The sequence below is a fragment of the Xiphias gladius genome, chromosome 17 (assembly GCF_016859285.1).
Source record: "Xiphias gladius isolate SHS-SW01 ecotype Sanya breed wild chromosome 17, ASM1685928v1, whole genome shotgun sequence".
In the NCBI taxonomy this organism is placed as follows: domain Eukaryota; kingdom Metazoa; phylum Chordata; class Actinopteri; order Istiophoriformes; family Xiphiidae; genus Xiphias; species Xiphias gladius.
Window position 1 is genome coordinate 27,864,054 of NC_053416.1, and position 72,089 is coordinate 27,936,142.

Genomic DNA, 72,089 nt, shown 5'->3' on the forward strand with positions numbered 1-72,089 from the left:
AGGCTTTCTTTTTGTAGGCCAGCCAATAGCATCGCAAATCTCAGGGTGCTGGTCTCTGCTATCACTTGTCCTCCAGTGAAGAGCCGGTATTGGTATGTGTGCATGTATTAAATTATTTAATGTAATTATACTAAAGCTTATAATTTCCTAATTTTGTTATTTGGGTTATTGTTGTTTTTATTTACATATTTTATGTGCTTCCATGAGTGCTCATTTTGTTAGTTTTTTAACATGTTTTATTATCATTAAATATCATAATATAGTAATATTTAGATTATTATTGTTATGTTCGAATGACATACCACAGTCATTCTACTGTAGTATCAGGTCATGTTCTAAGTTGCTGTTGTAATATTATAGGAATTGTTTACAGGGGCTGGAATGAAAAACTAAGAGGCCTGACTGTTCTCCTTTGCATGTTTGTCTAGGTGTGTGTAAACAAGCCATGCCATGTATTGGCTTTGCCAGCTTCTATTCCACTGATCAGAGAGAGTGATCTGACCCAGGCTGATGATGAACCTCTGCTCTCTTTCACATGTGGCTCTTTGACCTCCATAACCAAGTAAGACTATTAAATCATTCAACCTCATCCACTCAACCAGAACCACACCAGAGTCACAGAACTCCAAGTATGTTGACACATACAAGGAATTTTGTCAGTGTTGTCAGTAGCTCTCAGTGCTCTTACACACAGTCCCAAAAAGCATTACTGCAGGAAGAGGGAGCTGAGGGGGCTGCAGCACCCCATGCTGGCCAGGGTGAAACTCGGTAGAAACAACATTTTACTTTTTGAATCATCTCTGACATAAAATAATATTAAGAGATGCTTAAGTGCTTGTGCATGCATAATTCTGTTGTGATTAAAGTATGAAAAAAATTGTAAGTTTAATGGATAAATATGCATATTGCATTCTAAGTCATTCTGTCACCAGCTAAAAGTGTAGGACGCTGCTGAACAGAAGCAACATTATTTGCAAATATCAAAGTAATGGCACAAAAAAGAATAGGATATTTCTATACTGTATATAGGATAGGATATTTCTTTACTGTAAATAGTCCTTAGATAACAAAAGTATGTGTCGCGGGGCCGTTTTAACCTAAGTGCAACAACTAGGCCTCTAGTCAACCAAAGAAAATCTTTGTCGACTGATATCATACCTACTGTTTAAATCTATTTGCAGAATTATTGAATAATTTTAACCTAATCACTTTAATATAATTTTTTTATACTGAAATGATAATAACAGACTCTGAGCCGACCAGCATGCACCTGCCCATATTCATATGATTTCCAAAAATAGAACTATATCAACTGGTGATCCTAGCTATACTGTAGCAAGCTTCAGTATTCTCATGTACGATTGGTCCAAATACAGAGAGGTATGTATGATGCCAGAGTGGTGGAGGCACCAACAGCATCTGTGGTTCCAGTACTGTCCATGTAAACAAGGAATGAACATGTCAGAGTCAAAGGTTTGCAAAATGTGGCTATTACCAGTCAGAGTTTTTTCTTAAAGTAATACATCAGTTGGTATACATCTATCTACTGAAACCTACTGTGCTCAAAGTACAGTATATGTGCTCTGGAGGATCTCTCCCTGAAATTTGTACATCAAAATACATCTTGAGCAAACTTCTATGGCCAGATCACAAATAAAATGGATTACATAAGACATAAGACAGACTTAGAAATTAGTGAATGTGTCAGAATATACAGACATATAAAGCAAACCGTTTATGACATAATGATGATATGGGTGGCTACCTTTATCGACTTAATTGAATGCAAGATAAATTGTGGAGGCTTACCTGGGGTGTTGTGTATGGTTGTCATGTACAAACATGTCATGTACAAACATGTACAAATGTTTGTACATGTTTGGGTATGTATGGGGGAGGATTAATAAGTTGCGACTTTGAAGGAAAAAACAAAACAGGAAAAGAGCTAAGATAAAAGAACAGAAAAACAAACCTAGAATAAGATATATGGTAATAACTAGACTTCCAGGCAGGTATAAACAGGGTCCTAGCCTGCTGCACAATTCCCATCGGCAGCCCGTCGACGCAATGCAAGTTGGATCTGAAGGCCAACGGGTGTGATTGCAAGTCTCAGTTTATGAGCAGCAAAGAGATTGGAAAACATTCCGCCAAGGTAGGAATGTTTCTGACGGGTATTCCAGTCGGGTATTCCAGGAAGCGTGGTTAACCTAACCCAGAAAAACCCTGGACTTGTTGTTGAGGGAACCTGTTGCAACTTACCCCATGTTGTGAGGTAAGTGATCCGACAATCATGAGAGTGCTTAAATACTACGTGCAACAATTAATGCAGATTTGACTTCAACCTAAGATGAGTTCAAAAAAGTAAATTTGAAAAAGAAGGTATTTTAACTTTGTGTAACAGCGCCTCCTATTGGCCAATATGAATCAAATTTTGTACAGAACCTCAGTGTGGCACGTCAAACTACTATGCTGTAGTACCACTTTTACCAAGGGAAAAATTCCATGCAAAGCAGGGGTCCAAGCCTGAGGGAGCTGGGGGCCACGCATGCAAAGCAGCGTCACTCCCCGTAACAGCAGTGCTAGGAAACCTACTGAACCCTATTGTTCAGATTTATTTTATTTATATTCTTCCCTTGGTAAAAGTGGTACTGCAGCATACACTGTAAAAGTTATGTAAGTTAAAATTTTCAAGGAGCAATAGAATGGTGCACACATAACAGATACCAAAAATGACACATCCAGCAGGAGGCGCTATAATCATGGTAAGCACGTTTTTGTCAGTCACTCCCACATAGTAAACGCACATTCAAAAACTTTACATTCATGTGTTCCATGAATTTAGTTTAATCTTGTGATATGGCGTGTGATCAGCACTAAACTTTCACATATAATCTATGGACTCTCGTGATTAAAAGTTATTAAATAAATTTGATAATCCAAAAATAACGCACGTTATAAAGGAACAACATCCTTTAGATTGCAGTTAAAATAGGAAGTGTTGCCTATTTTGGCAACAATCACTCCTATTAACATGAAAATTGGCTCAGTAGTTTCCCATGGTCCACTGAGGCTCTGTGCAAAATTTGGTGACAATCGGCCACTAGGTGGCGCTTTTGTTGCAAAATCATGAAATATGCTGAAATTGTTTTTCTAAACTATTCTTAGGCTTGAAGTGCGAGCTGCGTGAAACTTTGCACGTGTCATTTATGTACTCTCATGATCACAAGTTATTAAGAGTTTTGATAATCCAAAAAAAATCAAAAGTTATAAAGGAAATACTTGCACTCATACAAAGGAAGAGATCCTGTACATATTGGCCACTAGATGGCACTCTTACACAAAGCTGAAAAATATGCGAAACCAACTTTTTTTACGAACTCATCTTAGGTTGCATTCCAATCTGCATTGTTGTAAATAGCATTTAAGCACCCTCATGATTTTCAAATCATTTACCCCAAAACCAGGGTATATACCAGGCTAGGTTAACCACGCTTTCTGGATTACCCATTAGAAACAATCCAAATTTACAGGAATGTTTTCCAGTGTCCCGGCTGTGCTCAACCTGATACTTGCATCACGCCTGTGGGGCTGACTTGCATCACCTCAATGTGCGGATGCTGGGCGCAGATTGTGAAGGGGGTTGGACCTGCCTGCAGGTCTAGTTATTATTGTTATTATTTGTGGTCTTGGCCCATGGCTCAAATTGCTGTTAGCTAGAAATAGCTAAAAATACTAAACTTGGCTCAATGACTAGTAATGATGTGGCTCTTTAATTAAGGTCCATAAACACAATTTTGTGTTGTGAAAACAACAATAAATCAAACATACCACGCAGCCTGGATCAACTGCAGTTGAAACAGGGCAAAGAAAATGGCTTAGTATCATAATAGCACCTTCCATTGCATTACCCATTGCATCATCCCTTTTTCTTTCCATAAGCCTGTAATTAACTCCAGTCAAAGTATGTACTTCAGCAAATTTTTCTCAGAGTAAAATATTAATAAACAGCAATGAAGTTAATCTTTTTCATCAATGAGCTCTCCAGTGCATTTACTATATGGTAGACATGATAAGATGTTATCTACTACATGGGCACTTTTTTGAATTTACAATTTTCTTTCTGCATACATTGTGATGATGAAACAAGTATGTGATTGGTGTCACTGCTTCTTTAAACAGAATTAAACTAGCTGAAGTGATCTTGCACAGCTTTGTCAAGCCTGAAACCCCCTTGTTCCTGCTCGTGGCTTTAATTTTAGGCGATAAAGGTGCTTTCTTCTGTTGTACACGAAAAGGTTAAAATCTGCAAGTAACGCTTTTGTCTATGTTTTTTTCTATGTTTTCTGTATATACATCCATTTTTATTTCTTGACTACTCTCATACAACCTTAAATATGCTTAATGCTTAAGTTATACTCTTGTGGAAATATGAATAAATAAAAAATACAACCTGGATCAGTTCAACTGAAACTGGGTGAAAAAACGTCAAAAAATCATAATTGCATTAACCCTTTTCTCTGTTCGTATGCTTGTTATTAACTTCAGTCAAAATGTTTACTTGTGCTCACTGTTTTTGGAGCAAAATATTAATAAACAGCACTGAAGTCGTTTTTTTTTTTTCATCAATGAGCTCTGCAATGCTTTTAGGACTGAATATGATAGACAAGATAAGATGTTATTTACTACAAACAAGTGTGTGATTGATCTCACTCCATCATTAAACAGAATCAAACTAGCTGAGGTGACTTTGCTTGGCTTTGTCAAGCCTAAAGCCCACTCGTTGCTACTCCAGTCTTTAAATCTGGGTGATTGAGCCGCTTCCCTCTGTTGAATGCAAAATGGCTAGAACCCGTAAAACTGCTTGCGGATATATTTATTTTTATTTGTTGTCTGCTGCAGTGGCTCAAATTGCCATGAACTGGAATGAGCTAGAAACATGAAACTGGTCCCAGTAACTGGAAATGATGGGCATGTGCTTCCCAACAAACATGAGTGCAGATGGTTTTTTGGTGTTTTATGACAAGGCAGGGAGTAGGTTAACTCATCTGCCTGTCAGACTGATTTTGTTGTTAATATTATTTTCTTATTGGTTAGATAGCCTTGTGAAAGTTTCATGTTAGAGGAAATAAGTTAATCTTTGCCCTCCCACTAAGGAGGTCAACATCACGCAGTGAGGGAAAACTTAAGAGCAGACACAGAGAAGAGTGTGAAGCCAGTGATAAGCTTGGTTGAACTCCTTAGTGTAAAAACCTAATAGATTTGTGTGTAAAGCCTAGACAACAGACCAGCAGAATGACTGAAGTAATCCAAGGAACTGTGTACTTGGATAGGTTGAGTCTTCATTGTAGTATCTTTGTGAGTGAATTTTTTGGCTAAGCTAATGTAGCTAATCACTTGACTGGCATGTGGCGGTGGACACGTGGTGCTGCAGGGAGAATGTGTATTTTTCCATGTTTAAATTTCCATCTATTTAATTTTACTGCCATGAGATATTGTAGTTGACTTGTTGATCTTGAGGTAGGGTGGGGTGTCTGCTTTGTTTACACCGAATGAAACCTGAAATGTAAAATGTAGCTGCGTTATTTTTATTTTTGTTGAACATTTTTGCACTGTCATAATAGTGTTAAGGGTACAGTAGCATAGGTTATAGATACATACTGCTAGTGTGACAGTAGGTTATATTTGTGCATAAGAAGATAATATGGAAGTGAAAGATTGTTACTTCTATGGTAAATTTATGAGGTGTGTAAGGAATCAACACTGTTTACAATTCCTCAGTTCATGATTAAAAGTACTATAAATTCATGGGAAATATGAAACCTAAAAATGGTTAAAAATTTGTAATCATAATTCATGATTGATGTTAAAAGGAAACACAATTCATAAATGAAGATACTGTAGAGCGTAAATGATTTGTTGATTTTCTATGGCCATAGATAATGGAGACTTAACTCAAAATAATAGCCCTGTTGTAATATAGGCTACGTTTTGAGACTACCCGAAGATACAGACTAGTGACAAATTGCAGGAAAAAACCTTGAGTGGAGAAACAGAGTGACAGTGTCCCCATCCATAGGGCACGAGGAGTCACTGAATGGTATGAGTATGAGAATTATGTGAATCATATACTTTGGCCTTCGCAGTCACCAGATCACAACCCAAATGAACACCTACAAGAGATTTTGGACCAACGTGTTAGACAGCACTCTCCACCACAATGATCAAAACACCAACTGATGGAAAATATTTTGGAAAAATGGTGTTACATCCCGCCAGTAGAGTTCCTGAGACTTGTAGAATCTGTGCTAAGGTGCATTGAGATTCTTCTGGTGGCCAAACACCTTACTAAGACACCTATCTTGGTGTTATCTTAATTTGTCATCCGTCTGTACCTTGGATCTTGGATGCTGGGTTCTCTCCTTGCCAAAAGAGATGGCAAGCCACCATTAGAACTTCATCTGCCCAAAGAAGTAGACACCTTTTCTTCATCCACTTATCTGGTGATACCAGTGTGGTAGGACTGTTGTTACAACTCCACAGTCCCTTTGCTTTTATTATCAGGTACACACAGAATGCTAAACTTATCTCTGAACTGAAAATGAATTCAAAACTAACCTGAAGCCTGAATATACCAAAGAACTGGAATTTGTTACATAATTATGGCCATTATTTCAGAGGAACCATTAAGAGGTTGAACTGTCTTATGTTATATCTGTTGTTGGTGTTACCAGTAGATGTATGGGTTTTGTATAGGCCTACAGTGAAATTGTTTCCTTGCACTTGAACAAGGTTTTTTGTTAATAATGCCATCCTTGGTTGTATATATGTTTTATTTTCTTACAAATGTTTGTAGTTTTCTTTGTTTACCTTTCACACTGCCATTTTAAATCATTTGAATGATTTTGTGTTTTTTGCTTTCCTATACACAAACACACACACTGTACATAGTATCATCCGTTAGATTTGTTATTTTGTATTTTCACTTTTGTTATATGATAAATAAATGCTTTTGAATGTACCTACTTGTCTATTTGATGTTGCACAAGAGTGAATGTTGCCAACCTCTACTCTTGAAACTCCAGCCCTTTAACCTTTACTAGCTATTGATATCGTAAATTGTGGTAAATTTGGTTGTAGTTATTAGGTTAATTATTAATCAAAATTGATAGATAAATGTGAAACTGAATCAGTGAATTGGCTATCCTTTCCCTTTTTACAGGTGGTGCCCTGAATAGGATTTTTTTGTAGATTAAATCTACAAAGATAATTACTAATCATTTCTGATAGCCAAAATTGATAAGCTGATACACTTACAAAATCCCTTAAGGCAAATATCTTTTTATTATTATCCCGCGTTTTATTATTTTTTACATCACCTTACTTACCCAGAGTTTTCAAACTACATGCACCAAATATGAGTATGTCGTGTGCTAAGACTTTTCTTACCTAATGCTAATAAGGTCACACTTGGGTCAAGATTTCCTAGAATTTGACAGATGGGTGGCACTACAGCAAACACTTTCGATGGTCAATGACTTTGCTATTCTTTCAGAAGCATCATTCAAACTTCAATTGGCACGCAGATCTATACTGGTGCATAACAGCTTTTTGATATGTTGTATAGTTTAAATTTGTTTAAAGTTGTGTGTCAGCCACAAAACCATCTGTCTTCAACTCACCCTGCTTCTCTTTGATGATCTGTAACTTTACCAATATTTTACCTAGGAATGCCAGGGGAGCAGGCCTGTGGCTAGCGTCAGTGGTGTAAGCACACCTAAAATTTCTTCAAAAAATGTAACTTTTCTGGTGGAGTGAGTGCTGTTTGGCCATTGTTCTTTATTATTGAGTTTTTGTTCTCCTGTTTGGCTGCAAAGTGCAGCTATCAAATTCAGTTCTTCTCACTCTTTATTGCTGCAAGTAATCAAACTATTGTTATCTTCACTCTTTATTAGTGTGATTGCTGCAGGCAGTCATTTTCTTCAGGATATGCACATTCTAGTTAGTATGAATGCTGATGCATCAGTATAAACCCGAGACCCACAGTTTAGTTTACTAAAGTGTGCAGATGATATGGTTTTGGATGACCAGGGGTGACTGTGGCTCAGGAGGTAGAGTGGGTCATCCATTAACCGGAAGGTCGGTGGTCTGGCTCATCCAATCTGCATGTTGAAGTGTCCCTGGGTGAGATACTGAACCCCAAATTGCCCCCGATGTATCATTGGTGAGTATGTGTCTGTAGAGAGCACTGTATGTATAGAAAAAAAGCTCTGTATGAATGTATGTGTGAATGAGTGAATGTGGCATTAAGTTTAAAGCGCTTTGAGTGATTGATAAGACTAGAGTAAGTATTGCAGTCCATTTGCCATTACATTACATATACCTTTTGTATGAGGAGGAAAGTGCAATAGATTCCACAATTTTTAATCATGTAACTTCCCTGTGGTAGTGGTGTGAGGAAAGTGGGCTTTAAATAAATGCAGATAAAAACTGCAGCCTTGACAATCACTGGATTCCCCCACAGAAATTGTCAGTAGTTTTGAATATCTTTGAACTGTGATCGATGGCCACCTTTCACAGATAATACTGATAACATCGTTAAGAAAGCCACACAGAGATTGTATCTTCTCAGAAAGTTAAATGTTTTTAATGTTAGTAAACATACTTTGGAAATGGTGAATAAGAATATTGTGGAAAGTATTTTATCTTTTAATATGACCATGTCGTATGGAAATTTAAATGTTAGGAATAGATTAAAATTGCAAAGAATTGTAAATATAGCTAAAAAAATTATAGGAAAGCTACAGATGCAACCAATGACATGAATTTAATATAATGAACAAAGCTTCCCAGATTATAAGGGATCCTTCACACCCTTTGCACCTACACTTTGAGCTTTTATCCTCAGGGAGGCGCTATAAACAAGTAGAGCCAGCAGAAATGTGTACGGCAAGTACAGCTGACACCCAGGTTCTGCACCATCATGATACTGTGACAGTAAGGTAATATAGACAAACTTCTTCATCATTGTGCCTCTGTTTATTCATAATAACAGTGAAATAAGAGTGCCAACATGAGGTCAAACTGGAAAACACAACATTAATTCAATTCAGTTTTATTTATATAGCGCCAAATCATAACAAGGGTTATCTCAGGGCGCTTTTCATTTAGAGCATGTCTAGACCATACTCTTTATAGTTATATTTACAGAGACCCAACATTCCCACATGAGCAAGCACTTGGCGACAGCGGCAAGGAAAAACTCCTTTTTAACAGGTAGAAACCTTGAACAGAACCCGGCTCATGGTGGGCGGCTGTCTGCCCCGACCAGCTGGGTTGAGAGAGAGAGAGAGGGAGAAAAGCGAGAGGGGTGGAGGGTGGGGGCATAGCACAGTAGACGTATAACATAAAGATGTATAACAATAATGAGACTAATAATAAAACTAATAATTATAATAATAGGGTGAATAATAATACTAATAAAACTAAATAATAATAATAGATATTATTATAATCAATAATAATAGATGAAAATCATAATATTTGAAGCAGAGGGTGTTGAGTAGGATCATAGGGGCAGTAGGTGGTTTACAGTCACAGATCCAGACTCTCTAGCACCAGGCGCAGAAATACCTGCTATCACTTGTATCAAGCATAATGTTAAAAAAAAAAGTAACACTCTGATATACCTGTGGTAGGGACCCTATAGGCCTTTTAGAGAAAAACATTAGAAAAACATAATTTTTTGACACCAGAAGATTTTTAAAAACAAATAGAGTGATTAGGAATTAGATAGGGTGTTAAATTGTACTGGGTTACTAAAAACCCAGGTATATATATATAGATCTATAGCTATCTATCTATCTATCTATATATATATATATATATGCACTTGTTAATTGATCATCCAGAGTAGTGTTGAAAGAAACAGCTGAACAGGGTGTACTTTTCCCACCTTTTTCAACTAATCACTAAACATAAGCTAAAATTGTTTTTCAGCTTATGTTCAGTTTATGTGCCTACTGATGCTCATCTACCCTCTCCCATCTTTATGAAGTCTCACAATCTGGTTTTTTACTTTAAGCACTTCCTTACCACGTGGAGCCATGTTGAATTAGACATAGCCCAGGCAAAAACTGAGAAAGCTGTGGTGTTCCATTGAGGTTGTCCTTTGCAGCCCATGTTTTCAATGTAGTCTATCTAACCTGTTTTTAATTATACAGAAGATCAAATACCGTACACTTCAACTTAAAAATAATACAATTATTGTAAGATGATACAAATTGAATCATTTACCATTTTAGTGATATTGCACAGTGGTGTACTCAGTTTTGGTGTATACTGTAACTACCAGTCTTTGTTAAATGCTATACACTGACACTGGTTTAATATGTAAGTCTACTTGCAGAGACTTACTTGACAGGCATCTCAACACAGTGAACGTCATGCCACGACTGTTGTTATATCAAAATTGTGTTATCGTTTTATGACAATACATATTAAAAAGCCAATTTTGGGAGACTAAGTGTTTCATGTGGTGAAAGAGAACTCAATAGCATGACTCAAAGGCACTGGTAGTTATGATATATAATATTTATAATATATACTAAATTTAGTATAATATTTCACAACAGTCCCACTTTATTAAAGCTTGACAGGTAAGAGAAGGCAAGGACAAACAGGACGCAAAGTCGGGGCATAGGCAGCGGTTGGTAACAGGCAGGCGGATAATCCAGACAAAATCCAAAAATGGGCAGGTGGTCAAAAACTGGCAGGTAAAACAGACAAGAAGGCAGGTATGTATGTATGTATGTATAGATATATGTGTGTATGTATATATATATATATATATATGTATATGTATGTATGTATGTATATAAATATGTATCTATGTATATATCGATATATATAACCAGATATATAACCAGTCTTTCACATTACTATTGGGTGACTTTATGCCACTCTTGGTGCAAAAATTCAAGCAACTGAGCTTTGTTTGATGACTTTTGACCATCCATCTTCCTCTTGATCACATTCCAGAGGTTTTCAATGGGGTTCAGATCTGGAGATTGGGCTGGCCTTGACAGGGTCTTGATCAATCAAGGTGGTCCTTCATCCACACCTTGATTGACATAGTGTGTGGCATGGAGCATTGTCCTGCTGGAAAAACCAATCCTCAGAGTTGGTTTTGCCATTACCTGTGTTTTTGTTCCAATACCATAAGGAGTAAACAGCACAAAATTGTGAAAATTTTTTGCATCAAAAGTATTTACATTTACCATTAAAGGACCAGATACCAGAGAATATGACTTGGACATGTGAGCCACTCTGATCAGCCATGCACATTATAGCTGCTAGATGGACAAAAGAGACCAGTCCAAATCCACTGTCAGAAGACTGTCGTTCACCTGAGATCAATCTAGTGTAGTCATAAAAACCAGACAGTGCCACTGTGGCACTCTGACTCTCTCATTCCATGAAGTGCCACGGCTGGTCCACTTTTTGATCATTTAACTAGTAAAAGTGTATCTTAAAACCCCCTGAAAATCTTGTTTTTGCTGACTTTACAGTGGTTTCACTACTTACCTTGATGCAGTGATGTGCACTCCAGGACCCTGTGACATTACTGTTTTGGTTGGTTACAGGTGCAACAGTTGTTGGGTGTTGTCAAAGGTGGAACAGGATTTCAATCAGAGAATGAAGTACTACTAGTGTTCTCATTTTATTTCTAATTGGGTCTGAAATGCTGATCCTTTTATCGAATTTATCAAAGGCTACTGTGAGACATTAACAATAAGGTGTTCCAACTTCTTTACAATATGTCAACATGCCATGTTTCACCTCTTTTTTGTGATTGGCTGAACCAAAAACAGGAAAATAATCCCCTTTTTTGTTTGTTTTTGCTTGCTTCATTAAAATTTGTGAATGACATGCACATTATTGTTTTAATGGCCTTTATTAGGTTTTGTTGGCTAATAAAGGCTCAGGGTAAAACCAAACCACACATGGCAAGGATTCAGCAGGAGGTGAATTAATAATGAGGAACACATTGGGATGACTGGCACTGAAGAACAGGTAGGAGGCAGAGGGCATAGTCAAAATGGAGCACTATCATGTGGAAATCGTGTTGCATTTTGTATCACTTGTGGATCTTAAACAGTAAACATCTGCATTTGGAATGAAAATATGACTGATGTGTCCACAAACATCTGGTCTGGCCGTGACCTCAGGAGTGTCTGCAATTTGATCCTTCAGTTAGTTCACTTTTCATACTGCAGGTCATGTGGAACAGGTGGAGAAGTAGCCAAATCCAGTACACCCAGCATAGCCTGGGGCAACACCCACTGTGTCAACAGTGTCCACTTAACATCCACCTGTTGATCCACCTCACATTGCAAGACGAACATGGCCTTTCCTGTCCAGCTCAACTAAAGAGAGGTGCTGCAGGACCTTCAGCTTGGCATTGCTCACCTTCATCTTCAAATGCTTCATCTTCTGCACACTGAGGGATCCACTGCAGAGGACAGGAGGAAACAGAAAGGCACTGCTGGTCAATTCTGTTCCTTCTGATGAAAAACCGATAATTTCAATATATCTATCTGAAATCAAATAATGTAGCTGTGTCCATAAGTCAATAGATTTACGTATATATTCATCTACCAAAAATTAATACATTTTCAGTGAATCCCGTATTAGAGATGCATCATTTGAAAAAAATGTTATAACATGAGAGGAACAAACCTTTAAACAGACCATATGTAGGTTTAAATCAGTCTTCAAATAGAATGCTCCTCCAGACTGAAGCGGTTTATTCTTTTTGTCCTTGCATGTTTTTACGTTGTATTCTTCAGTAACCTCTCCTCTACCAGGCTCATTGCAGTTGGTTCTCCAACCTTTTTTTTGCTGAGGTGCTGCTGCAGCTGCTGGTAGAACATATTGAGGTCAGCCAGTTTGATGTTGGAGCGCATGCTGAAAGGAACTGCCTCCAACATGGCTTCACTCAGCTCCGCATATTCACAGCCTGTGGATGTAGACATTATTCTCAAAGTGTGACTCAGTCAGCTGATGGAGTAATCTGTAAACTGCAGAAGTACATTCCAACTGATCTCTCTAAACCTGGTCAAATAAATCAAAGAATTTGCATGACCATGACGGATGCAAATTTATTTTAAAAAAAAGGGGGGGGGGGCTGGGGGTGCAATTTGGGTGAACTGAACCCTCGAACATACATGTACATTTTCAAGATACATTTACATGTTTTTATATATTATTTTTTAAAAATCATTTGCTAAATAAAGAAAATTAGTTGCTTATTGTTTTAAAACAGTTAAAAGTAAAGTTAAGCTGTTTTAAGCTATGTATCAGTTTTCAGATTGTGGATTTCACTCTTCTTGGTAGATAGCAAATTGCATTTTTACAAAAACTAAATCAAAGTCTGACAGTAGAAGTAGTGCATCTAAAAACATTCATCTTGTCGAAGGTCAGGAATTTCACATTTTCTCTCCTACATAAAGAACTCAAATGTAGTTTGACTGAAATAGCATTCTCCACTGCTGTATATCGCCCTTCAGGGTATAGAACAGGAGCATGGCTGTGCTCCTTCTACTTTTGTTAAGTGGCATGATAACAAATTTTTCGACTTAATTGTATCTAAAACTGAAGATTTAATTATAGACTTTGGACACATCAGAGATAACATCATGGTCCATCAGTGAAGGACACATACAGCCTGAACAGTGTTGGTAAATTCAAAGATTATTTTTAGTAAAACAGGATCTGATTTCATTGAGTTGCACAGAATAATACACACAATTTGATTGGTCCATGTTTGGTTTTCTCCAAATAATTATAATTAAGTTGAATATCTATCACAACCTTTTCACTAAAATTACTACCAAATTACGTAGTTGTTTGGAGGGAACTTCCAGGAAATGATTAAGGACCTGTGAAATGTTTCAAACATTAACTATAAAATACTGCTGAAACCCTGAATTTGTTAAATACAAACTGAAAACAATGAGTTGGCAGCTAGCCCTACTAGCTAAATGACTACCTAAATGACTGATGTGTTAACAAGACAGAGAGTCTATAACCCAGCTAGCAGCTCTGGAAGGCTGTATGTGCTGCTTTAATCATGTCAGCATGCTAACATGCTCAAAATAACAACATGCTCATGTAAAGCAGGCATAATGTTTGCCATGGTTACTATCTTAGCTTAGCATGTTAGCATGCTAAGATTTTTTCTGATTAAACACAGAGTACAGCTGAGGCTGATGGGAATGTCATTAGTTTTGCACGTATTTGATCATAAAACCAAGTTTTGGACAAATTAAAATGTTGACCTGATGATGGAGCTACACGAAAGTCAGAGGATCACCAAAGTTATTACAATTAATCCCGTTTCATGGCAATCCATTCAATAGTTGAGATATTTAAGTCTTGACTTAAATGGTGGACCAACCAACAGAACGATCAGCCACCAGAACGATGCTACCATCTCTACAGTATTCACAGCAGACTTGAAGGTAAGACTCACTCAGTGGCTGCTGTTGGACAAAAGCTGCTACAGCAGGAGGCAGCTGGAAGAAAACATTTACTAATTTCAGGTACAACAACAGCAGACATAATCAACAACAATCTATAGTTACCAGTGTCCTACCTAACTGTGGCAAGTAATTGAAGTGACACATATATAACCTCCACTAATGTTCACTTAAAAAACGGACTCTTGATTTGCTGTAACAAGGTGCATAATGTAAATGGAATTTATCTGTAATCAGACCATCTACGGCTTAATGGAAATGGGTGTGATGTCACTCAAACAGCTACTTTATTAACATCAGTATGGTGAGTCTTTCACTATGATGTTGAGCAGTGTTCTGGAGCAGGCTGGAGGGCTCTAAGATGAATTTCTGAATGCTAGAAAAATGCTAATTCACTTTCATCTTAATCCACATGGCACCCATAGTGAACAATACATTTGCTGTCACATTAATCTGACTTTATGAGGAAATATTTATACTTATCAGTGACACATTTGTGCTTGTATTACTATAGGCTTTGTGTTTTCCCAAATCATACTCTTGAACAAATCCAAAATAAACATTAATATTCATATGTAATTTTTATTAGACAGTACCTTTCAAAATAGAAACCAGTATTCAAATCATAGGTGAGTCTCAAATAATAGCCAGGGGAAACGTCACCACAAACAAATTATGTATGTTCCTTTGTTCAGTGTTAAACTTCAAACTTCCTGCACCAATGTCTCAAATTAAGTCTGCTAGAAAGGGGAGAGTTATTGTCTTTGAGCCGCTGGAGGACTTGAAATATGAACCTTGTGTAGAAACTTTTCACTGGCAGGAGTTTTACACTAATTAAACATTCATACACATTAAAGTGAAACAGATGATATTCAGGACAGAAGTTTTTTAAAAACAAATAATATAAACTCATTGTTTATTCAATATTTCTTTTTTTAGCCACCTTTAACAAACCCCATTTCCCATAAGCTCTAGGCCTTTGCAGGCTGAACGTCTGGACGTGGCAAAAGAGATGAGTCCCTGAGCTAGTGGAGGAGTCACAGTTAGTTCAGGCAGTGTAAAAAAAGGACAAAGAGCATCAGATGGTGTGAAAATTTTTAGACAGCTGATATTATCATAAACAAAAAAATAAATAAATCAGAAAAACAAGTTTAAGGGTGTGCGGTTGAATTTTATGGACATGGATAACACCAAGATATGACGATGTAATTACCAGTGTTACCACGCTTCTAATTTGTAGTAGTTTTTTCTGTGCTCTCAAAGTAATAGTTGTTTAACTAAAAAGACAATAAATAATTACACAAAACTTTGGACTTTATGACAGCAGCTAGCAGCTGATAGTTTTATTGAATATAGGCATATCCTCTAATTCACAGTTGGAAGCCCTACATTTAACTCAAACTGGTCTTGATGTAATATTTCAGCATGAATCTCCACCCTCAACTGAGCTGCTTCATCAACATAAATTGGCTCAACATATAGTCATGAACATGATGAATGTTCCTGGAACAGAGCATTCCTGTTCAGTGAACTTTCCCTTAATAGGTCAATAAATGCAGTAAGGAAGCAGTAGTTTTGATAACTCCTGTGTAAAGCAGGAATCTCTGTGGTTTAGTTTTATTCCTCCATTCCCAGTGTTAATTTTGTTAATGAATACGACGACAAAAAATATTCATTGGCAACCTTTTTTATCATGACAAAACAAGACAAAAACTAAATATAAAGTAACCATGAAAACGAGAACTTTGACGAAATGTATAAAATTTTTGTCAGTGAACAAAAAATAAACAATAATATCAGGGATGGACAAATACAAAAGTTTTAATGCAAAGTCTTATTCAACATCCTGAATCTGTGGGAGCCCACACTGTATCTCTAGATTAAGATGATTTAGCTGCTTGACCTGTTGCACCTCTATTAATAAGAAACACCTTGAAAAGTTATGTCAAACAGTAATGTTATCCAATGTAACCTGTTATTGAAGAAACAGATTTATGGACTAAGACAATGAGTGGCAATAAAACAACTGAGACAAAATACGAAAACATGCAGGCAGCACAATGACATATATAAAAAGGCTAATGTAAGTATCAAGTGCTGTGCATATGGAAGTAACATAAACGTTACTTTCAGTTGGCAATCTTTAGTGTTGCTATCAGAAGGAGTGAACTAGTTCCAGGATTAATGTCGGTGGTCCATCTTAATTGTCCTCTAGATGTTCGCAAAGATCGCAGTATTGATGTTATGTGACGATGTCCTCAGAAACTAAACCTGGACAATTAAAAGTATTTTAGTGATCAGGTGAGAGATATACTTAGGTGTACCAGGGTATAACCTGCTCAGTGTCAATCAGGGATTGGCTCCAGCCCCCCCACGACCTTTAAAGGTTACGTGGAAGAGCTAATGGATGGATGGTTCTGTTCAAACAGACAAGGTTTGGAAATTCTAACTGGATTTACTGAGGTGAGTCAGCATGTACTACTTCAAAACAGAGTGACATGGACACCCTAAAACTAACAAATTACTCAAATTTCACTAAAAGTAATACACATTTTATTCAAAACACTAAGACTAAACTAAATCAAAACCAGTTGCCAAAATTAACACTGTCCATTCCTGGTGTGGCCTTCATCTTGCAAACATTAGCCTTACTGCTCTCTGATCTGTTGTCTTTTGCCGTGCTATCAGAGCTGTGAAGTCTGCTGTTGTGTTTAACTACAGCTGAGGCAAACTAAAGACCTAATTTCTAATAAATTACATTATGAGCTCACCACCAGCAATATATTGGAAGGATTTAGTTGTGAAAAAGCTGGGGAAGTGCTGACTTTGTCACGAAGGTTACCAGTAAGCATAAAGGTTTCTTGGAGCTGAGTGTCTTACCTCTCTTGTGGTCTGAATGATGGATGAAGCCAGGACTTCTGCTGAATCTTGCTCTGACTCCGTCAGCAGCTGAACCTGCAGCATATTAAGAAGGCCACAGTCAACAGTTTGTAAAGAGGGATGGAATATATTTGATTACAATGAAATGACATGGAATGTTGTCCCTTGTTACGTCACATTTTTATGTATTTTGATCATTCTTTAAAATGTTTGGTTTTTAGTTATTTTCAGAGACAGACTCTGTAACGCTGATGGTTTTATCTATCTTTTAAAGTTAAAGCCAAAAAGCCATTGGCCCCCTTTATGTAAATTTAAAAACCTAATGTCTTTATTCAGCTATGACAGGAGCATTATGGATTTAACTGCAATGGTTGCACAATATTTGGCACCTGGGGGCCGTTTCACCAAAATTGTAACATATAATCTGTGATTTGCAGCATGAGATCATTTTCTCTTGTGATAGTTTTCACAGATTTTCCTAATCCAAACAAACACCATACTTGCGCCCCTTGCATAAGCATGTGAAAGCCCTGTAGGACTTGCAAATTGATCTACTGAGTGACAATCTTTTGTGAAACAAAACACCATTTGCAATTTGTGTGTGAATGGTGCTCACAAATGGCTTTTGTGAGAGAGGCCCGATAAGAGGGAGCTGGGAGAACAGTGGTCAGTTAAAATGTAATGATATACATTAAGAAGAGTGTTCTCCATTCTATCAAAGGCTGCATCACTGATGGCGACACTCACCCTCCCTTCTAACATGTCTCACCATTCTTATGTCACCCAATAATTTTTATTATCACTGTCCTTATTTTGCATATTGTATATAGAATTCTGCTGCCTGTTCTGCTGCCATTGTTAACTCTGCCAAGCAGAGTTAAAAATGAAAAGACTAGGTTGTGACTCTCATTTAATTCCTATTTGCTCAAATGCTGTGGGCTTTAAAAAGTTTTGCTGAATATTCAGACTATAATTAGGTGACATGAGTCGGACTGGAAAGACTGACTGTCGGATTATGTTACGTATTCAGTGTTTGAAAAGGCCTTAGGTAAGAGCTTGTCAGAATGCCACTGGAAATTTGACATAAAAGTGACTCAGGTGCTCATGTTTGAATAAACATGAGCCAAATGCATAAAATTGCCAACACATTATCTAACAAGGTCCATGCCTGAAAAGGGCTTATAAACAAAGGTCTTATTTTGTCAAGCTTCACCTAATATCTGGGACATCAATTATAAAGGGGTTTATTATTTCAACTCTGAAAGGAATCATGTCCAACACACTTGCATTCTGGATAATCAAACAACATTCAGTTCCCACTACTCTCTCTTCTATATACAATATGTGTACTTAAGGTGGTGTTTGAACAGTGAGTGTACTGTGTGGGTACCTCCACCTCTGTAGTCTGTTGGAAGTTTTGGATCAGGTTCATGACACTGCCAAGGCGGTTTCTGATGGAGTCCATGGACTGTTTCTGTGCAGCTGCAATGTCCTTCACCTGGGAGCACAACGTTGCGTGTTTGGCCTTGAGGGCCCTGAGGTTCTCCAGTATCACCGCCAGGTTCTCCTGCAGGCACAGTGTCAGTAAATAGCCTGTACAGACTTCATGTTCAAGCATCCAGCCTCAGTGGCTTTTAGGCATATACAGTATATAGCACCGGTACTGTCTCTAAAGGACTGAACTAAAGAGAAGGTAGAAAATATGGGATTTCAAATATTTATAATGATGAACATTATGAGTATTTAAATGTGCACTACAAATAACTACACATATACACATATACTATTAAAAAAATGTAAAAATGAATTTGGTACTTCTTTTCCTTTAGTGTAGGAATGTTCTACTATTTCTCCTTTTAAGATATGAGTAATCAAAAGAATTGCAAGAGTGGTTGCAAAGCATTGCAAGACAACCCCGACCTATGGAGACAGATCTCTCCTGCCATCAGGTATATATCCAAACAAAAATTTGGATTTGTATTTTTAGGCTAAGTTCAATGATTGTTCCCGGTCACTGGAAGAGTCAGACAAAGCCTGTTTTTGCTGAATGGTTAAAATTAGTGATGAAAATTGCCCCTTTGGAATCTTTTATTGCAAGGACTGATAGTTACCAAGTTTGATCTAATTTTGAATGTATATAGAGAAAGAAACATAACAGTAGCTGAATATTCTTAATTTTTCTATTATGAAAATCTACTATTATACTTGTATTGGCTATTACTATGTGCCCTGAATTGTTTTGTTCCATTTGTTATGTTACCTGTTCGTCATTGATTTGCTGTATTATTTTGTCTATTGTCGCATTATGTTTATCTATGTATTGAAAAACAGACTAAAAAAAACTTGAATTACTAGAATTGAAATTTTATATTAGGGAGAGAAATGGGATGTTACTCTTGTTTTACACATGCATATTTTTTTGCACACAAATGACTAAACCTGCCAGCATGTCCTCATTTTACCTGCAGACTGGAGATGGTGTCCTGTCTTTAATCTTATGACAATGTTAAAAGAAACAACAGCTGTGGTAGTTCAGTTATCACCTCAGCAGGACATCCATTCTCTGCAGAGCTGTTGATGAAGTCCAGCTTCAGCCGCTTCTCAATGTATTCCAGGTCAGCCTCTGACTTCAGGAACTGCAAAGACACTCAGCTTTACACTTTGATAGTACATTGGGAAACCTATGCTGCTTCCTTCTGCTTAAAAGTAGGGCTGAACTCTCTCTGAAATTCAATACTAGTACTGATTCTATCTGATCAAACAATCAGTAAACAAAACTACAAATCTGACTAGAAGTTCTATGTCAACTTTCAGTGCTTGACAGTTTTCAATACTCAGTGCTACATACACATTTTTTTTTAGTACCAAAATAATATATTCAATACCCAGCCCTACTCATAAATGCAACTTTTACGTATATAAAATTCAAAGGAAATGGTGTTTCTTGAAGTAAATAGCACCATGAAAATGGTGCCACACTTAGTTAAACCTAGATGTTCTTTGTTCCATGTCTCTTGTTCTGACGTCAAACAAAGCGTTTTTAAAAGTATTAAAAATGTCATATAAAATTTCAAAATCAACACAATGTACAAATGATAAGACAGTTTGTTGATAAAATGGGCTGAGTTTTAATGCAGACAAAGGTGACTGATCCAACTATCCCCATGGTTACAGTGGTGTTTGATGAGACTGGTAGCACTGGTTAAATTCTACAGAGGGTATTTCAAGTGAGATTGAGATAAGCTGTTAAACAAGGCTTACTTCTCTAAATCAATCTTACTGTCAGGAAAATTCATCGCCATGGCAGTGCAGGAGTTACCTAACAGTTATTTTTTAAAGCAGTTTTGAACGAGTCTGATCATGTTACTAAGTAGAGTGCAGGACAAACTCAAGACACAGTAGGTTGGTAGCCAACACATAGACATACTGATACATTTATTTGTTTTCAGCGATTCAAATTGTACACCAATTATTTTCAATTACTAGATTAAACTATTGAGCCTAGGTGTAGTACACTCTCACCTACCAAGTCAGATAATACAATGGTCCATCTATCATGTCCACTTGACTTGATACAGTCTAGAAATGTAGCAGTAGTCACTGCAGCTGGTCTCTGCAGTTTTCAGATGCTTTGACAATACTATTGCACTGCTCGCTGTCTGATACAGTAGTGCAATGAAGTCAGAGCACCTGCCAACAGCTGAAACTTCAGAGTTTGACAGTTTTTCCTTTGCTTGTAACTATTTCTGGCCAATGCCCTTTTAACATTGCACTGGTTTTCTAGCAGGGTCACCAGTAGTACAATGTAAAAGGGCGCTGGACAGACAGCGGACTAGCCAGTAGCTTAGCTAAAGGCTATATTCTAAGTTTGGGCACGCTGGGCAAATTGCATATTTTGTTCATTTTTTATGTGAAAAGAATTAAACAGAACCCCTGCAGCAAACAGAAATGCACGGTTACTTTTTATTTTATTAATATTTTCCAATATTGTTTGGAGCTGTTTCACCATCATCAACTTTTTTTTTTCCAGCTGTGAGTAACTCATCCATAACCTTTGTGCATTGCATGTTGGAGAATATTGTGTATCACTGGCACACAAAAAGTCATCTTTAAGTACTTTATATTGTCGCTCTTCTAGTTTAAACACACTACATAGTAAAAATCTGCTTAGAATCAGTAGTTTGGATTTTGGGACACAGTGCGTGAGATACTGTTGAAAGGTCTGGAAAATGCTATTAAGTGGACCTTGGATTAAGAGTATTTGATCAAACATTTATACGTGGTTTACTGAGCTTTCTGCTACTCTCTTCACAAGATGACAACTCTCTACAGATAATATCGTTTTAGCTATTCACTGCATTAAAAAAAATCCTCTGTTTCCCATAATAATTAGGGGAGGAGTACAAGCATTATTGTATAATTATGAAAAGGCATGTCTGTAATAAGTTAATTGTTATTTTTATTTAAAAAAAAAGGCTACAATTAGGTTACAACAACACGATAAGACATTTGAGCTGTAATGAAAATGACAATTCTCTAAGCAACCTGATATGAGTGCTTTCGATCCATATGCTGAACTGTGGCCAGCTGTGTTGAATGTTGGCTTGTTTTTATGATGCTACATTACGGAAATACGTAATAAAACGGAACAACAGCCATGTACGTATCTTTATGGTGATCATGTTAACAAATCTTGAAGGCAGTAGGAAGCCGCATAAAACAGAATACGTCTGAACTGGCCTCTAAGTGGACGTAATAGTCGCTGCTCTAACTGTTAGCTAGAAAGCTGGAGAGGTGTAAACGAGGTTGTAATATTTAGTGCCCTGACGGTAGCCAGACGGGCCTGTTGAATGGCGTAAAGGAGTTGGTGAGAGGTGTTCATTGATAACGTTACAAAGAGAAAATCATGACTGCTGTGATAGGTATCCCGTATGACTAACTCAACGATAATTGATGAGCTGCTGATTTTCTCTGCAATAATTCAACGAGGATAAAAGCAATTTCAGAAAAATAATATTTCAGACAATAAAATAGTTTTACACTGCGCTTACCATCGCCTCAAGCTTCTCAACTGTTGTCTCCATGTTGAATAGTTTCAGCCTGATGAGGGCTCTGTGATTGGCCAGCTGTCAGGAATGGAGAGAGCCGATTGGGCAGCTGTGTTAGACGAGAAGCTCCATTCTGCTCTGTGTGAGCGCCGTGTTGCTGGCATGGATGAATTGTAGGAACTGGATGCCGGACTCAAAGATGGCGTACATTCATATGAGCGAAAACTGCTCGCTTGGCCCATGAGTCAAAGAAGTTTTCTAGCTTCCGGATTTGCTTTCGCGTTGTGCGGCCCACTACACATTCGTATGTAGGCACTGGGGAAGTTTAACACATATAAAATCCCTATGTATTAAAATTCACAATATAAAGAGTAGAACCAGGTCTTTATTTTAGTTGGATTTGTCCTGTAAATAGATTTACGGACTTCTCTGAGTGTAACTCAACACCATTACTTTTAAAAATGCTAAAAAAAACAAACAAAAAACTAAAAAGTGGGCAAGGGGGCTGTGTGAGGCAGGAGTTGCTCAGGGACCGCAAGGACGCTTTGCTAGAGGGCTCTTTGGAGGTGGAGGTCTTTTTAGGAATCCCCTTAAGCGCACAGTAGTGTGGTGGAGGCCCATGGTGGTCCCAAGCCGCATCAATTCAAGACGTTGACTCCAGACCAGCAATGCACGAAGCCGGAGCTCTTGGACGAGGCTCAGCATGTAGTTAGAATAGAATTCAAATGTACATAGCACATGTACTTAGCAGTGTGTTGCTACAGAGGGAACCGCTGACATCTTTAACCACTGCCGAGCCATGTGAGGATCTGAGTGGAAAGCTTGCAATTTGGTGGTGCTTCTACAGGCGTCAACAGCACACATCCAAATCACTGCGCCAAAAATGATTCAAAACAGTAGATTGCGTGTTGAGCCATTTTTCCAACCCATCAAATAAGGATTTTTACAATTTTGGATTGAAATGTCAATATAGACACCAGCATTGATGTGTTTTATCACAGTACTGTCATATCATTTAGTTTACAGCTGAAAAAAACATGTTTAAGTCTGCAGTACCTCTCCAAAATGGTGGTCTATGGGGAAAATGGCTTTTGGGCCGCAGAGATTTTTTTTTCCTTTGCAATAACGCGAGTGGCCACTGGAACAAAGAAGCAGCAAGGCTGACTGGAGGCACCGTATCTAGCTCTCTAAATACATCAATGCTATGGATGTATTGTGGGAACTTGATACCAGACTCAAAGGTGGCGCCCAGTCACTTAAACGAAAATTGTTCTCCTGGCATTAAGACTTTCTCTAAAGTCTCTGCTTGGACATCATTAAATGTGAGTTGCTTGCCCTCAAAGATTGATGTTACCTCTTCTTTGAACTTTGGATGTTCTTTGAAACTGCAGAGTCTTGCCTCTCAATATGGAATTTTATACCCAATATTTTCGTAACTAGTAGGCCTTGACTTTGTTTTACTCTGCAAATGCCTCTAAAACTACAATTGAACAAATGCTTCTTTTAATATATATATATATTAATATATATATCATTAATATTAATTTAAAAATACAATTTTTCTCCCCAAGATATTACATTTAGAACAACAGAGACATTTGGTACAAGAACCAATCATTATTTTTGAACAACTGGTTTGAACACAAAATATTTTCAATTTTTAAGTTCAGTTCTCATGGTTTACTTATGTTTTATTCTGAATTGGTTGACAAAAGGAATTTGCTGTAGTTTTTGACACAGTCTCTTTGGGTGTAGTGCTTTACAAGAATACAGTTAATCCTCAGACATTCTTGAGTCAGTTTCTCCTTCAAAAAAAAACAAAAACAAATAAAATAAAATCCAATAACAGTAATATGCATTCTTTATTCCAGAAAGACTTGGTCTCTGTTCCATATATTATATCTTACTGGGATATTCTCTTTTCTGGTTTAATTGGAAGAAAGTATAGAATTTATCATCGCAAGTTTTGATAACTATTATTCATCGATATTACCTATCCATAATGGTAGCCTCTGGGGAAAATGCTTTTCCAGCTGCAGGGGATTTTTAGGAAGCAATATTGTGAGTGGTCACTGAGGCATATTGGCAGCAAGGCTAGGTGGCAGTGCTTTAAAGAGGTATTGCACACTTAAACAAAGTTTTGAGCTGTAAACTAATGATATATGACTGTACTGTGATGAACAGGTCTGTGCTGGTGTTGATATGGACATTTCTTACCAAAGTTATAAAAATCTGCATTTCATGGGTTGAAAATGGCTCAACACACCATCTACTGTTTTAAAACTTCATGAAACTTACAAGGCCAATTCGGACATAGAGTCCACCATTTGGGACTTCTTTACATTATGAAATTTATGTTTTAAAAAAGGTGGGCGGCTAACCTCCCCCAGCACCTGTCCTTGAGTGGGAGTCTGTGACACCGCATTCATTTTCAAATATATACTGATCAAGACTCAAAACTCACATGGGTTTACGCTACTTTTTCTCTGACCCTCTACTTAATATTTTTCAATTTTGGTGCAATGGTCTGGACTTATGCTTTTTGACAACTGTAGAAGCACCACCAGACTGCATACTTTCACTTCAAACCCTCATATGGTTTAGCAATGGTTGCAGATGGCAGCAGTTCCCTCGAATGGGAAAGGCAGAATTTATTTATGTAGCACATTTAATATCCAAAAGCAACCCAAAATGCTTTACAGAGAACACAGGCCAAAGTGTTAAAAAAAACACAAAAACAAAAAACAAAAACAAAAAAAATAAAAACAATAAGAGTAAGCAAGGAAAAGCACAGAATAAAAACAATAAATGTAAGACGGGGAAAAGCACACGAATAAAAACAATAAAAACAATTTTAAATTTTTTTTTTCTTTTTATAAAAGAAAATTAATTAAAAGCAGTGGTAAACAGGTAGGTCTTTAGTTTGGATTTTAAAGTAGTTAGCATCGTCTCAAGTCTTAGCTCTTCTGGCAATTTGATTCAAATATGAGCAGGATAGAAGCTAAAGGCAGATTCACCATGTTTAGGTTTACTCTGGGAACAGCCAGTAATCCAGAACCAGACAACCTCAGAGGTCTGTAAAGTTCGTACTGGGTCAGGAGATCTGAAAAGTATCTTGGACCTTAACCGTTCAGCGATTTATGGACAAGCAATAAAATTTTGAAATGGATTCTGTGAGAAACTGGTAGTCAATGTAGTGATTTGAGAACTAAATTTATAGCCTGAGCTTTTTTTGGTCCGTGTTACAACCCTGGCAGCAGCATTCTGGGTCAGCTGAAGCTGTCTGATGACTGTCTTAGACAGACCTGTGAATAGTCCATTGCAGTATTCCAGCCTGCTAGAAATACAGGCATGTACAAGTTTGTCTAGATCTTGTCCCTGATCCTTGTGATATTTTTAAGGAGGTATAAGGCTGATTTTGTTATCGATTTAATGTGATTACTGAAATTTAGGTTAACACATTTTTAGGTTAACACAATTTAGGATAACAAAGAGGTTTCTAGTTTGATTTGTACACTTTAAGGACAGACTATTAGGTGAGCACAGACTTTAGGTTCTTCATTGGTCCCAAAAAAAATGACTTCAGTTATGTCCTCATTTAACTTGAGAAAATTTTGGAACAATCAGCTACTAATTTGTTTAATGCACGTTCCCAGGGAGTTTATTGAACTATATTCATTTGGTGACACGGCTATATATATATTTGCATACCATCTTCGTACATGCGATATGAAACCCTAAAGTATATAATGATTAAATAACAGAGGTCTGAGAATCAACCCTTGCAGAACTCCACAAATTGTTGGGAGGTGCTCTGATGATCATAGGGGCAGTTGGGGGTTTAAAGTCACAGATCCAGACTCTGCAGCTCCAGAGGCAGAAATACCTGCAGAAAGCAACAGACGAGAGAAGAGAAAGCACAAAACTATGGGAGAGAGAAGAAGCCAAGTTTGTAGCAAGCATTGATGGGATATGAAAGTGCATGGATAAAGGAGGGAGAGGAGGAGAGAAGAGCTTGGTGCATCATGGGAAGTCCCCTGGCAGTCTAGGCCTATTACAGCATAACTAGGGGATGGTTCAAGATAAGCCTGAGTCAGCCCTAATTATAAGGTTTATCAAAAAGGAAGATTTTAAGCCTACCCTTAAACGTGGAGAAGGTGTCTGGCTCCCTTAACCAAACTGGAAGATAGTTCCACACAAGAGGAGCCTGATAGCTGAGCATTCTGGCCCTCACCTTACTTTTGGAGGTTCTGGGAACCACAAGTAAGCCTGCATTCTGGGAGTGCAGTGTTCTAGTGGGGTAATAGGGTACTATGAGCTCTTTAAGATATGATTGTGCCTGATCATTAAGGGCCATAATGTGCCAAATGATAACTGTTTGCACAAGAACACATCTTTGGATTTAACAGCTACCCCACCTCCTCTTCTTCCTACTCTAACTACATCCAAAAAGTTAAAGTTAGGGGGCACTGACTCAATAACAGCTGCTGCCCTGTTCTTTTCAAACAAAAAGGTTTCAGTTAGAAACATACTATCAAGTTTAGAGTCAGTAATAAAATCATTAATAAAAAACGATTTGCCTGCCAAGGATCTTACATTCAGCAAAGCCAAATGTATTGTGTCAGGGTCAGGTTCAGAGATTGTTGTCTGTTGGCGAGGAAGGTTTGATAATGTTGCAAACTGAATTGGATACACCCTGTTTACTTCTATCTCTAATCTGGTTGGGGTAGTGCTTTGTGAGGAATAATTAACGGGATAAGATCTAGAATTAACGGTAGTTTTGGTAACAGACTGAAACACTGAGTGAAAAAAAATTACATTTTTCAAACAGGAACCTGAGTCAGGTGTAATCAGGAGATTTCGCTTGATTGTAGAGCAAGATCAATGTTCATAGATAGCAGAGAATACACCCTGTAGTTTGGGTGAAGGCAGTCAGTTTTACAAAGCTCATTTCTATTATGAAAAGTAATGTTGAATACATTTTGGAACTGCATCAGTGGTGTCCTGTACCGTGAAGCAGGAAGTTTTTGCTGTAGGAATCCGTACATAACGAACGATGTTAGATCCAACCACTAGAATAGCAGGGGCGCCTTCAGGGAGTGTTGATTGGAGGTCATAGGGACAAGCTCCAGTATGTGTCCAGCAGGGAGTTCTGTGTTGGTTAGGAATCGGTGAGAGCGGGCACTTATTGCAGGCTTGGAATTAACAGTAGCCTTGGGCTTGGTAGATACAGCTGAAAAACGTTGGTAAAACGTCAAGGATCCAAATGACTATTCTAAAATTCTGGGTAAAAACTGCTTAAAATGTTGATTTATGTCTGAGCTTCTATCAGACATAGAGCACGCACCAATAGCAACGCAATGCTATATACATGTGCATGTACATTTGGAATCTGCATTTTTCACGAGAGTGTTATTCTAACTACACGTTCTTTCCGAGAGGAAGCCTGAGGTTTCAGGCATTACTGGGGCTGGAGCCAACACCTCTAATTGATACGGCTCGGGACGACCATGGTCCTCCACCACACTAATGTCCACTTCAGGGGATTCTGGAGGGGAAGAGACTGCCACTTCAAAAGAGCCCTCTAGCATAGGTGCCTTGCGGTTCTGTGTCGCTCTCCATTTTTCTCTGGCCTGAGGCTGTCACTGAGCAATTTCTGCCTCACACATCCACACCTCCTGCCTCCTTCTCAGCCCCTAGCCCACTCTATATGTTTCCTGTGCCTCTTACAAACAAACTACCCATTTTCTCCTAATTGCTTTTTACTAGCTGTTACGTCTGAAACAGTTATATTCTACCTTTTGCATATACATGTGAAGTACATGTTCATGTACATGTAAAGGTATTTTGGCTACTTTGCACATTCTATTATCTTTTGCCAAAATCATCACTGGACATTGACCTTCCTTTTCCATGCACCATGTACTGTGTTTTTGCAGGTATTTCTACCTCCAGAGCTGTAGATTCTGCAGTCTTTGAGACTGTGAACATTTTTATTAGTCTTATATTTAGTATCATTATTATTATTATTAGTCTTATTGTTTACCTTATTATTATTATTATTAGTTTTATTATTAGTCTTATTATTAGTTCTTTTGCTAGTGCTATTAATTTGTTCTTCTTCTATTTTTAGTTTTATTATTAATTTTATTATTATTATACATCTTTATGTGGAACCTGCATTGTGCTATGTTCTCTTTTCTCCTGTTCCGTCTCTCTTTCTCTCCCCCTCTCTCCCCCACCTACCCCCTACTGGTGTGTTTGCGAGGATGATACAAATCGAGTTTACACTAGTAAGTACTGCCTCCAGGAAATAGCCATATGCTTGCACTCTAAAGTCCAACACTAACGAAAGCTTACCTGCCTGTTATATGTTACCAAGCTAACTGCCAGTCATATAAACAAAAGCATTACAACCTTAAATAGTGTTAAAAATCACTTGACTACTGTGTGAAAAAGTTTAGCTTGCTTTAAAGTGAGACTATGTACCTTTTATTGAGCAGAAGCAACAGCAGCCTCTGTAGCCACAAGAGGTAATTACAGGACACTTACATTCTGTCTCCAGGTCTGAGCAGTGAAGTGTACTGGAAGTGTACTGGATGGAAAGGAAATATCCTCAAGTGAGGTAAAAAGACTTTCTTTCATTTTTATAAAAATGGCATATAAAACATAGCCTGACAGTAGAGCTGTAATTGTGGATTCTAAAGTAGGCCAGTTCAAACCATTGATTCAGGGCAGATAGCCGCCCGCCCAGAGCCCGGTTCTGCTCAAGGTTTCTACCAGTTGAAAAGGAGTTTTCCCTTGCCACTGTCGCCAAGTGCTTGCTCATGGGTGAATGTTAGGTCGCTGTAAATAATATTATAAAGAATACGGTCTAGACCTTCTCTGTATAAAAAGTGATTTGGCACTATATAAATAAAAATGACTTTACTTGACCTGAGAGGCATCAGGGTACTGTGGATGGAGTGTCGCTCACCTTGGATGACTACGTTGTGGTTTCAGCAGAGTCCCTGACTGTACCTACAAAGAGACAGTCAGGGACTGTCCGGCCTGTGATTCTGGCTTTCACAACGAAACGAGATTTGGTCATGACTGCAAAAGGGCAAGACATTAACAGTGCTGGGACTTTACATCCCAAGTTGTTATTGAAAAATTAATAGTAATCTATTGAACAATTTGTATTAATCAGTGATGGCATGCACAGCCTGTCTTAATTCTTCTGTAAGAAAAAATGCAGCAATCCAGACAAAGTTTCAAAGTATCAAAGTTTGACAAGATGTGTAATGTCAATTGTACAATCGCACATTATAAACAGGAAGTAACAAATCCAAGACACTTTGAGTCCTGAGTATAAAACTAATGTAGTTTATTAGATTGTGTTGATGATGTGAAGAGGATGAAGGAGACTCTGCTGACACCGTCTTGATTGCATATAAAGGTTTATTACAAAGAAGTACAGCATCAAGTCAAGCATCTGCAGATCTGCTTGTGAGAGGGTGTGAAGCCGATGAACCACTCTGAAAATCAGCCTTGGTCACCGACTCTTAAATTGGACAGTTGTATTCCTAAAAACTGTCACTCACATATGGTTTCAGTTACAAAACATTACCTTCCTTTTCAAACTGCAAGACCCCTTCTGAGGACCTTTGACCTACGGTCTCTGAGCCATGCCTCCATTTTCAACACATGGTTTCAATTCTACATATATGACCATACACCTCACTAATTTAATTTTTTTCCTTTAAATACAAATTTTCATGTACAGATTGGAATGTATAAGAATACGCTGATATAGTTTTAGATTTAAGCACTGTTTTCTAATTTACTGGATGACAAGGACAGTTTGTTTATATATGTACAGTCGATCTACAAATGTATTAATTGTCTTATGTTTTTTGCAATGACTTCTGACTCATTCAAAATAATTATGAGCAACATTCTCTCTTTCCTATTAAAATCTCCAAATTCTCATAAATTTATCCTGCGGTGTTAAGGGGTAAAACACTACCGTAGCTCATTCAGGTTCACATGATTGACATTTGGTAACTTGATAAGCCAGAGGTTAGATCGCTTCAATTCAGGCTCGATTTCTTTTCCTTAATGTCCAAATCTGATCTTGACATTTTCTCCCTACTCAAAGCCACCTCCCTACTCAAAGCCAGAGGTGGCTTTGAGTAGGGAGTTAAAGACAGGTGTGATGCCGACTATGGGTTCCTGTTTCAGTGGTTATTGGTTTTGACAAGGCCTGTATGAGGATTTTGGTGTGATCACAATGGGTTCTACACCCTTCATTATTGAGACGTCATATTTGTTTTGGGCCCACAGGCAATTTGGGACCTCACTCAATTCAGCAATTTCAGATGGGTCTGACACTAAAAATGAATTTGAGTCAAATGTGTATTTTCTTTTGTGTCTCGTGAAGTCAGGAAGTTTGTAATCTTCCTCTGGTACCAGCTCTGCTGGCATTGCACTTCCTAGACTGGGTCCCCGTTCCTTCCATTGTTTGTCTTTTGGTTTCATCAGTGACACATGTGGGTAAGAACCCATAGCCTGAAACAATCATTGAAAAGTTATTTCAGGCAAAACAACATGGGCAGCACAGCGATCACTCCTTCAATAGAGCCAGCTAATTCTCAGTATGTGATTTCCACTTCCTCTATACCATTTCTCTGCATAATCTCTGTCTTGTCCAAATGAAACATGCAAAGTTCAGTGTAAGTCTCGAGGCTTCATGTGATCTGTGTCTGAGGATGTGGCGAGTTTTGCTGCTTTACAGAAGTGAGTGCTCTGTGAGGAAGCTTCTACTGATAAGCATACAGGAAACAGTCTGGTGAGTGCTTCACAAAGGAGGCTTCAAATGTCATTCTGGTGACTATGATGCCCCCTGGTGTTTACACAAGCACATCGCCCAACTTGCACATCAAATCTCTGCCCAGTAGGGAGACAACAAAAATGCATTCTTAAAAAAACCTTGTTCATCTCAGCATTGCAATGGGGTTGTGAATTTTCATAGGCTGTCGCAATGCTCCCACAGTTTTAACATATCTAGAACTCATTTGGGGGTGTTTTGTCAAATTCAGAACACTGGATAGCAGATTCAGGCGCACCAGAGTCGACAAGAAATGAGATCACTTTGCCATTAACAAGCAGTGTTATAATTCAATAATTCTCTCTTTTCTTGTCTTATATTAAGCTTCAACAAAATTTATTGCAGCAGCTATCAACTGATTAGTGTCATGTATATTCATGCTATTTGTATTTGTGTTGGTGTTCTCATATGTTGGATGTGTAGGTTGCATATTTTTCGCCTCGGGTATAGTGTTGCCAGGATCTGTCACCTTCCTCAACTCCACCTCGAGTCAATCAGCATGATGTTAAGCTTGTCCTTTGTTGTCTGGACAATCGTTGGCCCAATGTCCACTCTTGCCACACACATAACAAGCTTTGGAGCGACCTCGTCCGAACCCCCCCCCTTTTGTTTGCAGGCTGCAATCTTTGTCATGTTCATTCTCAAAGGGAAAGCCCCTCTGATGTATTCACGGAGTTGTGTGACGGCGTCCCTGTAGGTCATTAGTGGGGTAACAAGCAGACACCTTTGCCCATCCGTTGCCCATATGTGTCATTACCGGCATCTCAGTTCAATAGTTGTGGGTCTAAACTGCTCGCAGAAAATCCAGTGAGTTTAGCGCTTACTGCTATCTTTCATCAAAAATGTGTCTACAAAACAAGACAATGGTCATTTTCGGCATCTTTGGAAAGCGGATCATTTTGAAATATTGCAGGGAGTAATGGAACAAGAAGCAGCAGCCACAGTGAGCTGCAGGCGACAGGCTGCACACCTCCAACCTCTCAGCGAGGTAACCAGCTCCTGTCACTGTGCCCTGCTGTTCGAGAATTCATGCCATGTGCAGCATAAAATCAGATCAAGTTTGCTCACAGAATGATGCAAAAAGGCCAATTATAGTTTGTTTTGCTGCCCCCAGAATTCTGTAACCTACAGTATTACAGGTTACCCACCAGTAACTACAGGTGTCGCCAAATAAACCAGGACTGAAATCTTCGAGATTGCAACTTAAAGATTTAACTATGGCTCTGTGTGGAAAGGCAATTACACCAAACACAAACTGCCTTTAAAAAGCTTACTGAATATTTGTATATTTGAAACGCTCCAACGTCTATCAAAAATAATACATTTTAAAAAACTAGAATGGCTCCTCCAACAAGGCCAAATATTGACAAAAATGTCAAAAATATTAAATATTAAAGAAAGTTATAAATAAAATTCCTGGGTCCGCCTCTTTAACTGGATCCACACCTAAATTTAAGGAGTTCTTCCCTGGCCCATGCCCCATTCGTATACCAAGTTTGGTGCAAATTGTTTTGGCAGTTTTTGCGTATATCTCCAGACAAATAAACAAAAAATACAAAAACAAACAAGAAAACATACAGAAACAGGTTAAAATATAAGCTCCTTGGTGGAGGTAATTAATGTGACTCGTACTGAAACACGGTGATGTACTGATGTTTGCCACACTGAATTTTACCTTGACTAATCCAATAACATATTTCTCCTCATAGATTTGTCATGTGTGTCGATAGGCACAAGTGTAATGTTACCAGTCCTACACACCAGGACAGATGGTTGGAGGAAAGTCAAAGCCTTGCAGTGAAAATCCACTGAGTACAGTGCAACATGAGTTTGAGCCCATTCATTTTCTATGGGACTCTAACGAATCGTTTTTGTGGGATTCCAGGTGATGTGGGACTGGTCTGGAGTGACCAAAGAGGAGAGTCAAATGTTAAAAATAATTAACTTCATGCAAGTGAGGGTGAGAGTCGTTTGTTGTTCAGTGTTTAGCTACTGATAATGTCTGTGGAGAAAATCTTTGTTATTTCTGGGATCCCTCTTTTCAAAGTCTCTGGCCTGAAGGATTACATGTAAAAACAAAAACAAAGTGCTGCTTGGCATGACGTCACGTAAATTGTTGGAGAAAACGCAGGTTGCTTATTTACACAATGTTTGCTAATGATCAAGCTACTGGCTAGCTTGCGAGCTCTGAAATACCCACAGCGTTGAGTGAGAGGTGGCGGAGACGATGTTGTGCAATTTATCCACTCCCTGGGGTTTTTTACCATTCAGCGGAGAGGTCCAGCATTTTTCCTTTGTCTTTTCGTTTCCTCTCGGGATCCATGAGTGGTGGCCAAAGTTTATGCAAACAGGGTAATCGTCCTTTTACTTTCATTTTATCAATGTAAATAAAGCATAAAAATAATCTCACAAGCCAAGCGGAGATGAGGCTTCATTCCCGCACAGCAGAGGATCACAGGTTGCTTTAGTTCAAAACTGTAGAACAGATCATTACAGATGACTGGCAGTTGGCATCATGTTACTTCATAAGAGCCAAACATCGGTTAGCATGCTTGTTGTTAGCTGAAATGCTTTCCGTTCAACAAACTTCACTCACGTTCATGCTGGACACTTGACTGGACACACTAAATAAGTGATCAATGAATTTTAACTCGTGAGTCTGAATACCCTGAGCAAAAATGTTGTAAAAAACTGTATTGTGATAGATAATTACGTATGCTCATAATTATGTTCCTGATCGTGGCCACGATGAGAGTCCGTGCAGTGCACCCTCAGCTGTGGCTGCTCAGGCGCAATCTGTATCGTCGCAGGTAAATAGATTACTAAAATTTATGGAGCTAGTTGACCAGCTCTCTACACGGTTGCCGAGGCTGATTGAGACTGACTGTAGCTGTGACTGAATATATGGAATGATGCTGTTGCAGTGATTGCGGCTGTGGCCATGGCTCTGATTGTTATTGATTTACATTAGTCTATAATGGGTGAAACGCTGTGTGGGGGTTTTGTGTATGTAGTGAAAGGTTGTTTTTACTGAGCGTTGTATTCATGCTACTGTATTCCTGAATTCCGGTTGTGTATTTGGAACACATCTGTTATATCTGATAGAAGCACCACGTGTTCAAATACTGCGTGGCTTAATTTTGCTTTCTTGGTTAATATTAATAGGAGCAATGCAGCTTGACATATCCATAACACAATAGATTCAACCACAAAAATGAGGCTGTAGTCCAAGGAGCAACCACCACAGCCAGGCAGAGCAGCTGCAGCTCGGTCAGTGTCTGTTTACTGTGGCAGCTCGGCATTTTGAAAGTATGAATAAGCTATTAATGCAACACGTAAAATGTCATAAATCTAAATGAATAATAACAATAATAATAATAATATAAATAATATAAATAACAACCAGGATGGTGTGTGAGAACTCCCTGGGTATATACAAAGGATGTAGCCCAACGGCTAGCAGTTCAGTGTCCGAGCTGCAGAAACATTCCATCCAGTCTGCCCAAACCGTCTGTAATTGTGCGTCCTCCTCCTGGTCTCTAAGGGGTGTCCGTTATTCTGGTGACCATGCTGGCCCGCTTCAGCACAATCAGCTGGTCCCTGGTGTAAACAATGCGACTGCTACCGTTGGTTGAATGATAACATTAAAAAGGTATGAAAGAAGTAACTCCATGGTTAAAAAAAAAAAAAAAAAAAAAAAAAACAGGCCTGATCTATCTCTTTAGAGAGCTTAAATAATTTAATAGTAAACATTTAAACAAGTATGGTAGAGGAAGAAAGCTATAAAGTTAGAATAATATGAAAACAAGCAGAAACAACTTCAACAGGCTGCATGCACAGTTGGTGCATACGCAAAAAAAAAAAATCCAGAGGTAACATTGTACAGTACATTACAGTTGATTTTTTTCTGTTACTCTGAATGATTTTTCTTTTCTGTGTTAAGTTGAGATAAAGTATAGGCTGGCAAGCAGACAGTAAGAGCTTTCTGGGGCTGCAGGAATGCTTAGTCATCCCTCATTCTGATTGATTGATTTAGTGCTGGAGTCTGTGGGAGACTACATATGAACAATGATAATTGGGCCTGAAGATGGTACACACAACACACCACTCTTTCTAAAACTTACTGTAAGCTTTCTAGATTGGATTCTGTAGTGTTGACAGGCTATTCATTAGTGTCTTTGTTATAGAGCTCTTCCAAAACTTGATTAGAAACTATAGAAATAATGCACTTGCAACATTAAATCAGAGGTTACTTTAGTGTAAGTATGTGTATGGAACTGGGACACACTTCCACAGAGGCCCGTGGAACCTTAACCTTAATTTCATCTTTTTTTGTGCCCTCTGTATGTCTATTGCTGTATTCAAACACTGTTGGTTGAACCAGAAGAATAGGAAAACCTTCCTTTATTCCGACCTGGGAGTGTTGTAATGTATATTTATTTAGAAAATGATGTGCAAATGACAAACAAAAGGTCCCAGGCTGGATGTGAAATGGGGACACTGTGGAACATGGTCAGTGCCTTCTCTAGGACACCAGGAAGCCCTAATGGGACAAGGAAAACTACTGAAATTTTTCACACTCAGTTTTCAATGTGTGTTCCTGTGTGCCTCGTTTCTGCCCAAACAATTGACAAATTTTTAGCTCTGACCTTTAATTCATTCGTAGTGTACCATAAAACACTCATATACTGCCGATGAAAAAGAGGGCTGCATCATTCTACACTTTCCTTTCATGCTTCGTACGGTTTGTCCCTTAATTAACATAAAATAGACATATATATCATCATAATAATCTGGTACTTCTGCGACTCAAATGAACACCAAGACTTACTACATAACCGTATGTTTCAAAGACACTCAGGCACACTGACAGAAATTGGGACAACTTTAAATAATATACATCAAAAAAATGTGGTTTGGCTACACACAAACCAAGCCCACATTTGATGGACTACAGATATTCTTAAAATAAGCACTCAGGACCTCAGACTGGGCCAAAGGTTTACCTTCCAACAGGATATTGCACTGAGCACATAGCCCAAACAACACAGGAGCAGCTTAGGGTAAACTCTGTTAGCTGTGAGAGTGTCCCTTCACTGAAGGAACACTCAGTGAGATAGGATTCAAACCAAGAAAGCGCTTTGGCAGAGATGCCCATATCAGAGAGTACAGATAACAGGATGCAGTAGTTCACCATGTCAAAGGTTGTTGATAGGTCCAACAAGATAAGGACCAAGGACTGAGACCTGTTCGAAAACTGCCCGTTCGATAGGTGTTACCCGAGCCTGTCTTAATGCCTTCGGAAATGTTCCAAAGCCATTGAAGCATATATCGCGTGTGATTGCTGGCACAATGGTGTGACATATGGCTTAGAGGAGGTTGATGGGAATTGCGTCCAGCCCATTTGTATTAGGACGGCTACCTTGCTCTAAGTGAGAGGGGTGAATGGGAGAAGTCATGCGCCTTTGACCTGTGGAAACAAAGAAGGACATGTAGTGGGACTGCTAGATGTTACGCTTTTTGGTGTTTTTTCAGCTAGAGGGCTGATTGAGGGAGGTGGTGAGTCAATGACTGGAGGAGGCAGAGAAGGACAGGAGAGCAGAGAGGGATGCTATGTGTTTGGCTTGCCGGGGCACTGTCCTTGGGTAGAGGGCTGACCATGGAGAGTGACGTGCCCTTAACTGGGGTTCCTTACCAGCTTTGTGAATCGGAGGGGCTGCAACCCTGTTTCAGGTAAAATTAGTATATCAGGGACAGGAAGTCTGCAGAGCTTGTCTAAATAGATGTTCGTATCACCTAGGATGAGTAGCGAACATAATCGGGAATGGAAGATTGTCAAAATCACCCATTTGTCCCTTTGGATGACAACCACAGAGACTTTTTCCTGCATCAGTCACCATAACAGCACGGTACTCAAAAGGGGTCTATTTCTTTGGAAGCAGCAGTTGTGTGAATTTCCATTTGTTGGAAATTAGGAGGCCAGTCCCACCTTCTTGCCTGGATAGACAGAAGGTATGGGAGATTGTTTAGTTCGTGGAGAGCAAAGTGGGGTAGAAATGCTTTCTGGTTTGATCCAATTCTCGGTGAGACCCAGAAGCTCAAGGGATAGCTGGTTAACATACAGGAATGAAACAGCTTTGTTATCTGCAGACTGGCAGTTCCACAACCCAACGGAGAAGGAGGCACATGTGGGTGAGGAATGTTGCACTTACTGGAGGTTACCCAATTCTTTGCCTTTTTGGCATAGTGCTACTTTTTGCGTTTACCAGGGACAACAGGAACGGAATGGAAGCACAATGGCTACAGTGTTCGGTATGGACAGAGTTTAGCATAAAGCTGCAACATAACAAAATGTTTAAAAAATGAAGGGGTCTGAACACTTTCTGAATGCAATGTAGATTCATTTTCCCAAAACTTTTGCAGACAACTGTATAGTTTCTTCATTTTCGTTTTGTTGTTTTACAGGTTTAAAAAAGTGAAATAGCTAGACACTGTACTAGCCACTCAGTTCAACAGTGTGGCTCATTGGTGTGTTTTCAATATGTTTTTTTCTCGTTCTTTGTAGTCACACACACTAAGGGGAATTATCTTGCTGGATGAATAATTCCATATTTTAGTGATGTAATCACGAAAAATAAATGCAACATCAAATCACCAAATTTGCTCCACGCACACTGCAGATGGTTTGAAACTAAACACAGGTGATGGGTTGATTTGCAAATCAACATTTAGCTGGGATGAAATTTGATTTGGTGATTTGGGTTGCATGTTGAATTAATTTAAATTCTTATTGTTAAAAAACCCTTTTTGGTGTTTTGCACAGCTGAAGTAAACCATTAACATTCATTAATATTCCCCAAAAGAAAAAGTATCCAGCGCAAGCAAAACAAGCTAGCTATATTTACACAAACAAAATTTATTTGGCAATATGATAGACATTCACATAGATTCTGAAGGTGTTTGACTTATAAGTGGAAAACAAGCTTTTTCACCTTCTATTAGTCACTGTAGAAAATACAGTTTCCATATTTACAGAAATTCTTGAAGACTTTGGCTTTTTTGTTTAGTTTTTACAAATACATTATCGATATACTAATATTACAACCATGGAAACAACAATCCCACCAAGCCTTACAGTATGTCAAAATGCCTATCAAGTTGACAGTGAAAGATGTCTCATAAAGCAAAATCAGGTCAAATATGAACAAAGCCAGAAGCTAGACCAAAGTGTTTAACTGGCTTAAAAGATTCTATACTACAGAGCATCAAGATGCGCTGGGAACATACTGAAACTGTCAAAATTCAGGTTGCAGATTTAAGAACACACCATCATAGTAGTCACATATAAAAACTATTCCTGTAAAAACTATTCCTAAGATATTTGAAGGGGAGATCAATGGTTATGTTAATTTAAGAATAAGGATGTGGTTTAAGACTACTATTCTTGTTTTTCATCAGGCAACACATCAATGTGGACCTTATAGTATAATGGTCACTGAAGGACTTCATTAACAGCTGTCTGAGGCTGTATCATAGGAAGCTCCAGCTTCTCACACACTGTCAGCTTCAGGGTTAAGTGCTGGGCGATTTCATTAGGATCAGTGTATAGTGCAGCAGGAACATTCTGAAGGAGAGAGTAACATCTGTTAAAATGACAACAACAAATTCAGCACATCATATGAGATTTTAAAACATTAATCTTCAAGATTTTAAATTTATAGTCTTTTAAAGGCTTTGCATAAAATCAGGTGATGAAAGTTTCATTTAAAATTTACTGTCATTAAACAAAATGACAGTTTTAAATACATGTTGATACAGAATTTTTTTATGCAAATATTGTACCAAGGTGGTAAGATTTATGCAAATTTCTATGATGAGTTTTATTTTTTGTAAATTTCAATGGATATAGTGTCGATATATAAATATGTTAATGTTGGGATTGTTTTTCAAATCAAAGAAACAATATATTGGTGATGTAGGAAGTATGTTGCGGTGATGAAAGGGTTTTTATGTTATTATATAGTGGCATTTGGAGTGTTGCTAATTTCTTTAACAAAAACAGCGATAAGATGTATTTGTTAAAGAGTAATTATCCATGAGAAACCAAACAGACTTTATGTAAGAAAACAGTGACCAAATCATATTTACACATACGTACTCTGTGGTCATTTTATTAGGTACACCTGTAAAATATAATGCAATATAACAGCTTAGCAATAAATTCCACTATTCCACTCTTGCCACTGTCAGAGAGGTACTGATTTAACTATATGTTTATTGTTGAGAATGAAGTTTGCACTGGTTTTGGAGTGGACAGCATTATATTGAGGTATTTCTAATGTTTTGCCCATTCCATTTACAAACGTGAGGCATGCAGCCACCTCTCATATTTGTCAACAATTTGGGAGAAGTTCATGTTGCTCTAGTGATGGGAATATCTAGAATAACTCCTCTCAAAAAGATGACTATTTCCAGAGCTGAGCTTACAGCAACCACTTTAGCTGTATAAGTATAACTCTGAGTGAGGTGACCCTCGGATTTACACCTAAACCTTTGAGAGTCCATCATTTGAACACATAGTTAATCTGTCCTAAAGCACATCTGCACTTAGACCGAGAGATTCTATCCCTTTGTGGCCAAGCGAACTGCTGTAATGCATGACTTGTCAAAGGAGAGTCAATGGAGATTTGCTGACTAAACAAAATCCTGCAGATGATGCTTCATGGGGATTAAATATTGAATATTTCCTGAGGTCTAAAAGATGGCTACAAGGAGCAGAACGTCTGAAAAAGGAGGAATTTCAATGGACTTAGACACCAGACAAAATGTTACAAATGTTTCTCCGAATGATCCAGAAGTGAAAGGGGTTGTGATTGAAATTGGAACAGTCAGAAAAAAGCTGTAGCTTGGATAATTAACTTTTTTGTAGAAGATATTGAAATGAACAGTTAGGTTCATAAGTATTTGGACAGTGACACAATTTTCGTAATTTTGTCTCTGGGTGTACAGAGACAAAATTACCACAATGGACTTGAAAGAAAGCCATTAAGATATAATTGAAGTGTAGACTTAATTCTTGGTGGTTTGACAAAAATATTGCTGTAATTTAGCAATTAGCGCCATTTTTATACATAGTCCCTCAAATTATATAATTTGTGACACCGTCCAAATATTTATGTGGCGCCACCACCAGGCCGATTGGAAATGTATTGCTTGCGAGGCATTAGCTCATTTTTTCGAGGTTTTGGTGCCAAGTGTCATGTCTATAGCTTTTTCCAGCTCATGGCAAATTGAGCAACAGCATATGATGGCATATACTGATGAACAGGCCACGTCCACACGCACCAATAAATATGTCACTTCAGATTTTGATTAATACTTGCCCCCAGATCATGGTCACCAAATTTGGTGAGATTATGTCCACAAGGTTTTGAGGTACACGTTTTTGGTATTTGTGGTGCCCCCTATGGGCCGGGCTCAAAATGCATTCATAGGCATATTCCCTAACACAGATTGAAAATATTTACCAAGATTTATGGTAATTGGAGAAGTCAATTGGATTTAGTGTGAAGGGCATGGCCCTTCCAAAATTGCATTTTAGGCCTTAATTACAGCGCCACCATCTGGCTGATTGGGCTCAAGTTTCTTGGGAAGCTCTTGTACATCATTTCCAGGTACTGGGACAACTATCACATTTATAGCTCATTCCAGGTCACAACAATTTGAACTGATTTGGCAGAAAATTAATAAAAACTGGACCGGTAGGTAGGCAGGTATTAACGTGGACCAAGCCCCCGTCGCAAATTTCACCTGGCGGCCTGTCAAGGTAATGGAAGTTGGACCTGTAAACCCACGTGCGCGTTGCAAGTCTCAGACATTGGAAAAAATTCCACCAAGGTCGGATTGTTTCTGAGGGATATTCCAGAAAGCAGAGTTAAACTAGCCTGGCATAAACCCAGGATTTGGGGTTGAGTGAACCTGTTGCAACTTACCCCATGTTTTGGGGTAAGTGATCCGACAATCATTTAATTTAATTTATGCAGATTGGCCTTCAACCTAAAATAGGTTTAAAAAAAGTTGGTTTTGAAAATTTTTAATTTTGTGTAAAAGTGCCACCTGGTGGCTAATATGCACCACAATTTGCACAGAACCTTGTGGCGTAGGCGTGGCGTGGCAAACTACTGGCCCACATTTTGTGTTAATCGGACAGGCCTATGCTCTTTTAGTGAGCTTATGAGCTTTTTTATGTGTATGATTTAACAAGTAATACACTTGAGGAACCATTTCCTCAAGAGTCTAGCAGCCGAAAAAAATATGCATGGAAATGTCCATCCTACTCTTAGTGTCCTTTAAATTATAGATCTACCCTGCAAAATCCCATGCATTGACCTGATCATTCACCTGATCCTGCTGCTTGTTCCATGCCTTAGATTACTCATTCCATTTACTTACTTACTTACCTAACTTACTTTACTTACGTATGTATTCATTCATTTATTTATGTAGTTTGAAAAAATAGCTAGCAATTCCACGATTCTGCAAATTTCTTGTTAATTGAACTGACTCAGTGGGACATGGCCAAGTTTTGTGTTCATCGTACTGACTGTTCCAAGATATAACATCACTTCTTTTTACCCTGAGGAATATATTCCTTTACAATTTTTACATTTTGTGGACTATCGAAGTTCTTTTAATAACTTTAAATCATGAGAGTCCTTAGATGCTACATGCAAGAATTTATGCAGATTGGACCTCAACCTAAGATGAGTTTGAAAAATTAGGTTTTGCATATTTTTCAAATATGGCCAATAAGGACCAAATTTTGTACATAACCTCAGTGTGACCAAGCAAACTACTGGCCCAAGTTTTGTGTTAATCATATGGAGTACAAACTTGTATGAGTACAAGTTTTTCCTTTATAAACTTTCCTTTTTTTTTTTTTTTATAATTTGTGATTATGACAGTACAGGGATGATAGGTGCAAAGTTTCATGTAGATCGCACTTACAGCCTAAGAGTAATTTTGAAAAATAATTCTAGCATATTTCATAATTTTGCAACAAAAGCACTACTTAGTGGCCGATTGGTGCCAAATTTTGCTCAGTGGGGCATGACAAAGTACTGAACTGAGTTTTGTGTTAATAGGAGTAATTTTTGCTAAGATATGCAACACTTCCTGGTTTGACTGCAGCCTATAGGAAGTTCTTCCTTGATAACTTATGTTTTTTTTGCAAAATCCAAATTATTTTGATAAATCTTGCTCACGAGTCAATAGATTCTATGTGCAAAGTTTAGTGCAGATTGGACTCAAAGCCTAGGAGGAGTTTGAAAAAGTAGGTTTTGCATATTTTGCAGTGAAAAATTAAAGGCGGAAATGGGTGTGGGCTATATCACAAGATTCAGCTAAATTCAGGGGACGTGTGAATATAACATTTTTGAATATGTTTTGTACAATGTGGGACTTGCTGGCCAAAACGCGTTTACCTTGCTTGTAGTACCACATGTCATTTTTGTGTCTGACGTTTGCACCATTCTATATCTCCCCTGAAAATTTTACTTACATAACTTTTACTGTGTATGCTGCAGTACCACTTTTACCAATGGCAGAATAATAAAAAATTAATAAAAAAAATAAAACCTGAGCGATTACAGAAGGGTTCTCAGCACTGAGTCATGCTGGCTTTGCTTGTGTTGCTTGTGTTGCCCCTAGCCCCCCTTGGGCTTTGACCCCTAAAAAAAACGATATAAAAACAATAGGGTTCTACCACTTCAGGGTTAGAACCCTAATAATAATAATAATAATAATAATAATAATAAATGGTACTACATTAAAGTACGAAGTCTCAGCTTTAATGTGAGTAGGTTCATGTCAATATAGAAAGAACTATGTGGGAGATATAGGCCCTTCAACACATAAAACCCATAGTTTGCAGGTTCAAAGGTAACTGGACAGATACACATGAAGTCAAGACAAAATTATCGTAATTAATATTTTCTGAAAAATCCTTTGAAGTTAATGGAAAATCCTGAAATGCATGCTGAGTCAGATAAAGATCAGGCGATTGACTTGGCCAGTCAAGGATATTCCACCTTTTCACCTTGAAAAGCTCTGTGGTTGCTTTGGCCATATGTTTTTGGACTGTTGTCCTGCTGAATGATGAAATGTTGTCCAATCTAACAGAATCTGAGTGGAGAAAATGCCCCGTGTATTACTCAGTACGCATTCATCCTGCTTCAGTCAGTCTATTAGTTTAGTCTATTAGTTTTTAATAAAAAATAATAGTTTGAGCGTCATTATAATCTTCTTCACTTGCATGGTCATGTATTTACCCCTCATATTGATGGACAACTCCTCCATCTCAATCTACATGAAAACTCTCTACTGTCAAATCAGCTATGAGCCCTGTGTGAGCTCTTTTGTGCAGAAACACTGAAATAACACACAGATGTCCAAGAAACATTTCGTAGCCAAGTGTCCAATTGCTTTTGAACCCTTGCAATTTGGGTACTAAAAAGAGCTATATTGCCCACACAGTTCTTTCTATACTGATGTAAACCTACTCCAATTAAAGCTGAGACCTGGCACTTTAATGCAGTAACCATTAATTTATTTCATATTGAATGTGCCACAGAGTCTGAAGAACAAAAAATGTGTAAATGTCCAGATAGTTATCATTTGGACTGTATTTTGGTTTCATTTTTCTATTTGTTAACCTTAATGATCTGAAATGAAACTGAGACCATGTCCACACTAAGACAGCTACAATCGTAAACACATCTCTCAGTTTTGGCCCAGCGTTCAGACTTAAACGGAGCTTTTCCAAAACGGCTTCTGGAATGTGTATGTTTGAAAACAACAGCTTGGCATTGTAATGTGTATGGGGAAAATAGAGCTTAACAACAATGTAACAACAATGGCAGATGGCTTTCTTTGAGTGTTGTTCTCTTTATTGTCTACTTTGATTGCTTGTTTACAGTTAAACATAATTATTTATCATATACAGGCGGAAAAGCAACGTACGGGAAGATGTATTTTGTACTCACAGTTGCTGTACAACAGATCTGTACAAGGTCAACGTTATTAATCAACATTACAAAGACCAGGCTGGATAAGGGCTGGACGAACCAGTGTGTGGGGGACAATTTTGTGAATGAAGTTGTGGTTCCTGAAGAATGGCTTGAAAACTTCAGAATGTCCTGGATATTCTTACTTCATCTAAGTTAGCGATTACGTCCTCACACTAAAGGCCAGACAACAGGAATGATTTAGTTTAGAGTTGTGGTGGAGGGTGAAGATGCCATACCTGTTTTTCTGCAGGGAGACCTGCATACCACCTGATGCCCAATGTGATTAAAGAAGATAAAGTGCATTCACAAAGTATTCAGACCCCTTCACTGTTATCATATTTTGTTATGTTGCAGCCTTATGCTAAAATAGTTTAAATGTATTTTTTCCCTTATCAGTACATACTCAATACCCCATAATGACAAAGCGGAGACAGAATTTTAGAAATTTTTGCAAATTGATCAAAAAAAGTTAAGAGTAAAATGGAAAAACTGAAATGTAACATTGATGTAAGTATTCAGACCCTTTACTCAGTACTTACTTGAGGCACCTTTGGAAGTGATTACAATTTCAAGTCTTCTTGTGTATGACACAACAAGCCTTCCACACCTGCATTTGGGGATTTTCTGCCGTTCTTCGCTGTTGCAGATCCTCTCTTGCTCTGTCAGACTGGAAGGGGAATGTCGGTGGACAACCATTTTCAAGTCTCTCCAGAGATGTTCAATTGCATTCAAGTCAGGCCTCTCGCTAGGCCACTCAAGGACATTTTACAGAGTTGGCCCAGTCAGAGGTACGGAAAGCTTTGGAACAGGCTTTCATTGTGGATACAGTTAGGTGCATAAGTATTTTGACAGTGACACAATTTTCGTAATTTTGCCTCTTTACATCACAATGGATTTGAAATGTACGAATCACGATTTTATTGAAGTGTATACTTTGCAGCCACACATGCCCATGCCATAATTTTGCCTCCACAATGTTTGACAGATGATGTGGTATGCTTTGGATCATGAACTGTTCCTTTCCTTCCTCATACTCTTTTCTTCTCATCATTCTGGTACAAGTTAATCTTGGTTTCATTTGTCCAAAGAATCTCGTTCGAGAACTGGGCAGGCTCTTTTTTCTTTAGATTTTTTCTGGCAAAGTCTAATCTGGCCTTTCTATTCTTTAGTGTTACCAGTGGTTTGCATTACATTGATTGTAGACTTAAACAAATGATACACCTACCTCCTTGAGAGTCTTCTTTACCTGGCTAGATGTTGTGAGGAGGTTTTTCTTCACCGAGGAAAGAATTCTGCAATCATCCATTTAAGTTTTCTTCCATGGTCTACCAGGCCTTTTGGTGTTGCTAAGCTCACCAGTGTATTCTTTTTCTGTATTTCTTTCTTTTTAATAATGAACCAAATTGTTGATTTGGCCTCTCTTAAAGTTTCCCCATCTGTCTGACAGGTTTAATGTTGTTTTTTCAGCCTAATGACAGCCTCCTCCATTTGCATCAATGCCTCTTTGGACCACATATAAAGAGTTCCCATGAACAGCTACCCAATGCAAATTCAACACTTGGAATCAACTCCGGATCTTTTGTATGCAGAATGTGTCATGAAATAACAACGGAACAGGGCAAACCTGGCCATGAAACTGATCAATTGTCAATTGTCCAATTACTTTACCATCTGAAAATGAGGGACTATGTAAAAAATTGGCTGTAATTCCGTAACAGTTAATGTGATATTTTTGTTAAGCTCCTTGAATTAAAGCTGTAAATCATTAAAGCTGTTTCAAATCCATCGTGGGGGTGTTCAGAAGCAAAATTATGAAAATTATGTCACTGTCCAAATACTTATGCACCTAACTGTACCTCTGTTTTTTGCTCCGTTCAGCTTTCCCGCATCCCTGACCAGTCCCCCTGTCCTTGCTGCTGAAAAACATGCTCACAGCATGATGCTCCCACCACAGTGCTTCACCATTGGGTATTCAGCAGCTGATGAGGGGTGCCTGGTTTCCTCCAGACAAGATGCTCAGAATTGAGGCCAAACAGTTCAGTCTTGGTTTCATCAGACCAGATAAACCTTGTTTCTTGCAGTCTGAAAGTCCTTTAGGTGCTTCTTAGCAAAAGCAGGCTTTCATGTGTCTTTCACTGAGGAGAGGCTTCCATTTGGCCACTCTGCCATAAAGCCCCGATAGGTAGAATGTTGCAGTGATGGTTGTGTTTCTGAAAGTTTCTTCCATCTCCAGACTGTATTTCTGTAGCTCAGCCAGAGTGACCATCGGGTCCTTGGTGACCTCTCTTACCAACGCCCTTCTCCCTGATTGCTCAGTTTGGCCAGGCAGCCAGCTCTAGGAAGAATCCTGGTTGTTCTAAACTTTTTCCATTTAAGAATTATGGTTGTAAATGCAGAATAATTTTTTTGTAGCCTTCCCCAGATCTGTGCCTCAACACAGTCCTGTCTCTGAGCTCTGCAAGCAGTTCCTTTGGCCTCATGGCTTGGTTTTTGATCTGATAAGCGTTGTCAATTGTAAATCCTTATACAGACAGGTGTGTGCCTTTCCAAATCATGTCCAATCAATTGTGGACTCCAATCAAGGTGTAGAAAGATCTTAAAGATGATCAAGAGAAATCGGAGGCACAAGCTAAATTTGAAAAGTGTCACAGCAAATGGTTGTGAATACTTCCGTCAATGTGATATTTCACTTTCTTTTTTAATAAATTTGCAAAAAGTTCCAAAACTCTGTTTTTGCATTGTCATTTTGGGGTATTGAGTTTAGATTGATGAGGTAAAAAATGAACTTAACGATTTTAGGATAAAGCTGCAACCTAAAAAAAGATGATAAAAGTGAAATGGTCTGAATAGTTTCTGATGCACTGCATAAGCACTCGTGATCAAACAACCAAAGTTCCATACATACAATTACATACCTAAGCCAGCTTCACCACAACAACTTGGACCACTGACGGAGATCATAAGATGCAGTTCAATGCCCTGGAAAAAGCTAATAAATAGACTGTACTAGCTTAATGGCAGTTAAGATTTTTTCATTAAACTACTGTTTTAGGTCAAGAATGAATTTCCACGCTAAAAAAACACAATTTCTTTGAAAGTTTTCCATGGGAACCATGAGCAGAGCCCTGACCAGAGCTCTGCGGATTCCTTTTTTGTTGCTGGTAGCTTGTTATCAATACATAGCTCACCTTCAGTTCTGCTACTTTGCTTTCCCTTGTGCTGAACTCTCGTAGCATGTAATTCTTTCCAGCCTGGAATCAAAAACAGGATCACCATACATTACACATCAGAGCCTTTACCATAGACAGTGTGGTATAACTTCTGAACTTCTCCTACATTTACAGTGCATTCAGAAAGTATTCAGACCTGTTAACTTTTTTCACATTTTGTTACGTTGCAGCCTTAAGCTAAAATAATTTAAGTTCATCTTTCCCCTCATCAATCTACACTCAATACCCCATAATGACAAACGCAAACAGAATTTTAGGCATTTTTGCACATTTTTTAAACGGAAAAACTGAAATATCAAATTGACATCCTGTAAGTATTCATCACTCCCAGGACTTTGCCAACAAGGTTGGAAAAATAAAACTGGACTCAGATGAAACCATGGTATCCTATGATGTCACTTCACTCTTCACATGTATTCCTACCACAGAAGAAATTAAAACAGACTGCTACAGGACATCACTTTACCCAACAGAACCAACCTCACTCCTGACCACATAGTGCCTTTTGCTTGACCTCTGCCTGACTACCACCGATTTCCAATTCAATTAAGGTTTCTACAGACAGAAGCACGGCTGTGACATGCGCTCCCCAGTGTCATCAATAGTGGCTCATCGCTACATGGAAGAAGTAGCTCTTTTCCAGTAGCTGCCCCCAGCCATTGGTTTAATTATGTGGATGACATGGGTCAAAATCAAAACCCATGAAGTTGAATCCTTCACACATCAATGCAGTAGACAGCAACATCAAGCTCACTCGTGAGGATGTCAGTCCCAGAGCTGGCCACCCAGCCAAACTGTACAATGGGGGGAGAAGGGCCTTGGTAAGAGAGCAAGGACCCGATGGTCACTCTGGCTGAGCTCCAGAGATCCTCTGTGGGGATGTGAGAAACTTCCAGAAAGACAACCATCATTGCAGCACTCCACCGATCTGAGATTTATGACAGAGTGGCTAGATGGGGCCTCTCCTCAGACTGTAATCAATGCCAAAAGTGCTTCAAAGGTGTACTGAATAAAGGGTCTGAATACTTCCTTTTAAATAAATTTGCAAACATTTCTAAAATTCTGTTTACATTTTTGTCATTAAGGGGTATTGAGTATAGATTGAGGCAAAAAATTGTTTAAAAAAAATTTTAGCATAAGACTTCAACATAACAAAATGTGAAAAAATTGAAAGGGTCTGAATACTTTTTGGATGCACTGTAAATTCTATGACTAGCTCATTATACGACGCTGTACTGCACTTTGTCCTGGCTGGAGGAAACCAACTTGCCTCGTGATACAGTCGTGTGTCATTTATTCTAATCAGCACTCCATCCACTCGTAAGAAGAAGCGCAGCAAAAGGAAGAAACTGGTGGGCATCACCCTCTGCATCATCAAGACACACAGCAACATGTTACACTGCAGAGTCACTCTCACGAACACTTTCATTCAAACTGTTTGAATGTAACATTATATCTGATACAGTATATTACAGTAATGTAACAAGCAAGATTTGGAATCAGTTAGGATCACTATCATTATAATTTCTTTTCTGAGCTTGCTAATCTTAAACCAAATGCCACCACTGAAATTGCCTGCTGTGCTCTCCCACTCCCCTACCAGAATACATCTGTGGTATAGTTCCAGGAGCTGACTACATTATAGGCAAATTCCAGGTGTGAACGTGTGTAACTGTGTGAGTGTGGTTCCTGCAAAGGAAAGCTGGGATCTAAGTAATTTTCCCTGAATAAAGGAAAGTTAAAGAACCACTGCCTCAGTTAATTAGGCACTGATTAAAAACAGACTCTGGCCGAAAATAAAATAAAAGCTCTACGCAAATGTGTCTCTCTCTTAGATGTAGTCCTCATTTGGATCAGTAGTATCAGCTGTTTGACAGGAAGACAGTACTCACAATTTTGACACTGATCATTGAGACTCCATGGTCATGCAGCTCGTCCTCGAACAGCAACACTTCATCAAAGAACATGATCTGTTCCCGAGCCTTCAGCTTCTCCATGTCGATACGTTCTGCTGTCTCAGTCACCTTCAGATGAACAATAGGTAGAAAACAAACACAGATGGAAGCAAAGCTCTTCAAAGACACAAGATCACTCTCCATATTTCTGAGAAATTCGACGATACACATAACAAAGGTCCTGATGATACTGTGTTCCATTCCATTAATGAAAATGACCCACCTTTATCTGCATACCTTCTCCTATCAGAGTGCCTCTGTAGTCTGTGGTGTACGTCCAGTCGTAAGGTCTCACCACCTCTTTGGAGTGTTCGGAATCAGCTCTGGAAGAAAATCACAGATATTAATGTAACTATGCAGGTGATATAGTTTATGGCTCTGGGGATTAGCTGCTTTAAACTGTTTATCTTTTACATAGTTTTTCAACAAAAACTCAATTTTCAAAAGGGAGTTTTCTTTCTTTTATTATTTATTTCTGACAGTGTCCCTGTATGTTATGTTTTGTGATGTCATGTTCTATCAGTGTAGGGTTGACAAGCTCACAATTTGAGAGCAGCCTGCAGCTATTAGCCTGCACACGTGGCTATTCTGATCACATCCTGTTGTCTTATTATTATCAATTGACATCCTAAATGTAAATCACTGCTCTCATATGAGAACAAATCTTTTTCATTAATGGAGCAAAACCGCACACCTCACAGGGCCAATCACATACTAGTCACAATCTAAACAAAAACTTGTTTCAATGGTATTTTCTTCTAGCAATTATTTTTCTGCCTGATTTGGCCTGACCTGTTACAAAGAGTCCACATATTTCGCAACGAACTCAAATTCCTTAGGATGTAGTTGAAAAAATTAGATCTGATACATATGTTGGATACAAGTGGACAAGCTGGTGATGGGCTAAAAGCGAGTCAGCACAGTATGCATTACTACTTTAAAATCCCCAACAGAATTTAGAGAAAATATCCTCAGATGAAAAAGCCACAGGTTAGTATATGTTCATTGTTAACTCTTTGATTCCCAAATCAGACTTTCTGTAAACCCCATTAGTGGCAGTAGTAGCAGCATCTCAAATATGATTAAATTGTCTGTGGACAGACTGCAATTCATTCTGAGGGAGGGGACCTCTGTGTTTTGCAAAACTTTGCCTAGAAAGAAATATTCTAATGTCAAACTGGTTATACTGAAAATACTGTCAATGTTTGAGCAAATGTTTGTGAATCATTTTTTTCTTTTTTCTATTATTTACTTTGTTTCTTTAAAGTAGGGTTGCAATGTTATGAAATTTTCACGGCATGATAGCCATCTCAGAAAATTTCCCCTTATCACAGTATACAGTATTTCTCAATTATTGTTAGTTGTCAGTTATTATGAACCTTAAAGGAATGAAAACAGAAGGGTTTTTTTTGTTAAAGCATTTTAGTTTACATGTTAGCACAAGTGGTGGGGGAAGTATTCACATCCTTTACTTAAGTATTAATACCACACTGTAAAATTACTCTGCTACAAGTCCTGCATTGAAAATGTTAAGTAAAAGTATATAAATATTACCACAAAAATGTACTTATATTAAAAGTAAAAGTACTCAATGCAGAAAAATGTCCCCTGTGACTGTTACACTATATTATATCATTAGATTATTACTCATTAATGCATTAATGTAAAAGTAGGATTCTACTGTTGTAGTTGGTTGAGGTGGCGCTATTTTAAACAATTTTTTGTCCAACTACAACTAATGATTATTTTCAATAATCTGCTGATTATTTTCTCCACTAATTGATTGTTTGGTTTGGAAAAATTCTGAAAATATTGAGAAATGCCAGCACAAGTGCTCTATTATGAAAATCGTTGCCATTGTCGATAGCACATTTTATGATCAACGTTTACATTCCCATGTTTTTTCAATAGGGATTAAAGTTAAACAGGACACATGCTTTGATCTGCAGAGGGATGGTGTTCTTAAAGATGGGTGAACATGTGTCCTCCTTTGGCAGCCACTTTGCGTCCACATTTTTTGTAAGCCATATATCCGTCCTCATGGACAACCCCATGTCAATTTCTGGGATATCTAAGTAATCCCACGCTGCTCATTTTAATCTCTTTTTCAGGGGATGGAGATTGGTAATATCAGTAATATCAGTCTTGCTTCTCTCTGCCATTATTTCTGCTGCATTTGCGTGTGGCGCCAGTTGCCAAGTCTGCATTGAGGAGGAGGAAAGGAGATGCGTACACACAGGTGAGATTCTCCATTCAGTTGCATTATTTTTTCCAATACCCGTTATAAGCAAATGTACATGGTATGATAACCCTCAATTTTCACACCATGGTATACCGTTAAAATGGTATACCACTGCAACCCTACTTTAAAGTAGTATGGCTGTTTTTTTGCTCATTGTATCTGAATGGTAGGCCACACCTGTTTTAGATCTTTCATATATCAAATGTTAACAAAACAATCTTCCAGCAATGGCCTTTAGTAACACGCTGTGATGCTCATCTTACCTGCTCTCCTGCCATTCCTGAGCACACGCCACCTTGACGGCATCCTCCATGTTGTTTACTCTCTTAAGGGCATCGATGGCATTAAATTCAATGCCATAGCCATCTGTGTGTTGGATGCGCAGGACATTGTCCCCAAACAGCATCTCTGGAAGGGAGGGCATGCTCATCTCTTCTGCTAACCTGGAAAGCAAACAACAAACAGCTTACCTGGCTAATGCGAACACTTTGAAATGATGACACTGGTCTCTCTAAGGGAAAACACACACACACACACACACACACACACACACACACACACACACACACAAATTCTATATTCACAAATGTTTCATCAGTATAGCTAGGGAAATTAGTTTGCAATGTAGTTTTTGTAGCAAAATACATTTTCCTGTTACATTTTGATTTTCCTGGTTTCCAGTTATTTACCAAACCTTGCGAGAATATCACATATACATATCACAGAATATTTTACTTTTGTAATTTTATAGTTGTTGTTACAATATTTTTCGTGTTGTACAAGCATATAATAAGTTTGCATTCAGTATGTTATCTGAATCTCCTGGACAGTGTATAGAGTAGCCTTCATCCACATTAAAGCCAGTAAAATTAATAAACCCATATTTTTCTCTCTTGATGGCTGTGTGGCTTTGCAACCCCCTGTCAACCTCCTGTGATTTGCCTTTTCAAATGTCAGTCAGTATTGTAGATCACACAGTACAGCTGTTGCCACCAATTTATGTTCATGTTGATTTTGTCAGACCTGGTCATAAAATAATTATACGATCACAACAGCTTAGCTGGTTTGTTCGGTTAACATATAGTATGAGCTGCTATTAAATCATCGTTTCATACTTGCTTTGCTTTCCAGAGTTCCATGGTTTTGGTTGGTCAGTGCAGGTTTTTTTACACACTTAAGACCGAATCAAAAATAAAGATCTATGAGGTTGAAACATACAGTGGCTTCAGAAAGTATTCACACCCTTCACTTTTTTCACACTTTGTGCTTTAGATTTCATTTTAAAATCAATGGCATTCCAAATTGTGGTCAGGTACATCGTCTTTGCTTTAATTATCCATGAGGAGAGTCTAGCACTTGGTTGGACCCCACCTGTGGCAAATTAAATTTACTGGACATACAGATGGGTGACAATTTAAAGGAAAAACATGAACAAATGAGTGGAGAGACATAACAAATGCAGATGCTTACACTCGGGTGCACTGCATGGTGCAATTAAGCAATTAATTTCCAATCATGCTCTGTGGTGTATAAAAATGCTGAGGAGGCCCAGTTGATTCTGATTTTGTATCAAGATGGCAAGAGGAAAGATAAGTGACTTTGAAAAAGGTTTTATTGTTGGGGCACAGATGGCAGGTGATTCAGTCACAAAGACAACTGGCTAGTGTTTCAATAGGAACAGTGACTAAAGTGACATTTTCATTGAGATTTATGGGAGAGATATCAGTAAATATGGTCTGAAATTGTGGTCAACAGCGTACATTTGATGACCGTGAAACTCATGCATTTAAGAAAAAAAACAGAAGAGCAACTCTTACTAGGTGACTAAGAATGTCAACGCAGGATTTGATCAGAGTGTGTAAGCAAGAACAGTCTGTCGCCAATTACATAGAGAGGGATATCTTGGTAGGGTTGCAGTGCATAAACCCCTAATTACAGATGAGAGATGAATGCACATTTGAGTGGTGCAGAAACCATAGGTGCTGGTCTACAGAGATGTGGAAAACAGTGATTCCCTTAGAGGGAAGGGTCATTGCAAACCCATATAAAGTTGCACTGAGTGATCACCTTTATCCTGTGATGACACATTTATATGAGGGTGGGTCTGGCCTCTTCCAGGATGATAATGTCCCCATCCATAGGGCACAAGGGGTCATTTAATGGTTTGATAAGTATGAAAATGATACAAATCATATGCTATGGCCTTCGCAGTCACCGGATCAGTCACACCTATGGCAGATTTTGGACAGACGGGTTAGACAGTGCTCTCCGCCACCATCATCAAAACACCAAATAAGGGAATATCTTTTAGGAAGAATGGTGTTCCATCCCTCCAGTACAGTTCCAGAGACTTGTAGAATCAGTGCCAAGGTGTACTGATGCTGTTCTGGTGGCACTTTATGTTGGTTTTTCCTTTAATATGTCACCCGTCTGCAGTTTAGAAAGGCAAACACCTGTGTACATAATGTCCAACAATTCACATTGCATATCGGGACAATAACCAAGCCTTGAGGTCCAAGGAGCTCTCTGAAGACCTCTGTAGACCTGATAAAATTGTGGTGAGGCTTAGATCAGGGCAGGGGTATAAAAACCATTTCTAAAGCTTGGAGTGTTCCCAGGAGCACATGGCCTCAATAATTGTTTGGAACCACCAGGATTCTTCCTAGAGTTGACCATCAGGTAGGTGACCAAGAACCCAAAAAGTCACTCTAACAGAGCTTCAGAAGTCCTCTGCAGAGATGGGATAATGTGCTGGAAGGACGACCATCTCAGAAGTTCTCCACCAATCAGGCCCATATGGTAGAGCAGCTAGATGATGTAGTAGTAAAATCCCCAGAAATATACTCTATGTGCCAAGATATACTAAGTATATCAAGAATATACTCTGTGTGTTACAATATAGACCAGAATGTATTGGATACTGATCAATACATCTGACATTTTAATGATATTCAAATTCAATCATTAGGCCTGTAGTAAATAGAAGTAGTGTTATGATTAATCTGAGTTGGGAAATGATTGCTGTAATACACAGTTGGGAATATTAAAGTTTTTTAAAATGTAGCCTAAGGTGCCTTGTAAATAATGGTTTCAGGACATGCCCAGTCTTACCCAGGCAAGCCAGGAGGGTGGGGGGGTTACAAAAGGTTCTGACATCGTTGTTTCCAGGTAGATGTGGAAGACGTGACCAAATAGTGAAAGTATGACACCATTATTTTCTGAAGATGTGAAGTTAATTTTTGAAAAAGTAGGTGGACAACCCACCAGCAAGGAGGAGCAAATTTAGGGTATAAAAGATGATTTCTAGCTATGCTTTCTTCAGTTGGGTTCTGGAGCCAGCTCGGGTTTATCTCTTGTGAAAGGATAAACTTTATTTCATTGAACTCTGATCATCTCTAGTGAGTTTTGTGATATTCACTGAAGTTAAAAGTTGGAAAAGAGGTAAAGAAATACACTCTGGCCCTGATCTGGCCATCTTACCCTCCAACAATGAAAGCCATTTTAAGTAGAAAGCATGTCACAACCCACTTGGCAAACAGCATTTAAAGGACTCTGAGGGCAGGAGGAAAAAGATTCTCTGGTCTGATGAGACAAAAATTTAACCCGCTGGGCAAAACTCCAAACAATTTATCTGGCCATCACCAGGCAATGCTCATAACCTGGCAAATACCATCTCTAGGGGGAAGCATGGTGGCGGCACCATCATGGTGGTGCTTCTCAGCGGGGACAGGGAGACTGGTCAGAACTGAGGGAAGGATGAAGGCAGTCAAATACAGACACGTCCTTTAAGAAAACCTGCTCCAGACTGCACAAAACCTGTGAAGCACCTTAAAGCACGACAATAACCCGAAGCATACAGCCAAGAATGAGACTGAGACCTGAAGATGGCCATATCAAGTTGAGCAAAGCTTGTAGAAGAAGACTCAAAGCTGTAATCGCTGCTGAAGGGGCTCCCAAAAAGTACTGATTTAAGGGTGTGAATACTTCTGTAATTAAAAGATTTCAGTTTATGATTTTTAATAAATTTGAAAAATTTCTAAAAGCATGTTTTTGTTCTGTCATTGTGCAGTGTAGATTGTTGTGCACACAACCGGAGACTGGGACAACAGTTCACATTTCAGCATGGGGATAACCCAGAGAATACAGCAAAGACAACGCTGGAGTGGCTTTGAGACAAGCCTCTGACTTTCCTAGAGCGGCCCAGCCCAAGCCTAGACTTAAACCCTTAGAACATCTGGAGACACATGAAGATGTCAGTTCACAAACACTTCACAGCACTTGAGAGGATCTGCCACAGAGAATGGGATAAACTGCTCAAATCCAGGTGTGCAAAGCTTGTAGAGACTTAACCAAGAATACTCGTAGCTGTAACCATTGCCAAAGGGGCCTCTACAAAGTACTGAATTAAGGGTCTAAATACCTTTGTCAAAGAGAGGTTTCAGTTTTTGATTTTTAATAAATTTGAAAAAAAATTCTAAAAACATGCTTTCACTTGGATGATTGAGATTGATGATTGATTGTAAATCTACAACACAATGAAGAGAGCAAAAAGTGAAGGTGTCTGAACCCTTTCTGAAGCCACAGAGTTTAACAAGTAAAGGTTAGAAGACAAGTACAAATACAAAAGTCAGAGGAACATCTCACCGTTCAAAGTCTTTGGATTTCATTATGTGGTTTTTGGCAGCAGTCACTTTCCATGGTCCAAAGGTGAAGTCCTGCTTACTGCTCTTGAAACCATGTGACATCATCGTGGACAGAGAATCCAACATCTACTACAGGAGAGATCATTAGCAGATTTTTCAAACAGATTGGACTAACAAAGGGCATAGTCAGATTTTCAAGCTCAATTAAAATTGAATTTCGGTTTGTCATAGTTTTGATATTGTGATGTATTACAAAAAAAACTCTTTTTAGTGAATGTTATCTTGTTGTTCTGGTCATTTCTCAATTTTTTCTTGCAAAGACATGTTTGACTTTGAGAATATAAGGGGCTGACTGCTAGTTGTCTGCCATCACTGTTAGCTACTTTTCAACTGTTGTAAAGAAACACGGAGCTGACTGAGTAGGATGGGTTGAGGTCAAAGCTCTGTGCAGGCTTTGGTGGGGGCTACGGAGCTGTTCTAGACCTGCAGAGGGACAGCACCCCTGAAAAGGTCAAGGGGTGGCCACAAAGCAGGTCTAATAACATTACAATTCAAATACCACAGTTAATAAGAAAATGGGAAGTAGGAGGAAAACACACACAACAACGAAAAGGCAGTTCACATTAATACACCTTCATTTGTGCCATCTATTTCTGGCCACCCCAACTCCTTTTGTTACTCAACTCACAATTAAGCTACACCGATACTGACAGTTAATTTGTTTGTTAACTGCTAGTTGTAATTAGTCTTCCTTTCCATTGCTATGCCTGTTTTAAGGAACACAGCCAATAACACACCCCTCATGTTTTGTTTAAGAAAAGGGAATTGTTGACGTATTTAATGGTCATGTTAATAATATACAAATCTACAATTTTAACTTATTCCAATCAGCTCAAAAATTGTTTTTCCAAATGCTCTCTGTAGCCTCCACAGAGGTACTGGGAAAAACACATAGGGAGTCACTTTATCATCTATTCATTGATAACGTTAGCTTTAGCTATTTAGCGTCGTTTAAACGCAGTATCTATTAATTTTAACAATATTCAAGCTGTCGAACAAATAGTTCGGCTACTATTTATTTACTCATAGCACATATATTAAACACACATTTGCTTCGTTGTACTGATACGCCCTGTTCACCAAAAATACCTATCAAAAGCAATTCGAAATGTATTTCCTTCAATTTCCTTAAAGACCCGATATCGATTAACGTTTCCAGATGTACTACTTTTCTAACGCTCATGTATAAGCACAACGTTCGAATGAAATGCTCTCGGCTTCGCTCTGAGTCAGACTATATCTTGTAGCGGTCTGGGTGAGGTTGAACATTAATGAAAGCCATCAATGACTAGGAGAAAAGGGTAAAGCAGCACAACTGTGCTATACAACGTAGATTAACATAAATAAATCAGTTTACCTCGGTCTTGTTGTCAACTGTGTCATACAACCATATCATGGAGGTACTTGAGTGCGCCAACAAAACCTGTCCGGTCATGTTAGCTACGCTCACGCTGTGGTTCCGCCACTTCTTGGTGTCAGTTTCCTGGCGTTCGTGTCCTTCTACAAACTCGAGTAGCACCCTGCTCTTGCTGCATTCGTTTTCTACGTGGATCCATGGAGGCCTTTCTCATGATTCTTATTAGCATTGTAAAATTTCACTTTGTTTAAATCTATGATGATAACCAAGGTAAAAAAAAAAAATTTCGGTACAATTGACACAGGCAGAAACAGGTCGTTTTTCGTTTTTTAAATTTTGGGCAAAAAACTGAAAACGGAACGCCTTGTTTTCCTTTCCTGACAAAACAATTTTTTTTATTAATAAACATTTTTATTGAAGATGTACAAAGCGAGTATGGCAACAATAGCATTCCAGAGGTATGTGTGAAGTGCAAACAAATTGCCAAAGGGAACAACATAGTAATCGGTTATAAACATCTCACAATACATAGAGAAAGTGCTTTTATTCCTTTTACTAGTTTTAGTACAATTTAAATTAATTAAAGGAAAAATAACAAATTTGGGGGATGATTTCTATTCTTGTGTATGAAAAAGTTGGCCAGACATAGAATAACTTTACAACAGAATTGATCATTTTTGTTTTGCAAGATCCTACCAAATTTTGTATTGTCCTTAGAGATAGAAAAATAAGGATAGGAAATTATGCGATTTTATGTTTTATCCAAGATTTTAGCCAATTTATTTTTACATATTTTCAAGTTCCATTGAGGCAATCAAAATCAGTAACTTTTAGGCCTCCATCCTTTACTTCTTTAACCATATTATATTTTGTTTCTCCAAATGAAATTTAGATTTATTTGGTGAATAGATTTCAGCTTTTTAATGTCATTACAATTGTTAAGATAAATTGCTAACATTTCTGAAACTAATATAAAACAAACATGGTGAAATTGGACAACCTTAAGGGATTTCTACATTAATCTTAATGCTGGGAGTGATGCCGTTAGGTAGTATGACACAGCTGCTAATGTACAGTCCACTAACTAAATTTCTAAATTTAACTTCAACACTAAAATGTTTAAGTACCAAAAAGATAAATAGATGCCCCATGGAATCAAGGCTTTATAGAAATCAAAAAAAAAATTAAATCCAATATCTTCAATTAGGTTTCTGTATTCAATAATGGCCATTACCAGCCTTATATAATTGTGGATTGATTTTTCTTTTGAGAAACCGTATTGTGTTTCTGCAATAAGATCCCTGTTTGAAGACAAGTGATGAAAATGTGGGTTAGCAGTTTGTAGTCTGAGTTTCTCAGAGCAATAGGCCTTCTGTTTTCTATTAATCTGGGGTCTTTGTTAGGCTTTGGAATTGAGATGATTATCCCATGTCTTATTGTGGGTGGAAGTATACAGGTTTGAAATATTTCCAAAAAAAAACTGTATAAAAAAGTCTCCTAGGAGACCATCTGAACCAGGGGCTTTGTTAAGAGAGAGGCAACCAACCACCGCATCACGTTCTGCAATTGTTATTTGATTATCATACGTTTGTTTGAATTTATCTTCTACTTTGGGAATATATTGTATTATATCCTTTAAAAATGTATGACAGTCCTTATTAGGAATTTAGATCTGTAAAGCTGACTATAAAATTGAAAGATATCTGAGATTAGGTTTTCATCTGTGATCTTTATTATCAACCATCAAGGATTTGATGTTATTTTTTTCCTTTCTTCTTTTCGCAAAACCACAATAATATGCTGAGTTTATTTCCCCCTCCTCTATACATTTAGCTCTAAACCTAATAAAGGCCCCTTGTGCTTTTTGAATTTAAATTTTGTCTAGTTTACGTTGAAGGTTTAGTATTTTCTGCGTGTCATCTTCAGTAGGGTTAGGTTTATTGTGGTCTACTGTGCATTCAACTGTTTGATAATGTCTACTTCTTTTCCTTCAAGATCTTTAAACATTTTTAAACTGAATGAAATAGTAAATTGGCATATTATATATTTTAGGAACTCCCATTTGTCCCATGAGTTTCATGTTGAAAAACAATATTAGCATTCTTCCCTTTACAGAATAAAAAAAAGCTTTTTCTTTTTGTCATATCCCTTAGACACCTCCCATTAACAAAAATAAGTGTAAAAATAAGAGTGTTACCATTTTTTAATCGAAGCCAAAAAAGAAAAAGAGAAAATGAATCATCTAAACTGTTGTAGAACAAGAATAAATGTTTTATCCACTAGATAATTAGTATTTATGGTAGCGAAACCCTGAACATACTGATTTTCCTATTCAAAACTCACTTGCTTGTAAGATTGAATATCCCAGCCTAGTTATGGCTATTTTGTGATTCTCTTTCCATTAGTGAAGGCATAGGGGCCTCGGAACATGGTCTTAAGTCCTGCCCTCCTTGCTTGCTCAACTTTCTGCCACACAGCCTTTAATGCTTCTCTGTTTTCTTTGATGAAATCTGCAAACCCGCCATCTTGCCGGAACCTCCAGGACTATTTGACAATTAAAGACAGAGCATTCATTTTATAACACATCAAATCTGTTTTGAAAATGAAAGCACTTTTAGTAAAATCTGTTCACAATAATAAGAAGATCACTGTCATAGTAATCATTTTCTTTTCACATTCTTTGGTCACACTTCTGTCAAATTATAAGTAAATAAATAAAAGTGACAGAATCTGAAAGGTCACAGATTTTGGTGCAATACCAGCAAAGTCGAATATTATTTCTCAATTCTCTTTCACAATGTATGACTGTATATTGGTTGACTGACCCACAGACTGATATCAGCACTGACATGACCAGGATAAAACAAGAAAAACAGCACGATATCCAAGGACTTTATCACAAGCCTTCCTAAAATAAAATTGAAGAATCTATTAGACATCAAGACTTTATTACCTTCTAGTATTGCAGGAATCTTGCTGATCAGCATATATAGTCTTTAGCCTTTACATACCTGAACGTTATTTGACATCAATGAAATTTGCAGTTGATTGTAGCTTTGTGAAGCCCCATGTGTTGTGGAAGTTACAGGCATGTGATGCATGCAGGTCTGAATGATAACTAGGCCAACAGGTTACTTTCTTGATAGTTACTGTCCAGTCTGTTCCCTGTGAGTGCTGCTTGTTGATGGAAAAGATGTTTGATGGAGCTGACACATTATTTCTTGGCATGCAGTGTTTTGGATAAATTAACACCTCCAATTTGCTCAAATCCATTAACCAGATTATTCAAAAAATATATTTATTCATTTGGGAAAATCTAGGCAATTCTGTCCCCTGCACATATGAAGCTTTCCTGTGCGTTAATGCGCCAGTGCACAGACATCAGCTGTGACTTCTGTGGGGCTAATATTTTTGAACCACACACAGATTCCAAATAATAAGATATGTTATGATTTAGATCTGATTGTGTTGTATGAGATTAGGTGTCTAACTGTCTGTTATAATTGAACCAATTAGGCTACATGATTCTGAGTCACATAACCAGGCACATTAACCAGATGTTTTGAAGCAGCACTTGGAGATTCAGAGGGAACCATTTCCTCTGGATAGCTGAGCCAAAAGAGAGCACCAGCAAATATTAAAATAAAAGTTAATCACTGCCAGTAAAGTGTTAAAATCACTGCTCACCAACATGCAAGAGAAAGGGAGACAGCTGTGTCTCACCCTGCGCCCCAGCAAGCTCTTGTTTTACGCACAGCTGGTTTGGTGTTTTACTACTAAAGTGATATATGTTCACTTGTATTGTGTTGTAAATTCTAATGAACTAAAGGAGAGAGTAATGGAGGCACAGAGGTACAAATGCCGCTGGCATTGGAGCTCCTGGGTCTCAAAGAACAAGGAGAAAACTTCAGTGAGAAAATCAAAGTGTCTTTCAAGGATTTTTCTACTATGGGCTGACAAGATTGAAAATATTGTTGACTCAGTTCATCACCACCAGGTATTCATGCATTTTGTGTGGAGTCGTAACCAAGATGTAGTATGAAAAACAACCAAAGATTCTCCCGTGTGTAAAGAACAATTGGTCTTCGCTTTGCTCAGGATTTTGCCAAAGAGGATCAGTATGCACAAGAACTGTGGCCACACAGCTGTAATTGATGGACAAATTCAAGGCTGTAAGCTCTTAAAATTTTGTGGAAATGAATTTTAGTGTTCCATTGCTAAACAAACATTTGCAGTCCTGTGAACCGAAATGCCTTGTTTAGGTCAGGGGAGAATGGTCAGACTGTTTGGAGCTGACATAAAGGCTAATGTAACTCAGGTAACCACTCTTTACATCTGTGATGAGTAGAAAAGCATCCCAGAATGACAAACATGTTGAACCTTGAAGTGGATGTGATACAATGGCAGAAGACCACGTAGGGTTCCATCCCTGTCTGCCAAGAACAGAAAATCTAAGGCTACCGTGGACACCGGCTTACCAAAACAGGACAATATAAGACTGGAAAACTGTAACCTGGCTGCTGATGGTAGTGTAAAGGTGTGGGGAATGTTGTCTTAACACCAATCAATCATCGTTTGAATGCCACAGCCTGAGTTTTGTTCCTGACGATGTTCATCCCTTTATGGCTACAATTTACCCATATTCTAATGGATATGTAATCATCTCAACATGGACCAGAATCTCAAAGGAATGTCTCCAACAGCTTGTGGAATCCATGCCACCAAGAATTTAGGCTGTTCTGAGAGCAAAGGGAGGCCCCACCCAAAATTGGATGGTGTTCCTAATAAAGTGCTTGGTGAGTGTGTATTCCATTCCATTCAGATACATTTTGTATTACATTCTGGTCAACTCAATGAGGAAATAAAATTCCCTTTTCATTTAGGTTTGCAGAAGTTGCTATTTTATTTAATAATCATCCAAAGAAAGTGGTGACAACTGAATCTGTTGACTGTCATTGATTTTTGTGTTACATGTAGAAGACTCCACAAATCCTGGGTAGTAGTTGTGGTTACTCTAATTCAAGCCAAAATAGAAATCTTATAGATGTCTGAGAAACTGTTCACAACTTAAAGACATGATACAGAAAATGTATTAATATATTAATAGTTGCGAACTGTTTCTGGATGAGTGGATCAACAGATCCTGCAGCAGATTTACAGGCCCTTTATCTTTATTGGTGAATTTATGCAATACTTCATGGCTTTGTGATTTTTAGAGAAAAAGTCGAATTAATTGAAAGTTTTCATGGTTTAAAATGGATGCCTCAATCAAATCTAGGACAGACTACTGGTTAGTGGTAGAAAATATACCCCAAATTGCCCCCGATGGGTGTTCCATCAGTATGTGTGAGTGTGTGTGTGAATGGGATGTAGGAACGTGTTTAGAAAAGCACTATATATATGCAGTCGATTTATCATTTAAAGAATTGACTGTACAGTTACTGTTACAGTAAATACCTGGCAAAAAGATTGCCAATAAAGTATTGTAAAATTGCTGGTAATGACTGTAAATTGAATTACAGGATATCACAGGATACATTTTACAAGTTTTTGTTGTAAATAAATTAGAGCAAATAATTGTTTTTTCAAATTAATTATGATTATTTTTTTTTTATATTTATACATTATTATGTACAATTTTACCATTTACAGATTCCAATAACTGTAGCTTTAACTATATAAAAATTTACCTTTCTTCAGTGTGTTCCTAAATCTTAAGATAAAAGCAAAAGGTGTAGATGAAAGATAAGAACAATTTCCATTCACATAGTTGGGTAGAGAAGAGTCCTCATCTTTTGCATATGACTTGCGCTCAAAACAATTCAAAGTCCATTAATGCATGATGAGAGAGGAGACTTAAGGATTTACTGAGTTGTTCTTCTCATGCACTTTCCCACTCTTGTTGACCAGCTTTGCTGTCTTGGAGCCACTGGTTGGGTTGATTCTAATGAAACATCTGAAATTGCAAAATCACATGAAAAGTAAACTTAGTTAAAAACTGGGCTCACAGCTGCTCTACAATATAGTGCAGAATACATCAGGTTGCACAAGAGCTGACTTTGTGGCCATACAATGCATGTATTTGCCTAAGAAAAAATAAGATGTCTGTACATTTGAAAAGAAACCTCCTGCTGCTGAGAGCACTGGTGATCAATTCTCCACACCGTCTACAGGAACTGGAAAAGAGTGATGAAAATACAGATAAAAGGCAGAAAATTAGCTGGATGATGAAATGAAAGAGATTTTTAATCAAAAAGGAGTATTACCCGATGAGAAAATTAAAAAAATACAACATACTCCTACAAAGATATCTTAATCACCTTACACAAAAGGAATGTGAATCTAGAGAAATTACCCTTACCCTTCCTAAGGAGTCTGAAAAAAAGGAGAGAAGAAGAAAAAGGAGAATCTATTATCTTTAACAAAGTACTCAGGAATGTCAATCCTTGTTTTTCAGAAGAATATGAATTATGTCTAAAATATTAGACTACAAAGGCATAAGAGGATGGAACACAGACAGTGAATTTATCTGTCCAGATATTCTCGTCAGAGGATCCCACATGCTGGATTTAATGAAACATTCAACATCCTCCCATAAAGCTAAGCACAGTCACAAGCTGATACGTTGAAATGTGTGTTTGAAAGCACTGTCTGAACTGAAAATCTAATGCTTCAAAGCAGACAAGGAATCCCCTCTCAGTAAGATGTCCACAGATGAATCACAGGGAGTCTCACAGGCTGACTGGTCTTAGACACCGGGGAGCTCTGGTACAATACCTGTAGGAGGCGTGAGAGAAAAGAAGAAAAAGAGGAATATTTTTCTTTCCCCCTGATGGTTAAATTCACTGCCTGATGGGTCTGAGACACTAGGGAGTGGACCTGTATCCAGGCCATCCCCCTCTCGCTGGAAAGACACAAGAGGAAATAAGAAAAAAAAGAGGAATATTTTTATTTCACCCAGTTTTTACAAGTTTCATAAATCATTACACCTTTTTTTGGTCAATAAAAAATAGGTCTAGATTAAAAACAAATAAGTTTTATCCCTGTTGAAGATCCTCTTGGTTGATGCAGAGAGATCTTCAAGATCTCACCCCATGGCAGTAAACATAATGCAAAACTCTCGGACTGACTGGTTGTTGTTAAATTGTGGCTGGAAAACCTTGGCAGGAATCTGTCTACCATGCTGACAGAGGGCCAAATATTCCACATCATTGTGGATAAAATTGAAGGGGCTCAAGTCACTCTTTCACGTGATGGCTTTGTGGTGTACCTTTCTTAGTACCATATACTTGGGCATGGTCCCCCAAAATTGATTCTCTTGATTACATATTCTTGAATTTTCGGGGATGGAGTATGTTTTCACATCAATATATGATAGGGGGTAGAGAGCGTTACATTTCAGCAAGGCCGGTGAATGACCGGTGAAACACACAGCGGGGGAGACTTTAGCTTTCTTGATAAACAAGAAAGCCCTCTGCATTTTCAAACTGTACTTAGTGTCTGCGGGGACCATGACACAGAATGCCTTGTTTGCCCTGGTCAGGTTAAGAGTTCAAAATGTCAAAATGTAGGCATGGAGAGGGCCTAACAGGTGAAACTCCTCAGAGTCTGTGCTGAACTGAGCTGTCCGAACCAGACTTCTAATGGGCCTGTTATTAATCACTACAGATACCATAGTACTGGCCATGTCTTTTGTAAAATAATCCAGCGCCTTGGACCCTCAAAATCAATATGCTGTGCTAAATCCATGCAGAAACTAGAACTGGTATTATTTTCATGGCTGGTGTTGGCGGATAGGGTCACATAAAACCCCTCGCAGGACAATTTATCCATGATGTAATGGTGACAGTGAGAAGGAGGTACAGTTTTCTTATATATTTTTAAGGTCACAAGCCCTGGCCTAGCTGTTGAATTTCTCTGGCAAATTTTTCCAGTGAACCAGAGTGTACTTTTCACCTCTTTGCTTACATTTGCCCAGATTTTCTTCCACTTGATAGGCCCGGTCTGTAGCAGCCTTCACATTTTGAAACTGCTTCGTAAAATGTCCCTTCAGTATGTTCACAGTCGTAAACTTTCAGTTTTTACACGGAAGGAAACGAGGTATGCATCCGGCCACTGTAAACAACTCATCTGTATAACTCATTCATATTTTTTTATCAAACACTCCTCTCAGTTTGGGTATTCTTACCAGATCACCCTCAAGGAAATTCATCTTTAACTTTGTCTTTGTGGCAAGGGGAGATTTTTAAAAACTTGAGGGGTGTCCTCTGATGTCACCTGCATAGGAGTCATTTTTATACTTTTATGGTAACTGTTATTGTGGCTTTCAACCAAGACTTGTAAGACATCTACGTAACACCTGTTGTTTTAGCTGTAAAATAAATCCACATTCTAGTTTTAGTGTGTGATTAAATCTTTCAATCCCAGATGCTTTCAGGTTGCTGGCTGTAGCAAAATGATTAATGCAGTGTTTCTTCTTCAACACCTCAAAACTTTTGTTAAAGAATTCTTTTCTAGCATCTAATGCTTGCATATCACAAAGATCTACCTGAAACTGATTGAGTGGTTATATCACAAAAACCCTGTTTCTAAGTATCCAGGCAGGTTATACGCATCCTGTTCAGATAAAAAATCTTTGAGCTGCTCAATCTTTACTTTGACCTATTTCATCCTGTACGGCTCCATTTCCCAAGACAACCTGGACGGGAAGGGTCATAGTACACATTTTTGCTCTCTGTGATTTTGAAAAGAAAACTTTTTATTTACTGTCGATAATAAGTTAAAAGTTGCACATGCACCAAAAAATATATATATATATTAATCCAACATTAGAAGTTACAACTTTTAATCAACAGACACTATACATGTTTAAAGAATCAAACACACAGTTTTTGTTTTTTAGTCCATGATTTGACACTACATGTTTAATCAAACATTAGACATTACATGCTTAAAAATCAAATAGTAAATGTTTTTTAATGCATCATAAGACACTGGATGTTTAAAAATCAAACAGTATACATGTTTAAAGAATAAATCATTAGGCGCTACTTAAGATGTTGCATTTTAAAAGTTTCAATCAGAGGGAGTTGTGTTTTATCACCTTTAAGGCCTAAGTTCAAACTTTGGTTCCAATTTGACATTGAATAATGTCGTGCAATATTTGCAAAACACACAAGGTATTGACAGACTGATGTTTTTTATGCAGCATTGACAACACGTACAAAGTAAATATAAATGAGTAATGGTACTTTCTTACCTCTGCCAAGGAGATGATTCGCCCGTGTCTGTTTTTTTGTCAGTAGGATTATGAAAAAAAGTACAAACCTGATTTGCACCAAACTTGGTGGAAGGATGGGCCATGGGCCAGGGAAGAACCCATTAAATTCTGGGCAGATCTTTATAATTTAATATGAATTTGATTTTTTTCTCTGAAGTCTAGTGTACATTGTTTGACATTAACCTTGGCGGAGGTATGCACTCTACGGAGTGCCATTCTAGTTTTTGAGGAATCTAGGCTCAAGTTTTCAATGATTTTACAAAACATGTCAGATACTGAATTTTTACCTAAACGTTATGTTGTTTATACAAGCAGTTCCCAAGATGTGTATACAGACAGTGACCAAAAGATATCTAAAATCTCTTCTAGTCTAGCTACTTCAAATTTCTATAACCTTACTACTGCTTCCATACTTTAACACATAATTTACCTTATTTTCAACAACTCAATCTAAAAGATCTATTAACTGACAGATTAAAAAATACTTCTCTACAATTCCAAAAACTTTTCTCACACAATTACCAACTTTTGTTCTTTTCTTCCGGTTTTAAATAGCATAAATCATTATGCACTTTAGCCTGAATCTGTAGCACTCATTAACACCTAAAGACACAAGTTATTAAGATCCTTCACAAAACTCTACAGCATCTTTCAGTTTTTCAGTCTTGTTGTCTTCACAGATCACTGAACTGTAAATCTCAATCCTGTCCGCAAGGCAGGCCATTTTTTTTAGTGTAAAAATGCCTGCATAATGCTTTTGACTCTGGATTCAGACGTGTTGTTGCAGTGTGAACCGAGCGGTCACAGGATGACAGGAATAAAACTTTCCGTCCAAAGTCTTTTTATCAACTTGTCAGAGTGACTTACATAACAATACACAGGTATCTCCAGCAAGCATTTGTGTTGTTTTTGGCTTGGGTGGTTGATTTGGCATCCGTAATAGATTTATTTTCTATATTGGTGTTCATCACTCTGTTCAGTATGTGGCGGGTCAGGGTGCAAATGCATGGGGGATCCTGGCATTGAATAGCCTGGATGGGGAGAACCTGGCACTGATAAGCTGGCAAGGTGGAAATTATTATCTCTCTCAAACTACAGTCACAATACACAAGCCATGAAGTCCAAGGAAGTCTGTTTAGGTCTACAGATACCATTTTGTGGAGAGGCATAGATCAAGGTAGGAGTATAAAACCATATCCAAAGCTATGGGTGTACCCAGGAGAACAGTGGCCCCAGTAATTGTAAAATGGAAGAAGTTTGGAACAACCAGGACTCTTCCTAGAGTTGGCCTCCCAGCCAAACTCAGCGACTGGACAAGAAGGGCTTTGGTCAGGGAAATGATAAAGAACCCATCTCAGCAGCACTCCATCAATCAGGCCTTTATGGTAGGATTGCTAAATAGAAGCCGCTTTGAGTTAAAAGCACATCACAGCCCAATTGGAGTTTGCCAAACGGCATTAAAAGGACTCTGAGAGCATGAGGGAAAAAGATTCCCTGGTCTGATGAGACACAAATTGAACCCTTGGCAGAACTCCAGACAATTGAACCCTTTGGGCAGAACAAAAAGTGAAAATTCCACTACATTTTCTGGGACTTGAAAACTGACCCATTGCCTGCGGCTTCAGGGCGAATTTGTCTCCGTGTGCACTGGGCGATTATTAGGATTGAGGAAACCAGGCTGACGTAACATGAAGGACGTCCTGAAAAATTCCCTTGGGCTGCTGGATAGTAGTGAGTGATCCCTAAATGAACCTATTGTAATTGTTAAGAGATTGTGAAATTTATATTAAAGTGACATTGACAGGAGTAACACACTGTGAAAGTAAATATGTACATTGCTGGTGGACTTTACAATCTTTAAAATCTAAAAATCTTTGGGTGCGTCCTTTAGCTAAGTTAGTAAAGTTTCCTGATGGAGTGGGCTCCCAGGTGCCAATGAGATTAGAGTCCACTTTGCTTAAAGTAAAGGCTAGCCAAAAAGTCACCTAATGGGGTGCGCTTTGCAGGTTCCAATGGGGTTTGAGTCCTCTTTGTAAGAATCTTCGAGTGTGCTCAAAGCGTGCATGGAAATCCCAGGGTTACAGTCCCATGGGGGGCCGGCCCTTTCGGATATGTGTCTCTGTGTGTATGGAGATGTATGGAGTCTAAAGTGTGACTAAAATGTAGAAGAGAAAAATAGAAAAGCCATCGTAAATAATTGACGCTTACACCTTATAAAACTGTCAAGTGGATAGTGCTGAATAATAACTCTGGGCCACAAATCCAAGGTATACAGAACAGAGAACCTCAGAGAACATTTTCCTGATGAAGTCTTGTCAATGAACACGAGACCCTAATACAGGACAAAAATATGTTATCATGCAGGAGCTACTCTTCAAACATTTACCTGTGTTTTGCATGCTCATACAACAGTGCATTTAGTGGACCCTCCAAACAAAAAATCATCTAAATTTGTACTAACCACTTCAGCAGATAGACATCTGGCATTAGAGGGGGTCCCAGAAACTCTGTGGGCTAAACACAAGTATGATGTAGGTCCAATGAAAGGAGCAACTCCTTTACACGAAATCAGATGAGTCAGATCACATGAAAAACAAATAACAGTGTCCTCTAAGACCGGATGTTGAAGAAGGAATAGCTCCTGCATTTCCAACTCCAGATGCACCATTTCTGCACCTAATGATGGATTTCACTGCGCTACCACTATTAAGTGTTATTTAATAGTGGTAGATGTGTTTTCAAAATGGGTTGAAGCATACCCATGCAAAAATCCTGACGCTAGGACGACTGCAAACATCTGTTACGAGATGTAATCCAAAAATGGGAAATGCCAGAAAAATTATTCTCAGATAATGGAACTCACTTTCTAAATCAGACCATATATAAAACAAAAAGACCAATGTGATGCAGGAAACTCAGATGGACTGGATAATGTATTTGGTATTGATGTACATGAGGGCCAGACAAACACACAACCATAGGCCTCTCACCACATGAAGTATTGACAGAAAGAGTCATCACTATTGGCCAAAACCTTTATGAAAGAAAGCCAACAGACCAAATTCAGACTGATGAAGCGATAGTGGCTTTCAGTAAAAAGCTAACCCAAGTTATGACTTCGATGTCTCCCCAGGTGAAAGCTGCACTCCCATCTCCACTGAGGGACATGACACACCTCTTCCAGCCGGGTGACTGGATACTGGTGAGGGAAACCAGGAGGAAACACTGGAATTCACCAAGGTGGAGGCGACCATTCTAGTTGCTACTGACCACACCCCCAGTGCTAAAAGTGAAAGAAAGAATAACTTGAATCCCCGCTTCTCATTTTAAGACTGCGACACCATAGGGACACAGAGATGATTACACCAAGATCCTGGCATCCATTTAAGAAATTGGGATGTTTTTGTATAATTGGGGAAGTTATATTGTAGCTATCATTGTTATAGTAGTGGGAATTGTAATTGGGAAAACTGAAGCACAGGTGAACAGATCTAGGAGATATGTGGCAGAGGAGGGACCATGGTCAGAGCATAGTGACGTACACTCCTTTTTTCAGAATTAATGGTACAGATACATAAATTATACCATTCCAGAGGAACCAGACCAGTCATCATGCTATGTGTGTTCTGTTATGCCCCATTCTGCTGGAACTCCACCCACTTCAGTCATAGTGGTCATCTAGAGACAAGACAGTGAGTGAATTGCTTTGGTGGCAGGACTCCAGATGTGGTGGAGGGGAGGTCATTAGTCAGAATGTATACTTAAAGGAAGGGGGAATACAACCAGACCACTCCATCAAGTGGTTAAGACAGACTTTTGGTTCATGGGGAGCTTATAGTGAAAATATTGATGTCTGTTATAATAGTGTTTTTTTATGCTGTTGTGTAACCTGCGCTGTCCCTCTGTTCAAATCAACGTTCAACAAAATGCTTTCCTCACAGTTCCCGGTTCTGAGTACTGCTGAAAACACTACCTTATTAGATGAACTCCCATTCCAGGACAATACAAGTGGTGCAGAGGGAGCAGTGTAGAGGTGCCGGGATGCTGGTTGAAGAGGATCGAGCTGATTATGAATTCTTGTAGTGTGATTATAATTCATATAGATATATACACACATATGTTAATCGGTAGAATGTTTTGCTAAAATTAGAAAGGAAAAAATGAGCATGCATTAGTATTTTATTTAATCATTTCTCTTGAATGTATTCATTCCATGTTAATTGTGTGGTTTTATTTTATCTAGGGAAAGTTAGGCATGTCCTTTGATAAATAATCTTTATTTAGAGTTTCAGCTAATTGATAATGTCATTACATTATTTAGAAGAAATATTGTATCTGTGAGTCCCTGGCTCTTAATCTTTTTCTTTCCTGGGAATGATGCAACTGTATCTTGTCTTACCTATAAGGAACTCTTTGTTCAAGGACATAATGTAGAAACTGCCAGTGTGTTAGTATGTGTGTAGTAAAGGGGTAGGTAGCTTGTTTGTTAGCTATAAGTACACTTTAACACAGATGTACCAGTGATGATTGAAAGCTACAGACAGGACCAGACTTGCGGTATTGTATATTGTGGCTTCTCTCCGCCTATTCTGCAATCCAATTTAACTCAAAAGACATCAACGCTCTGAGTGTATTTTTTTTTCATTATTCTTTGACAGCATTATGCTGAAAATTCAACAAGTGAGATGACTTACTCAAGTGCTGTAATTAAGTACAAGTTTGAGGTACTTCTACTTTACCTGAGTATTTCCATTTTATGGTACTTTACACTTCTACTTTACTACACTTCTGAGACAAATATCTTAATCTTTACTTGACATTTATCTGGAAGCTTTAGTTACTAGTTACTTTGCACGTTCAGATTATTAATACGAAACATAATCAACAAATAAATTATCTATTACTATAGACGAGGATA

The 72,089-nt window shown here is 38.2% G+C and overlaps 2 protein-coding genes across 11 annotated transcripts; both read right to left on the reverse strand.

Annotated features, from left to right (window-relative positions):
- Positions 1–10,958: 10,958 nt before the first annotated feature.
- Positions 10,959–22,678, reverse strand: ska2 (spindle and kinetochore associated complex subunit 2). Its single transcript, XM_040151338.1, has 7 exons — positions 22,472–22,678; positions 19,964–20,056; positions 18,811–18,987; positions 17,421–17,495; positions 14,534–14,576; positions 12,895–13,018; positions 10,959–12,514 (listed from the first exon to the last, which is right to left on the reverse strand). Exons 1-7 carry the CDS (start codon positions 22,502–22,504, stop codon positions 12,385–12,387), a joined length of 675 nt encoding a protein of 224 aa, XP_040007272.1. The 5' UTR covers positions 22,505–22,678; the 3' UTR covers positions 10,959–12,384.
- A 15,568-nt stretch (positions 22,679–38,246) lies between these two features.
- tiprl (TIP41, TOR signaling pathway regulator-like (S. cerevisiae)) lies at positions 38,247–58,069 on the reverse strand. Of its 10 annotated transcripts, none has more exons than XM_040150697.1 (9): positions 57,892–58,069; positions 56,476–56,600; positions 52,095–52,274; positions 49,813–49,912; positions 49,527–49,658; positions 48,905–49,000; positions 47,593–47,655; positions 47,320–47,383; positions 38,821–38,961 (listed from the first exon to the last, which is right to left on the reverse strand). In XM_040150697.1, the coding sequence occupies exons 1-9, from the start codon at positions 57,967–57,969 to the stop codon at positions 38,936–38,938; spliced, it is 864 nt and encodes a 287-aa protein (XP_040006631.1). In that variant the 5' UTR covers positions 57,970–58,069; the 3' UTR covers positions 38,821–38,935. The 10 variants fall into 10 exon arrangements, with proteins under 10 accessions (XP_040006630.1, XP_040006633.1, XP_040006636.1 ...); XM_040150698.1 differs by lacking the exon at positions 38,821–38,961 and adding an exon at positions 44,558–44,577; XM_040150696.1 differs by lacking the exon at positions 47,320–47,383 and having other exon boundaries at positions 38,247–38,961; positions 57,892–58,068.
- Positions 58,070–72,089: the final 14,020 nt, after the last annotated feature.

What these genes read in the sequence shown, in the direction of transcription:
- ska2 (XM_040151338.1), bottom strand. Translation starts at nt 22,504, where the DNA reads ATGGAGACAACAGTTGAGAAGCTTGAGGCGATG. An exon ending in AGAATGGATGTCCTGCTGAG is followed by an intron (nt 18,988 to 19,963) that starts GTGATAACTGAA and finishes CTGTGCCTGCAG; the next exon opens with GAGAACCTGGCGGTGATACT. An exon ending in CAGCAGCACCTCAGCAAAAA is followed by an intron (nt 12,515 to 12,894) that starts AAAGGTTGGAGA and finishes TCCTGTCCTCTG; the next exon opens with CAGTGGATCCCTCAGTGTGC.
- tiprl (XM_040150696.1), bottom strand. Translation starts at nt 57,969, where the DNA reads ATGACCGGACAGGTTTTGTTGGCGCACTCAAGTACCTCCATGATATGG. An exon ending in CAGTTGACAACAAGACCGAG is followed by an intron (nt 56,601 to 57,891) that starts GTAAACTGATTT and finishes CTCCTGTAGTAG; the next exon opens with ATGTTGGATTCTCTGTCCAC. An exon ending in AAATCCAAAGACTTTGAACG is followed by an intron (nt 52,275 to 56,475) that starts GTGAGATGTTCC and finishes TTTGCTTTCCAG; the next exon opens with GTTAGCAGAAGAGATGAGCA.